Source organism: Bos indicus, chromosome 14, assembly GCF_029378745.1.
Source record: "Bos indicus isolate NIAB-ARS_2022 breed Sahiwal x Tharparkar chromosome 14, NIAB-ARS_B.indTharparkar_mat_pri_1.0, whole genome shotgun sequence".
Classification (NCBI taxonomy): Eukaryota; Metazoa; Chordata; class Mammalia; order Artiodactyla; family Bovidae; genus Bos; species Bos indicus.
The window spans coordinates 21,355,132-21,426,990 of record NC_091773.1 but is presented as its reverse complement, the minus strand read 5'-3'; the positions used below and the strand labels follow the sequence as shown (position 1 = coordinate 21,426,990).

The window sequence follows — 71,859 nt, the reverse complement described above, 5'->3', positions numbered from 1 at the left end:
AGGACGGCTCTCATGAAAAAATAAAGCAGAAAGCTGCAAGTGTGGGCCAAGATGTGGAGAAACTGGAACGGTTGTGTATCAGTGGTGGGACCTACAAAAAGATGAAGAAAAGTAGACCTGTATGTCAATTCCTCAGACAGAATTTTTTATTAATTCATTTATTTTGGTTGTGCTGAGTCTTTGTTGCTGCAAGAGGGCTTTCTCTGGCTGCGGTGAGCAGAGGGCTGCTCTCCATGCTGTGGAGCATGGGCTTCTCATTGAGGCGGCTCCTATTGTTGTGGAGCACAGGCTCTAGGGCTCTCAGGCTTCAGTAGCTGTGGCGTACAGGCACTAGTTGCCCCATGGCATGTGGGATCTCTCCTGATCAGGGGTTGAACCCGTGTCCCCTGCATTGGCAGGCAGATTCCCACTGTACCACCAGGGAAGCCCCCATTAGACAAAATTAAAACATAGAATTACTATGTTACTGCTAAGCTGTTAAATCACTTCAGTCGTGTCTGACTCTGTGCAACTCCATAGACGGCAGCCCACCAGGCTCCCCCGTCCCTGGGATTCTCCAGGCAAGAACACTGGAGTGGGTTGCCATTTCCTTCTCCAATGCATGAAAGTGAAAAGTGAAAGTGAAGTCACTCAGTCATGTCCTACTCCTAGCGACCCCATGGACTGCAGCCAACCAGGCTCCTCTATCCATGGGATTTTCCAGGCAAGAGTACTGGAGTGGGGTGCCATTACTATATGATCCAGCAATTCCACTTCTGAGAAAATACCCTAAAAGAATTGAAAGCAGGAACTCAGACATTAGTTAGTACACCCAAGTTCACAATAGAATTAATCACAGTGGCCAAGAGATGGAAGGCCACCTAACGATCATCAGTGGATAAATGGGCACACGAAAGGCAGTATGTACTTGCAGTGGAACATCAGCCGTAGAAAGGAAGGGGGTTCTGAGACAGGCAACGACATAGCTGAACCTTGAGAGTATCATGCTGAGTGAAGCGTCTGTCACAAAAAGACAAATACTGTGTCTCACTTGTGTGAGATACAAAAAGTAGTCAAATTCATAGAGACAGAAAGTAAATGGTTGGGACCAGGGACTGGGGAGGTGGAGTTAGCATTTCACGGTTTGGGAAGATGAGAACGTTCTGGAGATGACGGTGGGAATAGTTGACCAACAGTGTAAAATATACTTAGTGCTACTGAACTGTACATTTAAACATGGTAAAATGGTAAATTTTATGTTTATGTATTTTACCACAATTAAAAAAAAATCATACAAAGTAAAAAGAAAAAACCTGATACAATTCTCTTTTGAATATTATAATAACAAATAGTGACCAGGAAAGAATGAAAATGAGGTCTTACGCAATATGAAAGGGGCTTCCCAGGTGACTCAGTGGGTAAAGAATCTGCCTGCAATTCAGGAGACACCGTTTGATCCCTGGGTCACCAAGATCCCCTGGAGGAGGGCATGGCTACCCACTCCAGTATTCTTGCCTGGAGTATCCCAAGGACAGAGGAGCCTGGCGGGCTACAGCCCGTGGGGTCACAAAAAGTCCGACACGACTGAAGCGACTGAGCACACACACACACATGCAATATGGAAGATAACAATGAGTTCTAAAAACTTTTGACACTCACAATTATTTGAACAGAAGACTGTCCATTTCCTGGAAAAGAATTTCTTTCTTTAACTTTTAAAATATTTTAGCCATTTCAAAACATGGCTTTCTGCCACATTATTACAGATGCTGTGGGAGAAAGATTTCTTAGGCCCTATTCAGGGACCTGTTTGTTATGTCCAGACACTTTTTCTGTTAAAAAAGTCTTTCTTCTATTTAAACCAAATGTCTCCCATTGCAATTTAGTCTCATTTCTTCTTTTTTAAATCTCCAGTGGATTTGTTGTATTTAATTTATTAGAAAGGATTCCATTTCCAGACTTAAACAATGTGGCAATTAAGCTGTCTTTCAGGAAGCAACCTGCATCTTAGGTTTTCAAAACCTTTCATTTCCTTCACAGAAACAGTGCCGTGGAGGCCAGAGCTGGATCCCTGAGACTGAAGCCTCCTTTAGGAGCGCCAGTCCATGGCAGCCACAGTGGTTTGGGTCAGTCCCTGCTGCTGCTGCTGCTGCTAAGTCGCTTCAGTCGTGTCCGACTCTGTGCAACCCCATAGACGGCAGCCCACCAGGCTCCCCTATCCCTGGGGTTCTCCAGGCGAGAACACTGGAGTGGGTTGCCATTTCCTTTTCCAATGCATGAAAGTGAAAAGTGAAAGTGAGGTCATTCAGTCGTGTCTGACTCTTAGGGACCCCATGGACTGCAGCCTACCAGGCTCCTCTGTCCATGGGATTTTCCAGGCAAGAGCACTGGAGTGGGGTGCCATCGCCTTCGCCGGGGTCAGTCCCTATGATGTTACTAAAACAACAAGGACCATCTGCTCCCAGCCAGCACTCCATCCTGGTTAAGGAGCTGTGTTTACTGGTTATATTTAATTAAGGAATAGGTTTAGCTTTCTGTGACCAATCTATTCTGTAATCAGATAACTTGCTTTCTTGATGTACTATTTTTTTTTAAATTTTTTATTTATTTTAATTGGAGGCTAATTACCTTACAATAATATTGTGGTGGTTTTTGCCATACATTCACATGAATCAGCCATGGGTGTATATGTGTTCCCCATCCTGAAACCCTCTCCCTCATCCCTCCCCATCCCATCCCTCAGGGTCATCCCAGTGCACCAGCCCTGAGCACCCTGTCTCATGCATTGAACCTGGACTGGCGATCTATTTCACATATGATAATATACATGTTTCAATGCTATTCTCTCAAATCATCCCACCCTCGCCTTCTCCCACAGAGTCCAATGGTCTGTTCTTTACATCTGTGTCTCTGTCACTGTCTCGCAAATAGGGTGATGTTCTATTTAATTAATGAATAAAAGATTAATAAGAAGAGTAGAGTTTTCAGCCACAAAAAATAAAATAAGGCCATTTTTAGCAACATGATGCATCTAGAAACTATCATGCTAAATGAAGTCAGACAGGGAAACACAAATATCATGACGGTATCACTTATATGTGGAACCTAAAATATGACACAAATGAACCTACCTATGAAACAGAAGCAGATTCATAGACATAGAGAAAGGACTTGTGGTTGCCAAGGGGGAGGGGGTGTGGGGCAGGGACGCACCGGGCATTCAGGATGAGCAGACAGAAACTTTTATATACAGAATGGATAAACAACAAGGCCCTACTCTATAGCACTGCTGCTGCTGCTGCTGCTAAGTCGCTTCAGTTGTGTCCGACTCTGTGCAACCCCATAGATGGCAGCTCACCAGGCTCCCCCGTCCCTGGGATTCTCCAGGCAAGAACACTGGAGTGGGTTGCCATGTCCTTCTCCAATGCATGAAAGTGAAAAGTAAAAGTGAAGTCGCTCAGTCGTGTCCAACTCCTAGCAACCCCATGGACTGCAGCCCACCAGGCTCCTCCGTCCATGGGATTTTCCAGGAAGAGTACTGGAGTGGGGTGCCATTGCCTTCTCCGACTCTATAGCACAGGGAACTATATTCGATATCTTATGACAAACCATGAGGAAAAAGAGTATGAAAAAAAAATACATATGTATGTGTGTGTAACTGACTCACTTGGCTATATAGAAGAAATTAACAGCATTGTAAGTCAACTATACTTGAATAAAATAAATTAAAAAATAAAGAATGTTAGATAATGGGAAAAAAATGGATTTCATGGTTCCTTCACCTAACTCCTTCTACCACATCTCACACACATACACACACACACACACACACGATAGAGGTTTGAAATTTAAAAATATATATTTTTATAAGTTTTCCTTTTGGAATTCTTGGAGGATATACTTCGGAATCTCAAAGTATATCCAATAGAAGCTATTAATCTCATTGCAAGTAAAATAAACTACACCAATAAATCTGTATTTCTAGGATAGTTTCTACCTGGTTAAATATTTGCATAATCCAGGAACTGGAATAAATATTCAGAACTGGAGGTCAAGCTTTTTCTGTTCTTATCTATTTCCTCATTCCCCCAAGTAATGACATGCTGCTAAAATTTACAGAAAGAAAAAGCAGAAGGCAATCAGTACATTTTAAAGGTAACTTCATATTTTGATCCATGAATGTAAAATGTTTCACAAATATATTCTTAGCAAGGAGGCTGTTCTAATTCGTGGGTTATCAGCATTCATTTCTCTTAGTGTAAATCATTCTTTTTCCCGTCTTTTTAAAACTTAATAAAAAGCGACTTAAGAAGGCAGAACTAATTAGGCAACACGTGTGACCACTGAACTTAGTGGCCAGAACTCCTGAGTAAAATCACCCACAGCCTGCAGGCGCTCACAGCGTCTGGGCCCTCCTGCTGTTTCATTTAACAGCCCCTCTGTCACCCCCACTTGCTACCGCCTCTGCGCATCTTCTCTCTCTCCTCAGATTATTTTATTTTTTATCTAATTCATATATATTTTAATATGAATGATCTACGATGACCTTTCTTTCTTTTTTTCTTTATTGCCACTCCACAAGTGGGATCTTAGTTTGCTGACCAGGGATCGAACCAGCTCGCCTCACATTGGAAGCTTAGAGTCTTAATCACTCAGCTGCCAGGGAAGTCTCTCAGACTGTGTTAAAGCAGGGAGGGGTCACAACTTCTCTCTCCCACACAGTGTGATGCTGCGGTTGCTGTGAGCCCCTGCCTTTCACACACACTTCTTACCATCTGTTATTTTCCTGAATTAATCCTTCTAACAAGGGAAGGATGGTCTCACCTTACTAGAACAAAAGAAACTGTAAAGGCTCTGTTATGATATAGTGGAAGACAGAAAGATGATTTTTTCTTTTTCACTAAAAGGCATTTCTTTACTTTAGGAAAAAAATATTTCAAGGAAAGAAATATTGACTTTTTCATTAGTACATTCCTTCTTGTTTTCAAAGAGGGTGCTGGGCTATGACACATGGTGACTTTGAGCATTTTGAAAAGGCCAGAGCTTTCACAATCCATCAACAGAACCCGACGTCCTTGTGTGTAACCACCTACTGGCCCATGGGCTTATCTGAAAAGGCACGACTTGGAAGGAATGTTGAAATTTAAAAGGCCATTGTCCTTGGTATAGACAACGACTTCCTAGAATTCAACAGTCCTATTTCCTGTCATTTTCATCTTTGGGAAAGTCATGATTTCTGTGAGATGTGACATTTATTTATGGTACTTTTAAAAAGTGTTTGATATGAGCTATTTTCTAATAATTACATAAGGACAAAGTTAGAGGTTGAACCTCAGGTAAATTTACCCACAAACACACCCACATTTATCGATTCAAAAAAAGCGCAAAACACTCTTTCATGTGCTATTATATAACTTATGGCTAAAAACATTTATCTTCAAAGCATGATCCATCATGAATTTTTTTTCTTATTTTTGATACAACAAGTTAAAACACTGTTGGACTGTCTTTCATGCTGATTGCAAAGCAATGAACAAAATCCCAATGTACAAAATTGTACTCATTGCATAGATCCAAATGACTGATGATTGGAATGCATGCACCTCAGTTGTTTGAAGCTTCTCAGTCAATTACAAAACAGATGAAGAATTCGGGACTCTAACGTGAAATTAAGGAGTAGGTGAGAAATGCTAAATAAAGGAATCTGCTCCTATTCAAAGAACATTTTGCACATTTTGTAAAAATGTGCTGCGTTTTATAAAAATCTAGCATCACTGTTCCTAAGTCCTTTTTTCTCATCTAAAATGGCAAAGAATGAAAAACTTCAGGTACTTTATTCAATTAAACTGTGATATATTTTAAAAGTTCTGAGTTTGAAATTTAATAAGGGACTAGACCCTATTTCTCAAAACTCTGATCCTCAAACCACCTGCATCAGAGTTATCTGAGTTGTATTTTTCTCTTAAGGCCTTCAGCTCATTGGATAATGCCAACCTACCTTGTGGAGGGTACTCTGCTTTCCTCAAAGCCTACTGACTTAAATGTTCATCCCATCTTAAAAATACCTTCACAGCAGCATCTAGACTGCTGGCCAAATATGTAGAAACAATGATCCAGGCACTTGACATTTACAATTAACCACCACACAATGGGAAAATAACACTGAATTGATACATGCTTTGTCAATGTAGTAATATTTCCCTTTTCAATAGAATGTTAGAGTTGGAAATATGTTTAAAAATGAAGCGTCTTGACATCAGAGATGCTCAGATCACAGTTGACAACAATCAGAATCACAGAGAGCTGTGTCCTTCAGTTATCTGCTGCTTCCCCAATGACAGACACAATCCTGGCACTCAAGGATGAATTAGTGAATTGCTAACACATACAGCACCACCACGTGTCAGGCGCTGTTTCTTCACAAGCATCATTAAATCCTCATGACTGTTTTGGGACATGGGTCCTCTGTGACCCCACTCTACAGATGAGGAAGCAAAGGCGTGGAGACACTGAGGACCACACCCAAGCTCAAGTTGCTGCAGGAAGCAGAGCCAACACTCACATCAGCCACTGTGACGCCTGCGTACATTTGCTGAACTGACTAATCTAGCAGTCCTGTGAGCCCTCAGAGTCCCAGAGGAGCACAGCTCCCTGTGTTGTTCAGAGTCCCTCCTTTGGCCTTCTGCAAGGGAGGGAAGTAGTCCCAGCAAATACCAGCTCTTCCCCCAAATTCTCCCTCTTGCCTCTTCAATCCCACCCAGAATTCCACCCCAGGCATCCTTCAGGCTGCCTGGGGTGGGTGACTTGTTAGTGTTGGGAGAACTCACTTCATAGCATCTGGTCAGTCCTTGGGGAAATGTTCTAGCACTGCTTTTAGGATCTGACAGTCCTTGACGTGTGTTTTATAGTTTACTATTTTGAGTTCTCTGCAAAGCCCAGAGAATAGTGAAAGTTGTATGGATTTAATATCATGGTGTCTTAGCAAGGCTTACAAGACCCGTGGTTCAGTGTTAAATTGAAAGTTCTGTGAAAAAGACATTATTTCATCTTATTTATTTAATTCTGTCTGCAAAATGTGAAATACTTCTTCTCTACTTATTTATTCCCAACTTAATTAGGGTCCCAGAGTCAACTCCTATTTATAGAGGTGTTTTCTCGAACCAGAGTAGACACCTAGGGATCCCTACAGAATGAGATCCTAAAGGGCTTTTGATGAACCTTGATTGCAGAATTAACTCACATGCATCAACTGAGAGAAAAATGCTAAGCATAAGAGCTGTGAGATGTTTTATTCAAGGTCTTATTGAGAACTATGGGCTTCCTTGGTGGTTTAGATTGTAAAGAATCTGCCTGCAGTGCAGGAGACCTGGGTCTGACCCCTGGGTTGGGAAGATCCCCTGGAGAAGGGAATGACAACCCATTCCAGTGTTCTTGCCTGGAGAATCCCATGGACAGAGGAGCCTGGTGGCCTACAGTTGATGAGGTCACAAAGAGTCAGACACAATCGAGCAACTAACACACACACACACACACACACACACACACACGCACGCACATTGAGAAATGTAGCCTGGGAGGCAACCTCTCAGGAGCTCTGAGAAGTTGTTCCAAAGAGCAGGAGTGGGAGTGGGAGGTGAGTTTATTCATCCTTTCGGCTGGGGATTACATGCAGGCAAGTCTACATCGCAGTAAAAGGTTACTGGCAGTCACAAAGGTATCTTAAGTTAATGATTTTAGTTCTTTTCTCTGATGGGAAGATGCAAAACTCTGGGTTCATCACCATTCTTCCTGAGACATACACTTTACTTTCTAGTGGCCTGTTTTTCTCATGCCATCGCCTTAAGCCCCTCTGGCTGAAGCAGAGGGCACAGGCCTGCAGTGCGTCAGTCCCGGCACAGGCTGGGTGCTAAGCCAGGTCTCCAAGCTCCATTTAAACCAGGCTTGCTTAGAACTTGGATTAAGACCCCAAGACAGTACAAATGCCGTCTCAAGAAGACAGGCAAAGGCCCTCTCAATTAGCTTGCCATGGGCCCCAGGTGGGCAAGTCCTCGTTCTCAGACAGGAGGAAGGTGAAGTGCAGGGGCTCCATTCTGGGATAAAGGGGAAGGCGGATTTGAGATGCTCGAGGTGAACCGATTGCTCAAACAGCCTCTGACCGAGTCCTGGTATACTTGTTTCCTGTGTTTCGGGAGAAGAGATGCTGTGGGCTACATTCCTTTGGAGGAAATTACAGAAAAGTGTTAAGTAGTTAAACAATAAAACAAAACAACAGGATCTCTCAGTTCTTGCAGCCACAGATGTACTGGCACAAAGAAGGGCATGTGGTCGGCCGTGGAACACTGTTTCCACTGAATGATGCTGTGAGCTTGTTAGAAATGCAAACCCACGAGGCCCATTGAGAGCGTCTAAATCAGAATCCCCAGGGATGGAGCCTGCCAAGCATCAGCTTGTGCTGCTGGAAAACATAACTTGTTTTGCACCAGGAGGCAGGAGAGTGGATAGTGGTGAACACCAGCCACCCTCACTGAGCCAGCCTGCTGCAGGCACTGCCCGGCTTCCAGACACAGAAAGATAAAAGGCCAAACAAGTGCCTGTGTGCACAGAGCTCACCTTCCATAGCCATTTCCCAGAGGTGCTAGTGGTAAAGAACCCCCCTGCCAAGACCCCCTGGCAAGACATCCCTATCCCAGTATTAAGGCCTGGAAAATCCCACTGACAGAGGAGCCCAGTGGACTGTGGTCAATAGGGTTGAAAAGAGTCGGCCATGACTAAGTGACTTAGCACGCATGCACGCACCTTCTAGAAGGGTGAGTTTCATAAATGCATAAACGGCTCAGTTTCCCATGAGGATGAGAGCTACAGTGAGAATAAATCAGGGTCATAGGGTAGAGAGTGACGAGCACAGCCTTGAGGGAACCCAGCCCTGAGAAGTGGACATTTGGATGAGAAATGAGATGGCAAATGAGACAGTAAACCGTAAGCTGCACAGAATGTGCTATGCTCCGTGTGTCCACAATAATTATGATTATTAAGATTCGGGGGAGCAGATATACATAATTAATAAAAGAAGACTTTCTGGATTATGTAAAACCTGAATCAGGCATTTTGCCCGCCCTGCAAGACATTCTTAGAGGTTAAAGGAATTTATTCATAGAAATTGAAACCTGGAGTGACTGGAGGTGCAAACGCCTGAGAACAGCTTAAGTCACCCCTGGAGGGTCAGCAAGTGTGGAATAAAACCAGGAAGCAGGTTCACTGGACCCACAGAACAGGAGCAGGAAATCCTGCAACAGACTGACCCAGCTGGCTAAAGCTCTCCACAATTCTAAATAAAGAGATATTCAAAGTTCATTTAGAAGAGCCAATTCAAGCCCATTAAACTATGGTATGCAAAATTTGTGGCAAGAAATTATGCATGCTTGAACTGTAAACTACACAATCCTCATTCTCTAGTCATTCTTCTCATTAAGTCCTTTTTTGAGTCTATGTTTATAAAGTCCTGCTTCCCTGGTGGCTCAGAGGATAAAGCATCTGCCTGCAATGCAGGAGACCCGGGTTTGATCCCTGGGTTGGGAAGATCCCCTGGAGAAGGAAATGGCAACCCACTCCAGTATTCTTGCCTGGAGAATCCCATGGACAGAGGAGCCTGACAGGCTACAGTCCCCGGGGTTGCAAAGAGTCGGATACGACTGAGCGACTTCACTTTCACTTATAAAGTCCCAGGTGGAAGAACGCTTCTAATTTCACTATCATTACAATTGTATTACAAATATTAAAACACGATAACAACCTTGAGAGGTCGCAGAGGTTGTAAAGTGGGAAGGGAAGAGGTAAAGGGTCAGTGGAAGGGAGTACGAGGCTGCAACAGGAGACGAGGGCTGACACAGATGGTCCTAAAGACGGAAATGGTAGTAGGAGACATAAATGCAAAAGGGTAAACGCAGGGGAGCAGGAGCAGTGAGGTAAGTGAACCATCTCCACATCTGCTGTTCGAAGAGGAGAAGAGTGTCCGCATGTGACACAGCAGTTAACCTGTGACTTTAGAAAAAGAAATGAGCGTCCTAAGCATTTTTAAAGGAGTAGTGAGGAGAGTGGGTCAGGGATAAGGAAGGATGGGTGAAGGAACTGTTGATGGTTTCAGTTCTATAGCAAGATTTGGCTTTTATTCATCATGACACATGTGACTTTGATACAATTGAAAAATGCAAATTATAAAAGCCTTTCCAGGGACCATTATAGATGAATCCCTGGGTGAGTAGGATCTGATGATGAACTTCAGGGCGGCTGCCACGCTCGGATGCTCACAGCAAATGAGGTGCAGTTCTGGATTCAGACTGCCATCTTCTTTGTGTCCTCACATGGCAGGCAGGAGGGCTGAGGGAGCTCTGGGCTTCCCTGGTGGCTCAGATGGTGAAGAATCTGCCTGCAATGTGGGAGACCAGGGTTCAATCCCTGGGTCGGGAAGATCCCTTGAAGAAGGAAAATTCTTGCCTGGGAAATTCCATGGATAGAGGAGCCTGGCAAGCTACAGTCCATGGGGTCACAAAGAGTTGAACATGACTGTCTAACACTTCACTTCTTCATTAGCTAAGTTCGGGGCAATACATATACATTTATGCTGAGTGCATTTCTGTTTCATGACTTTTATTATTCTGTTCTCAGACTGAAAGCATCTTGAGTCATATTTTCGATTTTTTTTTTTTTCTTGTCTGCTGCTGGTTATTTTACCTTTTCAGTGGCAAACAAAACTTTAAACTCTCTTGCCTCTGAGAACTGGGCCTAGGGTCCTCAGAAGAGTAGCTGTTACTAGAATTGTGGTTTAGTGTGAAGGAAGTGGCTTCCTATTTGAGAGCGCATTTCTCAGCTTCATAACACAGCAGTAAACAGGATTCCTGGGCTTCTGGCTTGAATATCTAGCAGGGAGACTTTTCACACTCATATTCTGCTCTTTTCTTCTTGGAAAATTACTGTCCCCCGCCCACAACCTTTGCCAGTAGCTTGAGCCGTGCGAGTAATTCTGGCCAGCAAGTTGGATTATTCATCTGCTGGCGTTAGTGAGCTGAAGAGCTCTCTTTCCCCATGGTAAGGGCTGTACAGAGCACATGTTGATTTGGTGGGGTCTGGAGTGCTGAGCCAGCCCACTGAGGACAGCGACCTAGAGTTCACCTGCTGGACCTGTGTCCTGGGAGCCAGTGCAGTGTTGTGTGGTAAGAGCGGCCCAGTCTCCCCAGTGCAGCTTGAGAGTAGTACAGGGTTTTGTCAGGGAGCCACACAGTGTCTCCTCCAAATATGCACACTTGACCCTGAAAGGGTTCTCTACTAATAACCATAATGGGAGGACAGTTGTCACCTGGGATGGCCACAAGCAGACCAGGATGTACGGTCATCTTCAGTCTGTGGCCTGAGAATGTCTGACCACCAGACAGCTGCCCAGTAACATTCTCCAGTGGTATACTGGAATGCAGTTCAAACTGCAGCAGATGGTGCAATTTTAGAGCCTAAGTTAAAACAAATATTCTTTCCTAGTCAAGTGAATTTTGGGTGTGAGCTCATAATCTCTGGAACTACTGAGAAATTTCAATTTGAACTACACTTTCAGATCTCCTGTGTCTATAAAGGGGCTTCCTCGGTGGCTCATTGGTAAAGAATCTGCCTGCAATGCAGAAGCCACAGGAAATGAGGGTTTGATCCCTGGTTAGGGAAGATCCCCTGGAGGAGGGCATGGCAACCCACTCCAGTATTCTTCCCTGGAGAATCCCATGGACAGAGGACCTAGCAGGCTACAGTCCATGGGGTCGCAAAGAGTCGGACACAACTGAAGAACTTAGCATGCGTGCATATGTCCATGAAGATGAAACATTCTGCGTTCTTGGTGAGGTCAAATCCTTGAGGTGGCTCTCCTGGTTGGGGGCCGTCATCTCACAGTGCTTACTGCTAAGATGCCCATTGTCCCCACTGGTGTGGACCCTTCACTCCTGGAGGTTCTACTGAGTCTATTCTACACTACAGACATGAGAAAACTTAGTGAAGCTGGAAACGTCAAGAGTAAAAGACCAGCCTCTCTAGCTATACTGTGCATCCATTTCCTCCGAGGTCTTGTCCCCTGCTTGATAAAAAAGCTTTTGTTTTGTTTTGCTGCTCGCTGGACCCAGGTCATCTGTTTCATTCCCATCTGGGGAATGAGTGAAAGTTAGCTTGGGGCCTAACTGTTATGCACACAAAGTCATCCTTCTGTCCTGCCAACAACTTCATCTCTTCAACAAAGTGAGGAGCCATGTGACTTGGCTACCTGCTTAAACAGATCAAGGGAAAAGGAAAAGGTGCAGAATAAAAATATAAACCAGAATCAGAGATGTATTTCATCTTTCAGCCATTTAAGCAGAAATTGAAGGAAGCTCAGAAAACAGAAAGCCCTCCTCCTGTAACCTTCTGTTGGGGCTTACTACTGAGGTTGAAGTCCTCTGTGATTAGAACTCTGTTAGTTAATTCCTTTGTAAGGATTCTAGCTTTTTTCAACAGTTGTCTTGGTAAATATACTCCTGGAAGGAAGCCAAGTTGATTTTTGCATGTGAAGCATCTTGATGTGAATCCCTTTATAGTAAGTTTTTTCGAACACAGTGCTAGTTCTGGGGCCAACAGGACATATCATGGAGAAGCAGAGGGAATATCAGGTTAAAAGATCACACAGTGGGGGAAGGTGTGGACAAGACCAGGGAGGCGTCCACTCTGGGTCCTCCCAGTCTCAGGCAGTGTGAGGGACCAGGCAGAGGAGAAGAGCTGAGGTGCTGCTTGTGTTATGTGCTGGTTTGTGTCACATCCTGGCAGGGGGCAGTGGGAGCCATGTGATCCAAGCACCTGTGCTTTGGGACTGCCTCCGTCACCTAACCGTGACCTTCAGATTGGGCTACACTGAATACTTGTCCAGAGTGTCTGGGGTGGACCAGACTCTGTAAATACCTCCTGGAAAAAGCATAGAATTTAAATCACGTTCTGATTTATCTAGCATTTTTGCTAAATGGAATGGTGCTGATAATTATTTAGGCCCAGGCTTTGCTTTAGGATTTTTCACTTAAATTCTCTGTTCTGCCCTAATAATGGATTTGTTGACACAACCCATATTTTCAGTATTATTTTTAGCAAACTATTCCAGTTAATGAGATTTTTAAAAACACTCTGTTCGAAGGCCAGTTGGTTCTAGTCAATTCCTCCTAATTACTGTGTTCAAGATTACCAACCTATTTAGAGCAGGAAGAATCTATAAATACTAGTTACCACTTCACTGCCTAGACTACTCATTGCTATAGTTCAGTTTTGGTCAATAAAGACAGGCTTATTGACCAGGGAATTTATCCTTTTCTTTTCAGAATTCAGATGCCAAGGCTTACACACACACACACACACACACACACACACACACACACAGTCTGTTTACACTGTGACTCACTGAGGCAAACTCTCAGAAGGATGATAACAAACTCTCACAGCAACAGTGACACACGGTAGACCTCTTAGCTCTGATGGAAGGCTCTGGGGTCAAGGGCACATGAAGAAAATGAACTTGGCTCTTTGTTGCTGCGAGAGTCTAATGACACCAAATCCAGCTGCAGTTTACCTGCCAGACTTAGTCCCCTTACCCCTTTGTGCCCTATGTTCAGGTAAGATAGTCTCTACTCTTCAGAAGCACACCGTGAACAACCTGTTAATATTTCAGGGTTACTCTGTGTTACCCTTTGTTCTAAAATAACCATTCTCATTACCTTTGCAATGCAAAATTTTCTTAATTTTGGACCTTTTTTTTTTTTTTTAATGCTAGTATGGGGCTCCTGGCTGATACTGTTTTTTTTTTTTTTAACTTTTCTTGGCTGTACAGCTTCTGGGATCTTAGTTTCCTGACCAGGGATTGAACCAGTGCCCCCTGCACTGGAAGCATGAAGTCTTAGCCAGGGAAATTACTTTCTGAGCCATCAGGGAAGCCCTAATTGGCTATACTTCAGTGCAAAATAAAAAGTTTAACGAAAAAAGGATGAGGGTTAGATTTCTCTTCTCTTAATGTCTAGTGAGCTCTAAAAATGGAACAACTTCCTGTTTCTATTTATTAGTGCCTGACTGCCCACAGTAGAAAAGATGGTGAAAACTTGTCTCCTTGCAGAAAGGACAGGAAAGAGCTGTAAGTTTTCATGGAAATAGAGTATCTAAAATGCTATTTTTGTCAACAAAAATATCTTCACTATATTATGTTAGTAACTTAAAATATATAAACCTAAGATATAAAGTTAGATTATGGCAATTTCTTCCCTAAACTTCTTAACCACATAATGATACTTGAGTTCCAGAAAGCAGCCTGTTTTGCAAATTTTGAAACTAAAATTAAATGTAAGTATTTGTCATAAGGAAATGATTCTAACTTCTGTACTTTAAACTATTAGAGAGGGGGCAAAATCTGATATGTGGAGCGAAGACAGGTTCCAAGGAAAGTGAAAAAGGCTAAGATAACTATACAGTCATTAAATAATTATCAATTGTTTAAGATAAAGCAATTTATGTCATCACTTCAAAACAGTTATTTCATCTATTTAAGTGTATATGGTAATAAACTATTTTATTCATCAACATCTTAGATCCATGACATAAAAACATATGAGCATAAATATAGCAATCTCTCAAATGATTTTAGAAATAAAATTTGCTCCTTAACTTGGCTGACACTTGCCCTTTTTATCTTATTCTTATTTTCACTCAATCTATTGATTTACTTATTAATAAATGGATACTACACATTACTTTAAAAGCCATCTGGCCAACTTAATATTACATAGTATATAACTGGAGTGGTAGGCATATGCAACAAGATAAGTAATCCTGCTGCTGCTGCTGCTGCTGCTAAGTCGCTTCAGTCGTGTTCGACTCTGTGCGACCCCATAGATGGCAGCCCACCAGGCTCCCCCATCCCTGGGAATCTCCAGGCAAGAACACTGGAGTGGGTTGTCATTTCCTTCTCAATGCATAAAAGTGAAAAGTGAAAGTGAAGTTGCTCAGTCGTGTCTGACTCTTCATGACCCCATGGACTGCAGCCTACCAGGCTCCTCCATCCACAGGATTTTCTAGGCAAGAGTACTGGAGTGGGGTGCCATCGCCTTCTCCTAAGACTTCTCAATTTAGGTGGTCAAGGGGCTAGCTGCATAGCTTTCTTTGAGTTTAAAGACTTCCAAACCAATGGAAAAGAGAAAAAGTGTTGATGTAGGAATCAGTAGTCCATTATCAGATAAGTTATTTTCAAGTAAATTCCTGAAAATGTGAGCAAGGAGGCCTAAAACAATCATTTAAATGTCCTTGGCATTTTTATGTATTGTCAGATAGAATGAAAGGCATCTACATATAAAAGCAATGTAACACAGACACATGTTATGGCTTAATATAAGAGATTAAATTTCTAATTAAAATTCATTTCTATTTGGATAGTCTGCACCAACAGGTTTCCTTCTCAATATTAAATAGAGCAGAAATTTTGGAAGTGACTTTGGGAGAGTATTTTCTTTTTAATTGCACATACAATTCCTTTATTACTTTGATTTCAATAGTTACTGAATTTGAGAAGCTAAAACCAACTTTTCTGCTTTTTAAGTATTTTGCTATAAATACTTCCGGTGGAGGCAGGTGGGTGGACAGAGCAAGGTATATGTTTTTACATTTGTTGTTTGGTCTCAAAAGAATTAAATTCCTTACTGTTCCAGGTTGTTTTTTAAAAACACTCTCATCATAAAATAACTTTACATAAACTTTGTCTTTTTTTTTTTTTTTTAAACACAGTAAGAAGTTTCAGAAAACACAGACTAGCTTTGAAATGCTGGGAAACTAATGGAGTCTGAAGATCAGCTTGGCATTATGGGTGGATAGTTCGGAGGGAAAAATAAAAAATAAAGAACAGTCACTAAAGGTTGAGGCCCCCAGAAGCAGCAGTGGTGCATGATTCTGGGTGACTTTCCCATTTGGAAAGGATTGTGGGAGAAGTCTTTCCCTTCACACCCTCAGTCACGAATAGTATCTTTGAATGTTTACAAGGTCAACAAAACATCAGATCATAGCTCAAAGGACTGAGAAAGCCTCATGAAGAAACCCTTGGGAAGGTCCATGAACAGTAGGTACAATTTCCTTAGCCATGTGATTTACAAACATTGGGAATACCAGGAATGGAACGTTTTCACCAAAGCAAGTTTTTCCACCCAGTTTCATATGTACGAATTGTATGTAACTTAGGGAGGAAAAAGTACTGAAAAAGTGTATTTTTAAGCTTTCAGCATTGACCAGAATCGCCCAGAGGACTAGTTAGCTTGGGGTGGGGCCCCTTGAATTTGCACTTCTGGGAAGTGCCCTTAAGATTTGATGTCTCTGGGCCCAGACCACATTTTGAGAACCACTAATTTACACAAAGTCTATTTCACTTTTCTACTAGAGGACAGCCACCTAGATAGATTGTCATAGAGAAATCCTTAATTTTGACTATGATGTTTCTTAGAATGTGGAGTTAAGTAGTCTTTAGTGACTATGGTGGGACACAATACCAAGGAGATGCCTTGTAGTAAGTGTTGATGGTTGTAAAGATTGTCACCAAGTTGCCCTTTTACCTCTGTCAGCTCTGAGGCTGTGTTATAGTTCCTCAATTTGTAAATTATATAGATACCATTTCTCAGGAATGTAGGGTTAGATGCTTTCTCCACATTTAAATTTAGTTCTACTCTAGAAAATATTGCCATCTTCCCAACAAACTAAATTCCTGTTTCTTAAAATCAGTATGGAAATGCCACTGTGTTGCCCTTGTTTTTCAGAGAAAAATAAGTACAGTGAGACTAATTCTCTTTTATTAGAGAGGAAGTATTTATTTTTATTGTTTTTTTTGGGGGGGGGGCGGGGAGAAGGCGATAGACTTGTAACTGTACTGAAAATAGTACAAGGAAATAAAATTGCAGAACAAAACAGTTCCATATTTAGTAGGATTCAGTTCTGGATTTTCCCCAGATATTGCAGGTCAAATGAAAGATAGAAGGAAATTCTTCCAGGCCTCAGACCAGACTTGGCACTCATTATAAATCATAACCAAGGCCCGTTATGCAACAGAAGTGTTTGCAAATGACTAGGTGATTTAAGGTTAATCTGGGCAACCCACAAAGACCTCTAACCCCCAGGTTGAAGAAAACAGGCAACAACTCTTGTCATGACTTTGGGAAATGTGAACTTCTAGGATGGTTACAGTAGTTTGTATTCGGAATTTGATTTCATTTAATAAGCATTTGTTGAATGCTTTGCCAAGTACAAATTGGCACTTGCCATCTATCTACCTCTACAATGATTAAATCATGAGCCCTTGCAGCTGCTGACCTTCAACATCCCCTGAAAGGAGTTCAGGGTGGAGATTAGGAATGAGGAAACCTGTGCTCTGGGAAGAACGCGTAGAACTGGTCTTCAGTTATTTTCAGATTTTATGAGCCTAATTCCTATATCTCCCCATAGCTAGAAAAGTACTAAAAGCATCATTGATGACATCTGCTCCTTGTGATTAGCAGCAAGGCTGCCCAAATGCATATGTACCCCACCTTCACAAAAATTATATGCAATACAAACCTTCACCCCTACCACTTTGGAGTAGTTCTTCAGAGCTACCTCAATTGCTGTCTGTCTCCTGGGCTATAGCTCTCATTTCCCCGAATAAAACTTAACTCACAATGCTCATGTGGTGCTTTTTCCCCCCTCCAGTCAATGGCCTCATGTGTGCAAATTAGAGATTTTTTGATATCACAAGGCTCCTGGCTACCCAGGGTTCTGTATTCGCAGTGTATTCACTCTGGTTATTTTATGCTTAAAGTTAAAACTGAAGCAACCTGGTGTGAAGAATTAATTTATGAAGGCAAGGGAGCAAGGGTTACTTTCCTGTTTCCAGGGCCAGACCTGCTGCAACTACAAGCCAAGAACTCTAGGAATAAACTGTCTTGTGGGAATCTAGATTAGTAAAGTCCAAATAAATTTCTAAATAATTCCAGATGATGGGATAGTTTAAAATCCTACTAGCCATTCAACAAACGTAGAGTATCAGTCTTGCAGGAGACCCTGCACTGGGCGCTGGAGAGCAGCAGAGAACGAAGCGGGCCTGGGTGCAGACTTTGGGGATCACACACCAGTAGGAACGCACACTTACCAGAAGCAAATCATTCACGAAAAGTGCTAACTGGAAGGCATACTCAGACATGGTTTGAAGGTGGAGAACCCTGGGAAGACCCTGAGCTGTCCCCTGATCTGCTGTCTGCTGTCGAACACCTCACCCACAAGAACAGCACTGGGTCCTGTTTGATAATTCGTACTTACTAGCAGTCTTGTTACAAATGACCTGTGGTCAGCTTTCAAGCAATTGCGGAAGAAGAGAAAAAAAGAGGTCAATTACTCTGAGAAATTCCTATAGTAGACTGCAGAAAGTAAACATAGAAAGAAATGGAAAAATCTGAGAAAATGCTGTGGCAGGTGTTTCAGCAGTTTTCCTAACTTGACCATTTTTAGTTACCCAGCCCATGTAGGAGATTTTCGGGTGCTGAAATTCCTGCTTGGTACGGCAGAAAGCGAACCTTGCGAGACTGCCACGTGGGCCCGTCACAGCTGGGACCTGGGGCCGGGCGCCGCAGATGGAGCGATCCTGCAGGAGACCCGGGAGGGCGGCCGCCGGGCCTGCATTCATGCTCCGTCCGCTGCAAATATAGCAAACGGGACAGCAACTGCTCTGCTCGCCTGCGCTCTCGCAGGTTCTCCGCCAACAGCATCTGACTTAAACGGTTCCGTACACGGTCAGCGCGACATCCCGAGCGCCCCAAATAGCTGCTCACCGGGAGGCCCACAACGGAGGCGGCCCGCACGTTCGTAAGGCCCGCAGCCGCGGACAGAGCCCTTCCGCCGGGCAGCCCTCGGTCCGCTCCCGGCGCCGCCTGCCCTGACTGACGTACAGGCGCCCACACAGCAGCGGGCACCGCAGAGCAGCTGCACCTAGCGCCCAGGTCTCGGTTCTGGGACCGGCCAGGGAGCGCTGGATAGCAGCTGCAACGCGGAAACCGGTTTCCCGGGCTTCCTCTTTCTGAAGCCGCGTCCCGGGACCCTCGAGACCTCGCGTGGTTTGGGTCTGGGGGCGGGACGACCCGAGGGGCGGCGCCGGATGGAGCGTCCCCGGGCCTTGTTGACATCGGCGTCCTCCCGCCCGCCGCCGTCCGCGCATGCCCGGTAGCCGCCGGCTCCGAGGCCGCGGCGCTCGGGCTTCCCCCACCTGCGTCCCGGCCCCGCCCCTCCCCCCGGCGGCGGCGGCGGAGGCTGCTGCGGCGGACGTGTTGTTTTGGCGGCGGCGCTGGCTGCTGAGGAGCCAACCGAGACCCAGCGCCTCACCAGCACCGGCTGCGGCGGGCCCACCGACCGCGTCGCCAGAGGTAAGGCCTCCGTCGAGGGCTGAGGGCGGGGGCGGGGCCCAAGGGTAGGGTCCGAGGGGCCGGAAGGGGAGATGGAGGCTGCAGGGGTGAGTCCCGGAGGGTGGTCGCTGGCCCGGAGGCTGAGGGGCGTGAGGGAGGTTGGGGGTCGGGTGGGTCAGGGCCCGGGAGTCGAGAAGGGGGATCGGGGGTCTGTGTCGGGATTCTGGGCCAGGCGGCTGAGGTCGAGGGGGGCCGGAGGCCGGGAGTCGGGTCCGAGCCGCTGAGGTGGTCGAGGGAGCCTGCGGGTGGAGAGAGACGGGTCCGGGGGTCTGAGGAGTCGGAAGGGTCGCGGGGGCCGGGGCTCGGGGCCGGGCTGCCGAGGGGTGTCGAGGGGGCCGGGGGTCTAAGTAATCGGAAAGGTCGCGGGGGCCGGGGTTGGGGGCCGGGGGTCGGGGCCTGGCGGCTGAAGAGGTCGAGGGGACCGGGGCGGGGGGTGGGGGTGGAGGGAGACTGGGGCCCCGGGTTCTAAGGAGTCGGAAGGATCGCGGAGGCCGGGGGTCGGGGCCGGGCTGCTGAGGGGCGTCGAGGGGGCCCGGGGTCTAAGGAGTGGGGAGGCTCGCGGGGCCCGGGGTCGCGCCCGCCGCTGGGCAGTTCCCCGCCCCCGTGACTTTGTTGTTGTCTTGGAGGAGGCGGACCTGCCCGCTGGGGCCAGAGCGGAGGGGAGGGGGTGTTGGGGCTGGAGCGGCGCAGCCTGTTCCCACTTTCGGTTTTGGGGTTGGGCGGTTACTCATGTGAAGTGCGGGCTGGTCCCTAGGGGGTTTCCAGCGCCGGCGTGGAGGGGACCCAGGAACGGGGCAGCAAGGAGGGGAGGGGGCAGCAAGGAGGGGAGGATTGTACGAGTCCGCGGCCATCCCCCACCCCAATACTGTGCTTTCATCTGTCTTCTTTAACATTTAGAGAACCTAACTATGTTTTTTAATGTTACTTACTAGAATCATTTGGGTATGGAGGAGGTACAGTTTGTGCCAATAATTTTTTCTCCTAGTTTTTAATTTACCTTTATTACTGAAGTATTACATTCTCTTTGAAGAAAGAAATTTAGCAGCCTAACCATACAGAAAGTCTCCTCCTTCCCCTCACCCACCTCACTCTCACCCATTTCCCCTCCCTCCCTTAATACCCAGAGTGTAACCAGTCTTAAAGTGTGGTGTTCAGCCATTAAGGATTTTTCATTGCATATTAAACTTATTGTAAATCGACTATACTTCAAGCAGACAAAAACGAAAAACAAAATGGGATCATACGTAGCACATAGTTTTTATTGGTCAACAATATCACAATTATTTCTCTCTTTTTTTTTACATACCTTATTCTTTCAATAAACTACAGAGCTATATATGTAAATTTAATAGCTGACCATTGTTATTTCTATAATCTTAGCTTTTATTTAGCTTTTAATAAAGTCTACAAAGTGATATTTTGAAACATAATAAAACTAAGAATGTCTGAGGCCAGTTGAGGATACTTACATATTAGAAAATTGAGTAATATGTTTACATAGAACTTAATGGCAGCTTGCAGGAGGCTTGGATGACTTCACAAAGCAGGTTACTGAAATAGTTTCTTTTTTGTTTTTTTTAAGAGTACTTTTCAGAGTAAACTTAAATTCCATAGGGCCAGTTGAAAGCAAATTCTGTCACTCAAAGGAAAACTGGACTGTGTATGAGGAGGAGGTAGGATAGAAGGCCAGCGGCCCACAGGTTCGTGTTTCAGGCCGGTAGGAGGTAAACTCTTAAGTGGAAGGGTGACCCTAGCTGCTTACCATTCAGCAAGATAGAAAGCTAGGAAGTTAAGTTTTATAGTTCTGTGTGCAGACGCTGGAGGCTTTGGTGATTTAATCACTGCCCTGTGCTTATTGAAAATGTACAGCATGTTCATCTTGCCCTCCAGGGAGGACAACTTAGTAAGGGAATCATATGGAACCACTTGATTCTCAGCATATGTAGCCCGCTATCATAGGCCCAGCTGTGTAGCGTTTTATTATTTGGGAAGCTGTGTTCAGAAGGAATCAGAAACATCCATGGCATTTTTAGTTATCGTGGCTGGTAATAGAAGCACTCTTTCATGTATTTCTCACAACCTAGGTGGCATGCTGTCCATTCTATGGATTTTTAAACAGAGGCTCTCAAAGTCAACTGCTCAAAACCCTGTTACCTTTTTACTGGTAGTGGCTAAATTAGACTTGGGCATGCTTCATGCTCCACACATGCTGCCAAGACCATGTGGTTTGCTCTGCCGTGCTACCCCCCATTAGTGAAAATTACCTTACAAAATCACTGATCTCAGAGTTTCCTTCTCCTTTTTGGCTTGTAAATGTTCCTTAAGAGTAGAGACATGAATATAATTGTGTGCATTGAAACATAATCTAAAGGATAGTTAGTGTGAATCTATAGTGGTATCTTTTTAGATGAGGTTTCTGATGGAGTGTTATTAAAATATTGAATACCTTGGAGTGATGCCGTTAACCGGGAAGATGGGGATTGTGTTACTTTAGTCTTTGGTTACTCTACTAGATGCCGTGCTCATTTGGGCATCATAGTAAATTGTAGCTCTTACAGATACTTCTATTCTGTTCCTTAAAGACTAGTCTCATTTCGTTTAGAATTATGAACCCAGTTACACTCTTTGTAAACTAATATGATGAAAAGAATACAAAGAGGGCCCTAAAAAGATTGATTTCCATATTTATTTTGGTCTTGTAAAACTACATCGTGACTGGCAATTTAATAGCATCTATGTCTTAATGTTATGGTTATTAATCTGTTTTGGTTTTCCGGCATGTGTGAAAACTGGATTAAAGAAATATGGCAAATACTGAGGTTAAAGTGTGATAGTTGTAATATATATGTATTTGAGAAGAAACCCACGTATAGGAAAATATTTGAGCTTTTATTCTTGGCAGTTGTTAAAGGATGTAATTAGATGCACATTTAAGTGGCTAATCTGCCATCGCTTGTCTCTTGGACGACTCATGCTGGATGTAAGTGGGTTTATAGCTGTGGGATATAAACAACAGTGCAGCACCAGCAAGATGTCTTTAGGATACACTGGTACTCCCAGCCCTAGGAGAATGGAGAGTCCAATACTGTGTGTGCATATTCTCAGAAATTAGTAAGAGAGGTCTTATGACTGGTGGGTAGTAATAAAAAGTTTTCCAGTTTAGCCTAAAAAATCCTTTCCGTGGGGGGAATGCATTCATGAGTAGCCAGAAATCAATAAACTTTTACATCCTATGAATGGTAACGGTAGCATCAGCATCACCTAGAGTTTAAAATCTAGATAGGATTTAAAAGCTAAGTATAAAACAACTCTGGAATTGCCGAAAGGACCTGTTGCCTGACAACTTTGTTTCTAAGGAGAAGTTAGTTCAGATGCAAGATCTTGAAGCCAGAATTAGAGGGGAGAAAATCTGAGAGTTGGCCCTCAGTGTAGATGGAGGGGAGTCAGCTATGTGGATGGAGGTCAAGGGAAATAAGAATGTGAAAGTTACAGTTCTGAGCTTAGAGATACTGAAAAAAAGTATGTCTGGGGGTTGAGTTGCAATAATTAACACTATGTGGTAACCTGCAGGCTCTTGTAAACCCATAATGACCACATTATCATGAGTCAGTTGAGTCTGTAATCTGAAGTGCAGTGAGCATCTGAGAACTGTGGGCTGTGAAGTACCCTGAGGCCCTTGTCTTCCCTGTTCTCCTGGCCAGCATCTCAGACTCCTGGGCCCCGTGGCCTTTGTTTTCTCACCTCACTGAGGTGCAGGCCACCTGAGAGGGCCTCCTCATCTCCCTTTGGGAGCTTTGTTTTCTCCCTTTTGGCCACCACAGGCCTCTTGTTCCCACTGTTCTTTCCCTCTTTGTGAGGCCCGAGTTCTGCATAGCTTCATTTTCTTTCCAAAGCTTCAGATTTGCCTTTAACTTGGTTTCCTTGAAAAACTCTTTTAAGTGGCTGTCATTTTGTTATCTTGAATCAAATACATTCAGAGCTGAAGTGTTTTGTTTTCAGATTTAATTTTTTTTCTCCATTTACTTGTTTATATTAATCATCACGTTTTCTTAGTCATCTGGACTCAAAGGACATCTTTGATTCCTCACTTTACTTTTTTTAGAAATGATTTGTCATTTTATTGCACATTGTTCCTGATTCTCCTGTCTTGCATTTTCACGGCGGTGAAACAGTTTTAATCCCTTTGCTTCAGCTGTCGTTAACAGGAGACAACCATAATCTCCAAGTTTGTGCCATCCATCATGCATACTGCTATCAAGTTAACTGTCCTAAATGCAACCCTGATCATTTTTTTCCCTGCATGGGAACAAAGCAGAGCTCCAAATTTACTGTTTCTTCTGACAAAAGTCACTGTGCTGGCATGCTTTGTCTCATTTGGTCCTCATGATAGTTTATGTCTTTATGTCTTAGGTACTATTGTGTCTTAAGTACTTTATGTCTTAGGTACTATTGTGCCACTTTACAGGGAAAGAATTTGAGACTTCGTGAACCTGAAGGAGTTGCTAATAGGTAGAAGACCTGGAGTTTGAATTCCCAGCCTGTCTTCCAGTTCTGTGTTCTTGAAGAGTTCTGTACCTCCACCCAGTGGCTTTTGATCAACTCTGGGATACAGTCCCTGTTCTTCACCTTTGTCTTTCAAAAGTGCCTTACCTGGACCCAGCACTCCTTCTCACATTTGTTTCTTGTTTTATTCAAGCTTTTGGTTTCTTATACATTTTCATTCAGGATTTACTCCCTTTCCCATGTCTGCTTTTCAAGGAGGTGCCTGTGCAGAAAGGCTAGCTGATGGGCTGTATTTCCTTAGGGCTCCTGTTCCCTGTCTGCTAGCGAGGTCTTTTTTCATTCATATAGTTGTTAACCTCGTGATGAGAACCTTATACTCTGAATTTTGAGTACTCTAACAGTTGTAATTGGATTATAAAATGTTAGAAAGCAGAAAATGTATTGTAGACGCTTAGGAGATGTGTGTGAATGAAAATGATCTCTGGTCACCTGCCCCATTAATGGTAATTTAAGTAGTTTTTTATTTTAATTGGTAGATGACACAGTAGTTTAATGGAGTTTTTAATTTTGTGTATGTAACAAAACCGGATTTCCTTATTGTAGGCTATCAAATGAGTTAAAATTTCAGACTCATTTCTAGGTAATTGTGATAAGTAATTTGTAAAACTACTTATAAGTGTTTTTTTACATGCACATGTCTAACCTTGAATTTATCATGGTTAATGATTACCATGCAGAGGTTAAAATTTTATATTTCTCTATATTGCCTTTTGGAGAAGGAAATGGCAACCCACTCTGGTATTCTTGCCTGGAGAAATCCATGGACAGAGGAGCCTGGCGGGCTACAGTCCATGGAGTCACAAACAGTCTTACATGACTGAGCAACTAAACAACAACAACATATTGCCTTTGCATCTTGTATTACAATTTAAGTATTACATTACTGTAAGTACTATATTAATGTAAGTATTTTATTAAGTAATTTGTTTTTGCTTTGTTATATAAAAATATAATCCTTTCTGGTAGAAGTTGAGAATGTAGGTAGGCTATCTCAGTGATGGCATTGGAGTTTAATAAAAGTGTTTATAGAAGTTTATTAGAAAAGTGTTTAAATAATAAAAGTGTTATTCTCAGACTAATCAGTTTGTCAGTCTTCCAGCTCTCAACTTTATAAAGGATAAAAATAATCATAAATACTTCTCTGAAAATAAAAGTTTTAATCAAGTTTATAGTAATTGATTTTAAAAACATATAGTCACATGGGTCAAGGTATAAGTGTTATAAAAAGTTTATAGACTGAAAGTGACTCCTCTTCCACCTCACATTTTCCCTACTGAGAGGTAGTCACTTATCTTTGGAATGATATAGAAGAAGCAGTTTGTTTGTTTATAAGTATATTTGAATAAATATTTTTCTTTCAAGTTATGATAAAGTATAATGTATTGCAAATAGTTTCACTTGCATTTTTCACTCAGTGTATCTCTGATATTCCATAACAGTAGATAAAGAATGTCTTCATTCTTTAAAATTTTTTTGCAGCCTCAAAGGATCAGCTGTATGTCACTACATACATAGACTATATATATATATATATATAATCATTTATTTAACCATATTCCCTACTGATGGACATTTAGATTGTTTCACATTCTTTACTGTTACACACATCCATTGAAGCAACTGTTTGAAGGAAGAGAAATAAAAACTGGAAGATCTTTCTAGAGAAAAATAAAATTTGAAAGCTAAAATGGCTGTTTCTTGGTGGAGAATCAGATGGATGCCTTTTGAGGCTGCTGATGAAGGGTGAGTGAATGGAGAGAAGAAGGGGACCATGTGAGGATTCTGGGAGCTGTTGACAACCTAATGGGAAGAGGGGGGATGGCAGTGGTGAATGGCAGCAGCTTCCGGGACCAATTGTCTGCTCTGGACGAGGCCTGCTATGCCTGTATTTACAAGTTCTGTGCTCAGAAATGATTCTTGATATCTGGAAAATCATCTCTGGGACTGTGGCCTATAGTAGTATATCTAACATAGGCAACCTTTTCAGGGAATGGAATAAGGTATCTGGGTGTTTTCTGGAAGGAAATGTCATGGCCAACAACACAATATATTTTATGAGGTCATTAACTTTTTTACTGTAATATTGTGTGTTCAGAGATAAGATTTAAAGTACTGAAATAAATGAAGTTAAACAAATTCCTCCTTCAGCAAACCTCTGCCATCCACATCTGTTCCTCATGGGTTGTTTGGGTAATAATGATGGCTTTTTAACAGTGTGGTGTGAGTCTTTTCAGAGTTTATGTATAAACAAAAATAACATTCATGCATCTTAGACATGTCAGTCAGAATCCTACTGAATAGCAAGTAATGATAAGACTAATGAAGGTCAGAATTGTATGGTTTAACAAGTAAGTGACGGTGTGTACCAGGTAAACAGTGAGTGCTCCTCGATTCCTTCAGACCAAGGGCGCTCTGAGTGCAGAGTGGCGGTGTACAGCGTGTCTCAGCTGCTGAAGTGGTGCAGCTGTTCTGCCAGCTCACTCCTAACTGGTCCAGGAAGGTTTCCCAGGCTGTGCTTCATCCGTGGTGGTGTAGTGGTGGTGTATTTAGTAAGCATGGCTTACTAAATAGGGTTACTGAACAGGATAATAAAAGGTCATTTGTTTTTGTTCATCCACGGACCCCCGCCACATATAATAGCTATACCAATTCACTGTAGAAAGACTAGAAGATATGGATAAAAAAGAAATAGATCATTGGGAATGCAATCATTGGGATGGTGTCTCCTTTAGTTAATTCTCAGAGATTTCTGTATTAATGAGAACACCAGCTAGAAGAGCCCAGCTTTATAAACCCTGCTGTCAAATAAGATAGATATATTTACTTGGTGATAGAAGCATGGAAATTGTGATCACTTGAATTTTCTCTGACCTGCACGCTCTGCCAGGTAACCAGGACTGTGGCAAGGCCTCGGCTCAGCCATCAGGTTGTTTGTGCACATGGTTGAGTGCTGAGTGGTGTAGCTGTTGTGAGGGAGCCCAATGTGTCAGTGGGTGTCGGTACCCTCCTCTATTGCTGCTCCTGTGTTAATAGTTCAGAGCTCTTACTCTGATAACAAATCATTGTATTTTTGTAATCCATCTTTAAAATACTGGATCTTTAAGTGCCTTAGAGATATTTACAAATGCCATAGCTCAAAAACAAAACAAAAAAAAATCACAAAAAAACACCCGCACAAGTGAACCTTTCTTTGTCAGACAGTTTTGAGAAGGAGGGTGTATTTTATCACCCTCCTTAGTCTCCTGTTTGCATTGTAGTCTCTTGATGACTAGAATAGATTTTTAAATTCATGGTCAGTCATCTCGATACTCAAATATAAGAGCAAGTTTTGGAATACATGAAGGTAGTTACTACAGTTTTACTTTTAAGAAAAAGCCTGGCAGTGCTCTGTAGTGATTTAACATATATTGTAAAAGAATACATTGTGAAAGAATTACTTTAAATACTTCTGAACCATTTTAATGGTTTAATGGACTTGACTTTTTTCCTGCAAATAGAGTGATTTTGAACCTTTATTCTTTTTTGAACCGCAGAAATTAGAAATGGAAAAAGAAAGATTTAGGCTTTTCTACAGTAATTTATATAAATATCTATATTGTAACTGTTCCTGAAATTGGTTTGGTTCTGAAGGAAAGGGAGGGAAGTCACCATGGTCCTAAACTAGCTGAGTTACCTCACTGTTGATGGCAAAAAAGCTTTCTGCAGGCTTTCTTCTTATTAAGGAATTGTTCAGTTGTCACTTTATTTTAATAACCCCTGGTTTTATTGTGCCTGCATGGTACATTTTGTATGTATGTGGTCCACACCTGCACACAGACGTGTGCCTGAATGCCCTGTTTTCACAGATACCATTCCCTGTGCTGCCTCAGGAAGTCTCACAGCTATGTGGCTGATGCTCCTGCAAGCTGTGCACTGCGTGCGTGCTCACTCAGTCGTGTCTGACTCTTTGCAACCCCTTGGACTGTAGCCCATTAGGCTCCTCTGCCCATGGGATTCGCCAGGCGAAAATACTGGAGAGGGTTGCCATTTCCTTCTTCAAGGGATATTCCTGACCCAGGGGTTGAACCTGGGTCTCCTGCATCGCAGGCAGTTTCTTTACCACTGAGCCACCTGGAAACCATATCTGGGAGCTGTGCAATATGAGATGCTAATATTTTGGTGCTTTAACATTTTCACACTTTCATGTAAGTATTTAATCTTTCCAACAGCCTTGTCAAAGAGGATCTTGTCTGGCGAGTATCACTAGTCTCATTTTTATAGATGCAGGAATTGAGACTCAGAGTTACTTCCTTGTCCTGAGTCTTGTTTTCTTTCCTGTGAAATGATCTGCAGTCTTCAAGAACAAAGGGCTTGATGTAAGAATAGATCTTGAACTCAAAGCCTTTTCTGTCTCCTAAGCAAGTTGGGTAACCCCTTTCCTTGGAAGTAATACTGTTACATAGAGTTTTGAGTTAACGTACATAAAAATGCTAAAGCTTAATACACAGTAAGTGCTCAGCTAATGACAGTTGCGCTAATGATAAAGATAATAATGTTTTAGGAGTCACATACTACTTTTCAAAGATTATGGAACCTCACGCGGTGGCTCAGTGGTAAAGAACCACCTGCCAATGCAGGAGACATGGGTTCAATCCCTGGGTTGGGAAGATCCCCTGGAGTAGGAATTTCCAGTATTCTTGCCTGGGAAATTCCATGGACAGAGGAGCCTGGTGGGCTACAGTTCATGGGGTCCCAAAGAGTTGGACATGACTTAGAAGCTAAACAGTAACAGGAGTCACATGCTATTCAGAGATTATGAGACCTTACATAGCAGTAGTGTCCATTTAAATGAGAGGCCAGGCCTGGGAGCAGTCTCATATCATCAGTATTGTGTGGGTGGAGTCAGAAGTGAAAGGAGAGAGCGCCTTGGAGGAGCCAGGAGAGCGGTGGTTCTGGAGCCACATCAGGTCTACATGGTCATGTGTAAAATAGCAAATTTGAGTCATCTGGTCAACAAGAAACGAGAAATTGCTACAGCGAAAGGGAAAGACAGAATTCTACACTGTGGAGCATGTGTCCTGCATGCGTTAGTCCCTGAGGTTTTCCTAACATACTGTTGTCACTGATGTTTTTGGTAATGATCTGGGACCATCAAGAAATGTTGACTTATATTGGATATTTTCAAAGATTGTGGAACTGTCACACCGTAGGAAGACTTTGATCAATTTATTTTACTCTTTGAAGCTTAAAGAACTATCTTTCAGTTATCTGTAGCATTAGTTCTTTTGGCTGTCTGTGGTGTTAGAGAAAATGAATTTTACTAAATTTGAATATGTACATTTTATTTGATTCTTAATCAAATAAAGAGTATAGTTGATAGTAAGGTTCATGGTCAGTGTTAAGGTAAACGCCAGGAGTTTAGACCTTCATAAATATGTTTGATTCTGGGCCTTTTTCTCACTTAGTTCAAAGCTTATTTATAAAGTTCGGTGTCTGCTTGCTTCTTTTTATATACATTAATTGCTCTGTTGTGCAGAGTGTTATTAAAATCAAGTCCTGCTCCTAATTGTCTTAATATCCTTTTTGCTCACGCATCTTTCCATTCATTTTTAGTGGTAACACACAAAGCACCACCTGCAGGGCAGTGTGTTCTTAAAAGCGTGCTCCCTCTTGCGGCCAACCTGGGTCATACTGCATTCAAGTTGGACAGTTTTGAATCTGCTGCAAATATCCTGAAAGGTACCAGCAACTGAGAAAAGGTGCCAACTCTTACATATGGGGTCTTACTCATGCTGCCCTTACTTTCTGTCAGCACTCAGAATCTGTGTAGTGGCTTCCCACTGTCCTAAAAGCAAGGTCAGGAATGAAGCAGATTGGTGCCCTAAGTGGTTTTAAGCTTGAGCACAGTTTTTCCCAATGGTATAATATATTAGGAATGCTAAAGTTTTTTTTGTGATAATGCTCAAGGCTTAGGGCTGGGCATACATTGTCTTTTATAAGAAAAAAATGATACATGGCTTAAGAATAACCAAAGCAAAACATTGATGGTTTTATTTGTTGTAGTATTTACAGTTAGTACATCAAGTGGAATTTCAGGGTCACCTTTAAAGTCCTCGTGCAGTTATTGTGTGGTATAGTTGTTATTGTTGCAGAGGGCTTTAGATTGTCTTCACATGATCATGCCTTATACTTAAGTGAATTCCAAGTTCTGTAAAGGAACATGAGCAAATCTCTTGCCACTGATTATACTGTGATCTCTTGTTTCTTTTCCTGTGTCTTGGGTGAGTAATAGGTGGGAATGGATTCAGTCCCCAAGTGTACAGATTTAATTCCCCATGGATCAGCATTCTACTATAGAGTTTGGGTGGTATGGCAGACAGGTAATGCCTCCTTCCCCAAGATGTTCTTATGTTAATTCCTGAGCCCTGTCGCAATGTATTGGTCATCCTGTATGGCCAAGGGGAATTAAGGTTGCTGATTAGCTGACTTTAAGATGGGGAGAGTATCCTATATTACTCTGATGGGTCCAGTGTAATCACAGGGTTCCTTAAAAGTGGAAGGAGGAGGCACAGTGAGCACTCAGCTTGATGGGGCTGCTTGGAAGACAGTGGAAAGGGCCATAAGCCAAAGAAAGCAGGCAGACAGCAGAGAAGTTGTTGTGGTGCCTCCTTGATCAAGTCACCAGCAATCTGCTCTCTGGGGTACCAGGCAGAGATGTTCACTGAGAGCTGTTTCACCAGAGGCCGCTTTCCACCAGATGCCCATGGGGGCTGCTGAGGGAACTGGGTGCAGGGACCCCTGCTGAGCTGGGGAGCCTGCCAAGAGATGACCAGACTGTCCAAGGTCAGGAGTCCGCAAGAGGAGTGAGGCAGAAAGTTAGGGTGAGGAGCGGAGAGGAACAGGAGAGCGTGAGAAGGAAGCATTATTTGTGGGGCCTGTTTGGTTTGGGAAGAGAGTGGTCCTGACAGGTGTCAGCAAACTGACCCATGGGTTAAACTGGGCCAGCAGTTACGTGTAGCCTGCAAACTAAGAATCATGTTTACATTTTTAAATGGTTGGAAAAAAAAAAACAGAAAAAGAGTAATATTTTATGATGTGAAAATTGTATGTAGGTTTCAAGTGTCCATAAATCAACCTTCTGGAACACAGCCACCCTGTTTAACTTATAAGCTGGTTGTGGCTGCTTTGCTCTGGAAGCGCAGTTCAGAAGCTGTGATGGAAACCGTGGCCTGCAAATCCTAAAATATGTGCAGACTGACCTTTTATAGGAGTTCAAGGCCTGAAGGTTAAGTACAGTGGTGGAAGGGTCAGTGATTCGATACAAAACATGCTTGGAGAATGAGATGAGGACCTGGAGGGGCAGTGGGAGCAGCTCCTCAGAGATTCCGACAGTGCAGTTGTTGGGGCTTTAGAGTTTGAACAGTTGTGAGGGTGCCCAGGATGATGGTTAGGTCTGGCAACAGAGGACCTGCAGCTCAGATGCCAGAGTCCTTGCTGATGACGGGGCCTGGACCCTGAGGGCCCTCAGTGTGGATGGGGAGGTCGACAGAGTGAAAAGCAGTCATTGCCAATCTTCTAGGCCTTCATAAACAAGGTGTGTGTGTGTGTGTGTGTGTACACATAAATACTGTAAATTCATATCATGTGTTCACATTGATTCCTCCAGTTCCATCCAGCTCACCAGATATACCCTCATGGTGTGTATGTTGAGAACTTTATATGTAGCTCATTGTTTACTCTTCACAACTTGATGATGTGGTTATTTTTCCCATTTTATAGACAGGGAAACTGAAGACCACAGGTTAAACAATTGGCCTGAGACGCATGGTCAGTAAATGACATCAGATGCTTTGTTTCCCTCTGATGTGATCTTTCTTTGGAACCAAAAGTCCAAAAGGCAGGAAGAGGAGGAAATGAGAGGTTGAGGAGAGGGAAGGAGAGCTGAATTGAACATCTTTTCAGCTAAGAGAATGGGAAGTTCTTCTGAGTGAGGGGTCAAGAACCTGTGGGCCAGCTGTTGTGTTTCAGAAAGGTTCATGGCTTGATAGACTGGATTTGAGTTGTGGCTCAGCCCCTGCCATCTGTGAGCTTGTCTCGTGGTCTCTGAGCTCTGTCCTCCTCAGTAAAATAAAATTGGTGCCTCTTCATAGGTATGCTGAAGATATAAACTCCAGTGCTTAGTAGGTAGTAGGTGCATAGGAAATTGCCCATGTGTATGTTACCACTGCTAAAACAAGGGTAGGGTTTGTATTACCATTGATGTAAAGTTAAGTGAATGTTCTCAGCAGTGTTTGGCATGGAGTAGTGAAGCCTAGCTTATCCTCTTCTTTTTCTATATTCCCTGAAACCTATTTGTCATGATTGAAAAAGGATTTCCCCTGTGCGGTTGCCTCCGTACTCGAAGCAACCTTGGTCCATAGCTCCCATGACAAGATCCTTGAGGGCCCAAAAAAGAAAGGTCCTTTGTTCATGCCCTCAGATAGTGTGTTCTGCTTTGTGTGGGTCACTCATCTTCTTCCCCCAAAGCTGGGAGCTCTCTGTCCCCACCTCTGCAGAGAGAGGAGCACACAGGAGCTGCCATTGGCTGCTTGCCACTGAGCCAGGAGGAGAGGGAGGAGTCATTGTTCAGTCTGTTCTCTTCCCCTTTCACGACATCTGTCTGCCATCTGCTTGCTTCCCACCTCCTTTGACTTGTCTTTAACCTTCTGTAAAACATCCCTGAGCTGCCTGAAAGACATCAAAATATTAAACTGCGTCACCAGTAGTTCTTCCCCTCAACCCAAATACATTCCAGTCGCAGATCTGATTTTGAAAGAATAGCAAGCAACCTTTGGAGCACTTACAAATCATGTCAGGTGAGCTTCTGTGAATGTGCCCTCTGTTCTTCCATGCCAGACACATCCTAGAGAGAAAAGGCTGCGGGGTGAGATGTGTTCTAGGAGTATAGGCGACTGCTTCCTTAAACTATTCAGTCCTTTATTCTACATTTTGTCCCTTTCTGCCTTCATCCTTTCTTCTTGTTCTCAGAGTCCTTATTTTGCTTTTATGTTTAATGTAGGACTTGAACACCCCTAAAACTTTTTTTCTGTGTTACAGAAAATGGCAGAAGGGAAGCAGAAAAAATTGTGATTGAAGTAACAGAAACGCTGAGACAAGAATACTCATTCCTAGATAACTAAAACTCAGTTGTGTTCAAATGCAGGTTTAACCGATGCCCAACTAGCAGAGAAGTCAGAGCCCTGGGGAACCTTAGGAATCAGAGAATTTAGCCTCTTCATTTCACAGGTGAGGAAATGATGTCCTGGAGGGATACCTAGAGCCATACAGCAAAGTTGTCACTGGGGTCAAGGCTGGACCTTGGTCTCTTAACTTGTGTTTGGTACTTTGCATGATTGAGATGGAATTACCTCAGAATTAAATGGCAAACACATCCCATGATGTACTGCTGTAATGGGTTTTTAAACTACTGTTTTCTTTACTCATAAATGAACTGTATTTCAAGTTAGGGGATTATGGTTGAATTATCAAAATATTCACTACAGATTTAACTTGCAGACTCTTCATATGTACATTGATTCTGATCAATTTACAATCTCTTGCTCCATAGTCAGGGGATTGGCTACTTGGATGCATCTATCTGGTGGCATATCATGGCCTTGGATTTTGCAAGTATTTTTGATGGCATGAATAAATAATTAAGACGTATCAAGTGAAAGTCTGAAATTTATATATATACAGTATAATACTAACATTGTGTTAAAAAAACAAGAATATTCGTGCCTAGAGAGTAAATAATAGTGGCTCTTTGAAGGTTAGGATTATCAGTAATCTTTATTTTACTTGGTTTTCAAGTTTTCTGTGAATTTGTATACTACTATTATAATCAAATCAGTGAATATTATAAAATGGAATTTATAATAATTATGCATATAATTTATATGTAATATAGGATTCATTTTTCACTTTTTTCAGAAAAATGTATATGATAAATGACATCTTTGAAGCTCTGTGATGTAAATTATTTATATTATGACCTTTTTCTGTTCCTTGATTTTTCTGCTGTATACTTTTATTTAGTGTATTTTTATTCCTTAGGAAATTATTGTCTGTGTGTCTCTATTGTACTTCATCTGGTCTAAATAAATCAATACTGCTCTCTTTATTTTTACCTTGTCAGTTTTGTTCACATAACGCATGCACACAGTTGAGAAGGTTAAGTGATACTACAGGCCTTGACGACAGCACAGCAGCTCCCGGCTCCACCTGTCCCTACTCAGGAGACTGACACCAGAGGGGATGGGACGGCATGGAGCCGCCACAGAGCACGGGAATGCTGCCTCCACGGTGCACACTGAGATACTTGTGCAGCGTAGACCGCTCTTACTCTCCATTGCAGATAAAGGGTTAGCTCCCATTCCCCTTGACATCTCTACTCTCATTCGCCCCGGGTGGTTAAACGACTATTCAGATTAAATAAGGAATTATGTTTGCACTGGTGCTACTACGTAAATACTAAATATTGTCTTCCACAGACCAAATAACGAGTTCCCATTCTAAAGGTCCTTTTGTTTTCTGGTGGGTATTGGTTTTCCCTTAACATCCTGTTTTAGTCCCTCAGTGTGCCCTGTCTGTCTCTGAGCCTTCCCTGGCAGTCTGAGGCCCAGGCTCTGTGTCCTGGGGCCTGCCAGCTTGCCTAGATCCCGGGTTCTTCTGGCCTCAGCAGCACTGCTGTCTTCCCCAGGCTCAGCTCTGCGGTGCTGTGTATAGTGCCTTGAGTGGGCATGTGGCCCCCATCTCTTCTACATCCCGACACCTTTCCTTCCTTCTGCTGTCTGTGCTTCTCCAGGCAACTCTTCTGATTCTTCATTCCACCTGTATCTGGGCTGGGTGCCCTGTAACATCCTTGTGTAACTTCTGTGCTCATCTCATTTTGGAATTGTTTATGCCAGTTGTTTTCCACATGTGGTCTGGAGTCCTTGAGGTCTTCTGAGAGCTTTTTAAGGGCCTGAGAAGTCTGTCCTGGGTTTTCTACTGTAACCTCTGAAAACACCTACTGTTCTGCAAAGCAACTGGGCTTGTGGGAAGCACAGCTTTGGGTGTAACATTCAAAGCCTGTGCAGCCAGCTGTACCAGCAGAAACAACAATCTCAATAAAATTTCTAGTGCAGCTAAGTCTCTGCTGGGGTCTGTACCTGGCTTTAGTCAATCAGTCCTCCACAGTCGTAACCCCAGTGATCATGGTCCTGCTTTAACCGTGCTTTGACATTTTGACATTTGACCTGCTTTGACATTCAGGCCCTGAATACCATTTTACGTGGAGACAGATGTCATTTTTATTTATTAAAATTAAAAAATCTGAACCTGGTTATAGCCTTCATTAGTCTGTTTTACAGAGAAGGCAATGGCACCCCACTCCAATACTCTTGCCTGGAAAATCCCATGGACAGAGGAGCCTGTTGGGCTGCAGTCCATGGGGTCGCTAAGAGTCAGACATGACTGAGTGACTTCACTTTCTCTTTTCACTTGCATGCACTGGAGAAGGAAATGGCAACCCACTCCAGTGTTCTTGCCTGGAGAATCCCAGGGACGGGGGAGCCTGGTGGGCTGCCGTCTATGGGGTCGCACAGAGTCGGACACGACTGAAGTGACTTAGCAGCAGCAGCAGTCTGTTTTAATTCATGGAAAATGTCTTAGTGTTTTTTCATCTGTATGCACAGTCCCCCGGATCACTTGAAGACACTGTCTCATTGTCTTACAGGAAGGTACTCTATTCTCAGCTTTTTGTTGAAAGTTTTCATAAGCTGCTGAGGTGTGGCTCTAAAGTGTGGAAGTTTGTCCCTTCCTGTCACTTCAGAACATGCACATATATTGTGACCACCACACCTTCATCTTTATCTCCATGTCATTACTCTGTTGACTGTGAGCTCATTTGTGTGTTGGGATTCTGCCTGCAATGCAGGAGACCTAGGTTCAATCCCTGGGTTGGGAAGATCCCCGGGAAAAGGAAATGGCAACCTACTTCAGTATTCTTGCCCGAAGAATTCCATGAACAGAAGAGCCTGGCGGGCTACAGTCCACAGAGACAGTCCACAGGCAAAGAGTTGGACATGACTGAGCAACTAAGTAACTTTTATTTGTGTTAAAGAAACATGCATCCTAGCAGGTTGTACCTTATATTCCGGGAAGCCTTTCCTGACTTCCTCCTGCATTACCCTTTGAGCTTTCTGTTCAGATCTGTTTGTCTTTCCTACCAGACTAGAGGGAAAGGAGTCAGGGAAGTCTGCTTCCACAGGGTGTGGTGCACCTGGGTGACGAGGTCGTGTTCTCTCTAGCCTTCTGAGTGCCTGTGTCTAAGGCCTGTAGCGGTAGATCTGAAACACAGATGCCCTGCACTTTCTAAATGGAGATGTAATTTCCCATGTTAATACTTGACTTACTGTCACCTGAAAGGGCTTCCCTAGTGGCTCAGACAGTAAAGTGTCTGCCTGCAGTGCTGGAGACCCGGGTTTGATCCCTGGCTCGGGAAGATGCCCTGCAGAAGGAAGTGGCACGCCACTCCAGTACTTGTGCCTGGAAAATCCCATGGACAGAGGACCTGGTAGGCTACCTTCCATGGGGTCGCGACGAGTCGGACATGACTGAGCGACTTAAGTTACTTACTGTCACCTGTAGTAGATGTTCCTAAGCTGCAGTAGACTCAGGGGCCTCTGGGAATTCAGGAGCCTTCTGAAATTGTATGCAAAACTTCCAGTTTGTTCATTTTTTAGTAGAGAGAGGGGAGTTTATGGTCAGACTCTCAGAGGGGGGAAGTAGGAGAAGACGAGGGGCTCAGGCAGTGGGGCAGCCTGCTGGTGCGGGACCCTGCTCCTCTCACTGCTTCTCTCTTCTCCAGTTCCTGGCCAGAGTGTGCGTCAGAACGCTTGTTTTTGGCCATGGCTATTGCATTTCTCACTTTCCCCCTTACCTGATTTATTAATTCAGAATTTAATTGATATATGAGTTTGCTTATTAACTTGTTGAATAAAGCTTAAATTGTGTATTCAGTATTGAAATTCTTATTTTAACAAGTTGTACTTATGTTTCCATTCAATTATGCTGAGTTTGTTAAAGAAGTTGTTGTACTCATGTGTGTATAACTTACGTTCTAGTGCTTAAACTATTAAAAGTTGTTAACAAAGTTTGTGGTCTCATCGTGACAGAATTTACCAAAGAAAATCTTAAGAGTTGTATATGTATATATATATGTATGTGTATATATATATATAGATTTAAATACACACACATTTTAAATATGTGAGTCTCTTTTTAAGTTCCATTTTGTATTCAGTGATTAGGTAATATGTTCTTCTGTTAACATTTTGAATTTATGTGGTGTGTTTAGGAATTGTTACTGGATTGTTTAGGAATTTTAAATGAAGTAACACGTGCATATTTATCTAGGCTTTCCACACTCTGTAGAAGTCCATGTGACTCAGTGATGACGAGCATGGTTTCTGAAGTCTAGACCAGCAGGGACCTCACCCCAGCAGCATCACCTTCCAGAGCAGCATTGTCCTCTATGGCAGCCACTGGTCACGTGGGGCTGTTCAGCACTTGGAGTATGGCTGGTGTGACTGGCTGGATTTTTAGGTGTATTTAATTTTAATCAGCCTATGTCTAGGCAGCCCTGTGTGAACTGTGGCTGCTATACTGGGCCTCACAAGATGAGGTGACTTGACTCTTCTGTGTCCCAGGTTTCCTCTCTGGAGGATGAGATCACACTTAAGCTACCCTTTGTGGTGGTTTTAAGAATAAATACTATAAGGAGCTTAACTCTGTGCCTGGAAGAGACTATGTCCTTGAGAAGTGGTCGTTAGTTATAATTACTATTATATATTTAATAAACTAGAATTACTTTTCTTTTGAGCATTCATTTAAACCTGTTTATTTTTATTCTTCCCTTTCAGGATTAATTTATTTTTGGAAATCAAGTGCAATATTAAAAGGAAAACAAAACCACACTACATTATTGGAAGCCATTTCTGCTAATTTTATTACAGTTTAAAATTTATGGTTTGATTTGAATACTATCATGGGAGGAGCTGTGAGTGCTGGGGAAGATAATGATGACTTAATTGATAACTTAAAAGAAGCCCAGTATATCCGCACTGAAAGAGTGGAGCAAGCCTTCAGAGCGATTGATCGCGGAGATTACTATTTGGAAGGCTACCGAGACAATGCGTACAAAGACTTAGCCTGGAAGCATGGCAACATACACTTGTCAGCACCTTGCATTTATTCTGAAGTTATGGAAGCATTGAAACTTCAACCAGGATTGTCTTTTCTTAACCTGGGAAGTGGAACCGGATATTTAAGTACAATGGTGGGCTTAATTTTAGGTAATTTTATTTTTGTAAAATTCTTTTTTAAAAAGTAAGCTGAGTTTGTACTGCTGTTTCTGATTTACAGGGTTTATAACTTTGTATACAGCATATGTTTGAATGCTCAAAGTAGTTCCTTCCTTCCTTAAGGTCAGAGTAGTCATCTTTTCTTATTTTCAGCCCTGACCCCCATAGTTAACTTTGCTTTCAGTGCTAGACGTGAAAAGTTCTTGGAACTGTTTTTGATCCTCCAACCACTGTCTGTACTGTAACAACTGAGCAGTTGGCAGGTGAGAGGCTCCAGAGCATCTTGTAGCCTACTTGAGGTCAAGCATCCTGACAGCGGCTGGGAGAGTTTGGTGGGCCCTGGTGTCCTGTGCTGAAAGGGGTGGTGCTGTACTTGTTAGGGATCTAGAACTCTGTGGGGGGCGGAAGATGTGGCACTGCTGGGGCAAAGCACAGGACGCAGGGCGGAGAAGAGGGGGAAGAGTGTGGGTTGTTAATGTGTCCGCCAAGCGTTATTTCTGAAGCAAGGGAACAGCAGTAATCAGAAGGGACAGATAGCACTGCCTTCACAAAGCTTCCTGGTACTCACGATGAAGGCTTGGCATTGCTGAAAGCACTTGACACGGTCTAGTAACTTGTTAAGTGTTCCCAGTAACCATGTGAAGTGTGTATTGTCATGGTTCCTGTGTGTTTAAACTGAGTCACTGAAGTTCAGTGACTTGCCTGTGGTCCCATAGCTAGGAGACGAGAGCTGTGAAGTTGAGCCTGTGTGTGGACAAAGCATGCCAGGGGAGACACTGCTGAAAGGCATGGTGACCTCGGGCGGAGGATGGACAACCACAGCTCACAGCTCCCTTTGGTGTTTGCTGGGCACCACCACGTGACAGGCATCAAGGTGCAACACCAAGGCCCATGTGACACAGACTTGCCCTGGGGTTTGCAGACTAGACTGGCGGGGGTGGAGAGACAGGAAGTGAGCGGTTCTTATCCCATGTGATGTTTCCTGTGGCTGAGGTGTCGTCCCAGGTTACAGGGTCGAGGCTGTGGCTTACAGTTCACTCTGGAGTGCGGGGGAATCATTGGAGGACTTTAGAGAAATGACTGTGATCCCCCTGTGACTAAGCAGTCCTGATTTTTTTTGATTATCCTAGTGTCAATATTAGTAATGTCCTTTTTGTTGCCAAAGTGTCCCAGTTTGGACAGTAAATTATGTGCTCACATCGTATAGCTTCAGGCGTTTTCAAGCCTGAAATCCCATTGCTCCGTGCTGGCTGTCTCTACACTTTTTCTCCCAGTCATGGAGCCTGCAGTTGTTTCACTTAAAAGAAGCCTGTTTATCTCACTACGGAGTCAGTTCCTGATACGTAGTAACTGGTCAGAAAGGTGACATTATTCATTTTTGCCCAGAGAGAAGTTAAGCAGTTTGCATTTACATTTGGTGATCTCTGTGATTCTGAGATAGCATTTTCATCAGGTTGGGATTCCAAGAAATCCAACTCTTGTATCATGAGAGCCTCTAGAAAAGGGATCCAGGATTTGAGAGGATCTCCAAATCCAAGGAGCAGAGTGGAGTGGTAGAGAGAGCTTCTTCCCAAAGTGGGCTTGCTGTCCTTGAGTCAGTGTGCTTCTTTACCAGCTCTGGCCACTAGGGCTCGAGTCCAGCCTCAGATAAGTGTTCTGCTCCTCCAGCTGGTTAGCTGGCTCCTGATGCAGGCGGGAGTTTAGCCAAAGGCCTGGCGGAGAGAAAAGGAATCACAGTTAGCAGCCTTGCTGACTCAATCCATTCCCTAGTCCTGGTCCCTAAGAAATGGGCTTCCTGGGGCTAGCTGCTTTTGTGGGCCATCCGCCAACTTTATTGACTTTTTTTTTTAATTGGAGGGAAATTGCTTTACAACGTTTTTTTGGTCTTTGCAGTACAACAGCATGAATCAGCCATAATTGTACACATATCCCCTCCCTCTTGAGCTTTCCACACCTCATCTCAGCCCTCTAGGTCATCACAGAGCGCCAGGCTGGGCTCACTGTGTTATTCAGCAGCTTCCCGCTAGCTGTCTGTTTTACATATGGTAGTGTGTGTATGTCAGTGCCTCTTTTCTTAATTTGTCCCACCCTCTCCTTCCCCTGCTATGTCCACAAGTCCATTCTCTGTGTTTGCATCTCCATTCCTGTCCTGCAAATAGGTTCATCAGTACTGTTTTTCTAGATTTCATGTATATGCGTTAATTTATTGTGTCTGGAATGTTTCCTCCTCCAACCTGAAGGCAGTGTGGAAATACAGACCCTTGTGTGGCAGTCCATAGGGAGGACATCTCCTCCTGCTCCCAGGCTCCAGGGAGTCACAAGTGTTCAGTCACAGGCATGACCACCCTTACTGGATATTGTTCGGGGATTCATCTGTGTGTGTTCCTGCAGTCAGGATCAAGGTATAATTTCTCTCCTTTTGATGAGGAAAGTATTTGATGAGAAAGATAAAAACTTTTTAAAAGGAAAGAAAGAACAGAGCCTGTAAAACTGTGATTACAGTTAATCTTGCATCTCTCCAGCTTCTGAGAAGCTAATCATTTTTCTGCTGCTCCCCTTGTTTGGTTTGTGTTTCTTGAGCATTTAATTAAATCGAGGGGACACATCCACAGAAATCCCTTAGCACTCACTCCAGAGGAGGGTGCTTACATGCTCCCTGTAATTATTTGAGTGTGGTGCCTCAGGCTGGGTCCTGGTGCTTCCCATGACCTTGTCTTATTAAGTTCTGATAGCACCCTGGCACTCAGCACTGCCCTTCAGTCACAAGACGAGGGTGACAGGTGCTCCCTGGTAACAGCAGCTCTCATCCAGGGACGTGCTGGTGTAATCTGGGGGTCCAGGCTAAGGCGGGGAGAGTGGGGGTCTGTGGAGGAGGCCTCTTGGGGAATCTACCTTGCAGTCTTGAGAGCTCTTGTTCAGTGAGAGGAGTTAGGTTTATCCTCACTTCAGGAGATTTCTCATGATTAAAGTATACTTGAAGCAGTTATTCATAAATGGAATTTATTTTTGCCCCACACAGAGAAGGTGGATGATTCCAAGTTCTAAATTGTACCTCATTTCAGATAACTTGTTTAGTTTCCAGTTGAAGATACATTCATATTCTAAGAGTCTTCCTATGAAGAACTGTCACAGAGAATCTAGTCCTTCATTGATGAAGGTAATCCATTTTGAGAGCCCTTCCATCACCCCGTGAAGATTCCCTCCCCCAGCCCCTGGCAGCCGCTTGCCTCTTTGCTGTCTCTAGGTTTTCCTTTTCTGTGCAGTTCATGTCAGTGGGATCGTGTAGCATATGATCTTTCTGTATGCTTGCTTTCCCTGAGTGTTAGATTTTCAGGGTTCACCCGTGCTGTGACATGTATCATTGCTCCATTCCTCTTGGTGGCTGAGCAACACTGTGTTGTGTGGGTAGACCGCATTTTGTTTGTTCTTTCACCACTTGATGCCTGTTTTGAATGATGCTGATGTGAACATTCATGTGTAAGACTTGGTGGAGACATCCATTTTCATTTCTCTCAGGTGGATTCCTAGGAGTGAGATTGCTGGACTGTATGGTAAGTTTGTGTTTAACTTTTTAAGAACTTGCCAAACTTTTCTGGAGTGGCTGCACCATTTTCTATTCCCACCAACAATGTATGAGGTTCCAGTTTCTCCATATCTTCACTGGTAGTGTTTTGTTTTATTTTAAATAGCATCTTCGTGGGCATAACATGGTATCTTGTGGTTTAAACTTGTACCTCCCTGATGACTAATGATGTGGAGCGTTATGTTCCTATGATTTTTGGTCATTCCTCTATCTTCTTTGGTGAAATGTCTATTCAGCTGTTTGCTCCATTTTTAAATTACATTGTTGGCATCCTTATTATTAATGAGTTGTAAGTGTTCTTTTAAGTACAAGCCCTTTTTCAGAAGTATGATTTTCAAATCTCTCTTCATTTCCTTTTAAGCACCCCTTTAGAAAACTCTCATGCCTCCCTTGAGGCCCGAGAGTGAGGGAGATCCAGAGTCTCCTTTCCCCTATCCCTTTTTTTCTGGACAGAACACAGTTCTGCAGGTTTCCATGGTTCTCTCTAAGGCAGATTTTCTTCTCTGCATTAAGCCAAACTTCAGTTTTCCCTCTATCTTTTTACCCTACTTTTTTTTTTTTTAAGGAATTACAGACTATTCTTGGTATGTGCTTTATTTTGGGCTGTGAGTAAATCTATTTTGAAAAGAACCCTTTCCTTTAGGCTACTAAGATTTTCTGAAATCAGTAAAGCTCCTTACCATTTAAACTGTTTGTTCTTAGTCCTAGTTGGGCTTCTGTGTATTTTTTTTCTGTCCATATACCCTGAAGGAAAAGGCAACCCACTCCAGTATTCTTGCCTGGAGAATCCGATGGACAGAGGAACCTGGCGGGCTACAGTCCATGGGGTCGCAAGAGTCGGACACGACTGAGTGACTTTGACTTGACTGACCCTGTATCAGGGACTTCCCAGGTGGCTCAGTGATGAAGAATCCGCCTGCCAGTGCAGCAGCTGCAGGAGACTCAGGTTTGGTCCCTGGTTTGGGCAGATACCCTGGAGGAGGAAATAGCAACCCATTCTTGTATTCTGCCTGTGGGAAATCCCATGGATGTAGGAGCCTGGTGTGCTGTATAGTCCATAGGATTGCAGGGAGATGGGCATGACTGAGCATACACACACATGTACAAGTTTTAGAAATTTTGCAAATTTTACAGTAATTTGAGTATATTTCCCTATTAGAGGTTGAAAGGCAGTTCCTTCAGTGCTGTGAAGGGTGTCAGGTGGATCTCTTGGCATTGTGAGGCATCTTGAGTTTTTACTTTCAGGCTTAACTCTCCAATCTGCATTATCTGTCAGCTGAGCACAGTTGAGCTGTATTTGTGAATTTGCTTCCTTTCTGAAGTGTGTCTGTAACCCTCACATCAGTATTCATCACTGGTGCATGTGTTCTGGGAGAGGGGACGGAGTGAGTTGCTCTCTGGACATGGTGCCCCTGGGCCAGGTCAGGGGTGCAGTCCTGCTCATGTCTCAGGGCAGTGGCCAGAGGATGCACTCACAGCATGGTGCAAACAACTCTGGTGCTGGGCCAGTTTCTTCTGGAGCTCATTTCTTTCATAAAAGAAAACAGACTCTTCTAGGGTGAGTTCTTAGGACTGAACATTGTTGTCTGTTTGAGGTAGGTATATATGTGTAGTATATGCACACTCTTCCCTTGAAGCTATTTGCATATTGTTTTTCTGGACTTTATAGAACATAAACTACCACAAATAATGAGTACTGACTGGATGCTTCAGAAAATGACTAAACCTTTCTCAGTTTGTGTATCTATATGAAATAATTTGTGAATCTCCAGTTTCCGGTGAGGCACTACTCTGGAGCGGGCTCCGTGGCCTCAGCTCTCTCCTCAGTCTTTCCTGGGCTGAGATGTGCTGGACTAGCGCCCATGTGAGCGGCTTACCTATGTCGCAGGGCTGCGCCTGCACTGGCCTTCACACCCTGTGTGGGCGGCTCCTGCAGCATCAGCCTGGCCACCATCCCATGCCTTCTGCCTGCAAAGATTCTTTTGATGGATTTCACTCCTCTTTGCGTTTCCTTTATAGACACTTACTTTAGCCTGTTGTGGAAGCTTCTTTGCCTTCAGCCTGTGGTGAAGGGCGGCTCCTCTTCTGTCTTCAGGTTACCTCCACGTGCAGAGGATTCACAGGTTTCCAGCACCAGGTCTCTCTGCGGAGCTGTGGACACTGCATCTTCCAAGCTGACCAACAAACTGGATACTTGATTTTCCTGTGCTTACTGCATATCTCTTCTTCAGTGTGCACGAGATTCTGAAAGTTCAACCTGTCTCCACCTCGAGTGACCCTTCCTCACCCTAGCCACACACCAGAGCAGTTGAGGTTGGCTTCTGCCACCTGTGTATCTATTGGTGACTCAAGGCAGAAACCTGAACACCACTCTCTCTTCTCTCTAATTATATTTGGTGGAATAGGCAATACGTTCACTGAGTTAAATAATCCAAAAGAATCAAAAGGCATACTTTTAAAGATTTTCCTTACCTGCCTCTCCTCCACTTTGTCTGGTTGCCCTCCCCACTTGAAGAACAGCGTATGGAGCCCTGGGAACACCTCCGCTTCTGCACAGACTCAATTTAATGTTTATGGGGATGATGGTTGACTTGAAATCAGAAGAATATTCTTAGGTACATGAAGGAAAATATGAATTGCATTTTAGAAGATTTCTAGCAAGCTGCTAAAATTAATAAATTTATTTTGAATGGAATATACTTTTCTGTGTAAGATGTACTTCTGTACAATGCCTCATTCTGTGATGAAATAGATGTGACACTTGGTTTTTTGCCAGTATACTTATAAAGACATGAAAAATACACATTTTTATGCTTTGTATAGATGATTGGCCTCAGTCTTACTTGTAAACCTTTTAAAATTTGGGACCATAGCTCCCTTTATGTACATTTATCTTTCTTCAAAGAGTATTTGTTATGTGTGCCTTTGTGCGAGCTGCTGAGCATACAGCTGTGCAGAAGACATCCCACATATCGTGCGTGTTATTTCTGAACCAGCAGCAGGAGCATTGAGTCAGTTTTGTTGGCTGTTCTTCATTTAGGTCAGGAAATAGTTGTTGAGTATCGATGTGTCTTGGTTACTTGTGACTTGATCACATGTATTGGCCCTGGAGTGTCTTTTGCAGGTGAATACACAGTGCAGCGAAAGAGCTGATGAAATGGCTTCCAGGGGAAGAGGACTGATACCGAACGCTGTTTACATTGCCTTTTAAACCATGTTCTGTTATGTTATAGTTGAGCACACCTTCTCAGTTTACTGACTTTGCTTTGGTGTAATGTTCCAGTGTAGACATGTGAGTTGCAGTTGTAAATTACTCAGCCACGTTAGACTTGGTGGGTATTATCAGCCCACTGGGTGGAGGTATCTAAAGCAGCTGGTTCTGACATCTGTTCTTGATAGTTTGACATTTTAGGAATGCATTTTACTTTGGGCCTTGAGCCTTTGGTCCATAATTGTTTAAACCAACCTTTTCAGATTTTGTTAAACATATTTTTCAGATTTGGGTGGTGTTTAGTCACTAAGTCACGTCCAACTCTTTTGTGATCCCACGGACTGTAGCCCGCCAGGCTCCTCTGTCCATGGAAAGAATATTGGAGCGGGTTGCCATTTTCTCCTCCACGGGATCTTCCTGACCCAGGGATTGACCCAGGATCCCGACCCTGCAGTGGCAGGTGGATTCTTTACTGCTGAGCCACGTGGGGAACCAGCGCTTCATTCCATAAGCTGAGGGAAGCCCACAGGACTGGAACTTCCTCTTTAATTGCAAAACTTGCCTCACAAGGCCAATGACAAATCTAGAGAGCAGGTTTCTAGTCTTAGGTGTGCCCTGCTAGCCAAAGAATTTGAAGCTTTAACGTGGTAAGATTGAGTAAACGTTCGACAGTGCTTTTTTAACGTCATATAATCAAATGGAGAAACCATAGGAAAATAGGTGTATCTTAGTAAGTTTCTCTTAATTTGGTTGTGATTCCTTAATCTTTGGCTGATTCATTTTCTTCCCCATTCCTTTGTCTCCCTTTGTACTGCTTTGTCTTTTTGCAGTACACTGGCAGGGTGTTCTCAGAAAGAGACCTGCTCATGTCTGCTCTCCACCTGTTATTACTGTCTCTGAATCCTTATAAAGTTACTCCTGAATCTTCCCAAAGATGCCCGGAATTAGTAACGAAGTATCACTGCAGTTTATTTAAGGGTGTTTTTCCATATATAGTTGACCTTCCATATCCAGGGTTTGAGGATTCATCTGCCAAGCAAAACTTGAATTTATCGCATGCTGGCAACTGTATACATAGCATTTACATTGTATTTACAACTGTATGCATAACATTCACATTTACATTGTATTGGGTATTGAGTAGTTGAGACAGTTAGGGGAGGATGTACAGATGTGCAGGTCATATATGCAAATACTCCTCCCATTTATACAAGGGACCTGTGTGTCCACAGTCCGTAGATTTTGGTATTTTCAGGGTCTGGTCCTAGAGTCAGCCCCCCACCATTCTCCCCCAATCCCCATATACCGAAGGATGACTGTATGTTTTAATTCTTGCTGAGAAACTTTTCACTAGTTTCCTAGAAACCAAATAACTGGTTCACTTACTCCCTCTTGTGGTAAATACTTAGTTTTATCCTGATGCTTTTATTTGTGGTTGTTAATCTCTCTCTTTTTTTGTGTGTGTGGTGGTTATCTCTCTATGTCATTTTACCCAAGAGAGCACAGATCTGATAGTCCAAAGAGATTTAAACACACATTTAGTTTGGGCACTGCAGTAATGAGGGGAGTGTTGATAGTGTGATCACACAGATGCCCGTTAGGGTCACCTGCAGTGCCTGGGCCTCTCCCTGAGGGACTCCCTGCCTCTGTTCACAGTTTAAATCAGAATAAATTTAATCTACTTTTACATTTAATTTAAAAATTCTCAGGTTATTCTAATGTGCAGTCAGGGTAGACAACCACTTATAAACAGGCTGCGGTTTTGGTGCTGTGATTAACATAGTATTCGCAAAGAGAGCATGCTTGAATTTTTGGTGATTTGTAGCTGTCTTGTATTTTATGGTATGAAAGACTCTGACATCATTTAGTGATTTCCCACAGACCCATTTCACACAGTAGAAAGGACCTCACGGGGAACGTGACTGGTCTGACTGCAGCTGTAGGAGCCAGAGTTGGAAACTGAGGCACTGGCCTTGAATCCGCTGTGTCTCCCCCTGCACCCCCCGGCCCCCTCCACCTGCCCCAGTGACTGAGTAAGTGCATCTTTAGGGCTCCTCTAGTCACGTACCGTGTGCTGTGAAGTGGTCTTGCTAAGGCTGTTCCACAGATTAGCTCTCCACAAAGGACGGAGGGCACAGCGTCCTCGGCTCATGCTGCTCTCAGGTTCCCACGCCTGCCAGGGCAGCCTTCCACCTGCACACTACACTCTGTCACCTTTCTGGTACTTCAGAGAGGAGAGGAGTAAGGGGTATATAGATGAGAAATGGAGGTGTTGATAGACTCCTGATAGCTAGACATAATAATCGGTGACCTTTATGTATAAGTTCTGATTATTGACTAACTGGAAAGTGATAAATAAGCTAATTCAAGTACCACAAAAGAAAAACATTCTCTAGAGCTTATTATTATATTGACATTGTATTGTATTTGTTACTGCTCTTAGTAAATGAACTTTTGCCAGCCTTAAAAATAATTTCTAATATAGGGTATCTAGGTTTTTCTAATAATTGTATGTCTTAATAAATGTTGACTTCTGTGTAAGTTTCTCTTTCAATACTTAGCTATTAAAGATAGTGGTCAACTGTTAGTACTTTGATTTTTTTTTAAATAATTGTATGACAGGGTTTTTAAAGTTAAAAAAAATTGTATGACAGAAATTAAACATTTATTATTTCTAGAAAGATCTCTTCCCATTGGCACATACAGAGTAACGTTGGAATCTGCTCAGTGCAGTCAGATTCATGCTAACATCACGTTAGATGATGTTAGGAAATCTTAGGCTTTGCTTTTGTGTGCCTTTTTCATTTTCTCCAGTGACAGCTTATATCTTTCTGTTAGAATTATTTTGTATTATTTATCCATTTCTTTGAAAATAGTGTACTTAAAAAAAAAATCTCTGAGTAGCACATCACTTTTTGGTTGAAAAAGTTGTGCATGCCTGTGTTGACACACTTTAGACAACAGGGTGTAATGGTGGAAATGCCTCTTCCCACCCAGACCTCTTCGTCCCCTTCCTTGGAAGCAGCTGCATATTTTTCAGTTTTCTATGTTCTATTTTTCTGTTCTGTTTAATACAGGTGTCAAATGAACTGTAATAAAAAGCATCACATACACTTCTATCATATCCTCGATGTGTTCTACTTGTATATCACATTCTAAATAAATGAGATGTTGGTGACATTGCCATATAAGTTCTGCCTTCTATTAGTGCATTCTTTTCAGTATATTAATTACTGTTTAATTTATTAGTGATAATAAAGATATACCTCCATGTTGTTTTAAAATTAAACAAGTCCATCCATTAAATCATCAGTGGTGTTTGTATCAGAATTAATAATAGTATGTACATTTATCTGTCAAATCCATTGTATGTTAATGAAATTGTCTTTATTTTGTGTCAAGGTGATGTGAAAAAGTCTTAAATTTTCTTAGCAAACTTTAAGCCTTATTTCTAAAAGTTGCCACTTTGTTCTTAGATATTATATGAGCAGAAAGCAAGAAAAGGAAAATGAGACCAGAGCTGTCTTAAGTGACAGAGTATGTAGTCCCTTTTGGTCCAGAGCACTCAAGTTGACTCCCTCTGCTAGTAAAGCAGTTTGAAATACTGAATAGCAGCCTAGACTTCTACATTCTTTACTTGACACCTTTCTTAGAGTGCTTATTCATTCAGTTCTATTGGAAACTTCAACCCTAGAAATATTGGCCTTTTAGTGATCTCTCATCCATACAACTAGATTCTTAATAGTTAATGAAAATATAAAAGTCTCTTAATGTTTTACGTTCAGTGGATTGCTATAAAAGGGTAAGAGAAAAATTAGATTTCCTAGAGCAATATTTTCCTTACTATGTTTATAATGTTAAGTAATTGTAGTGTAATTTGAGGTTTTTAAATGAGGAAAACTTTGTTCATCATCATTATTCATCATTGACTCAATGGACATGAATTTGAGCAAACTCTGGGAGGTGGTGAAGGACACGGAAGCCTGGTGTGCTATAGTCCATGGGTCGCAAAGAGTCGGACACGACTGAGTGACCGAACAACAACAAGACAAAACTTTATTCAGGGTTTCTTAGCCTTTTTTGTTTCCTTAGGGAAGTCCAAGTTTTCACACTACTCAAGACTGAATACTAAATTAAAAAGTGACATCACTGTATGTACTTCTCTGTTTAATTTTTTTTTGCCATTTTCATTTATTTTTTGAAAAAAAGAAAATTCTAAGTTTTGTCTATTTGTCTTTGTTAATAATAAGGAATTATAAGAGATCTTAAATAATATTGAATGGATGCTCTAATTTGCAGATAAAGGCTAATGGTTTGATGAAACAAAAACCGAGAAGTGAAAAGATTACATTGATCAGAATAACTTAAAAAAAAGTATAAAAGCAGCAAAGGAATTTAATGCTGTTATGTGGTATGATGGATCAAGTACCTTTTTACTTAATCTTTTCATCTAAATACATTTTTCAAGTAGCATCAGTTTTTTTTTTTTTTTTCAAAGCAAATCAGTAGAAATATAGTAGGTTTATCTGCTTTCGACTTGAAGATGGTTTCCGAACATTTGGTTTAATTTTTGTCATTCGGTAATTCCTAGATTACAAGCTGGTATTTTCATACCCTTCCTGTACATTCAAAAATGTTCATTTGAATGTAAATGTGATTTTTTGGTTATTTTAAAGTTCTTCGAGGTCCGTAGCACTCCCATATATGTTGTGTTTTTAATGGCATTCAGTAGGGGCACATTCAGGTAGTTCCAAAGATATGTACCAGATTACCAAAAAATAACACCCATGCACCAACCACCGCCCCCCCCCCCCCACCCCCACACACTTTTTTCTGGGAGACCAGTTGCAAAGTAAGATAAAAATTTAACTAAAATTTGGAAAAAGAAATGTAGAGTGAAAAACCCGATTGGCTCAGTGTCAGAAGAAGTCTGGGAGGAGCGAGGTGACTAGGTGAGATAGTGTGTCACTGTCAGGGGGTCGCAGGGCAGGCAGGAAACACAGTCACCTTAGGAAATAGGAATCCAGGTGGTCATGTTCTCGGCCAGGACCAGGGTTGGGGAAGGAGCCATCCCGGGACTGTCCCCCCTGCTCCTCATTCCTGGATGGTCACCCATCCTTGGCTGTGTACAGGAAGAAATACCAAGTAAGAAGTCAGAAGTGCACTGGAACAGGAGCGTCTACCAGGTTTGCCCAGTGGCCACACTCCCCTGGACCCTGGGAGCTCCAGGGACAGAGGGTGTGGTCTCAGCCCTGGAAGAATTTACTGGGCAATGGGTGCACACCTGTGTCAGCCCATGGATTCAGACATTTGAGAGTTAACAAAGCTTTTTAACAGGTGATAAATAATGGTAAATTATGATGGCTAAATGGAAAACAATGGCAAATGACTTAAACTTCATATAGAAATGTGATTATTTCTTTGCTGATATTGTCCTGACAGATAAACTATACTCCTGAGAGAACTCTTTATGACTGACTTTTTTAAAGCAATGTAAATATATTTCCATATAGCTTTATAAATCTGTGGCCAGCAGATACATTTTGAGTTCTCTTTAAATGCTCCTATGATAGATAAATGAACAAATTAAAAGAGCTCTGTAAAGGCATTCTTAATGTTTATAAATGCTGCTGCTACAATTGCAGGTCCTTTTGGAATAAATCATGGGATTGAACTTCATTCAGATGTGGTGGAATATGCCAAGGAAAAACTGGAGAGCTTCATCAAAAATAGTGATAGCTTTGATAAGTAAGTATTCATATCTATGGTTTTGCTTTGAAAGCACTTGATAAGTAGATAGAGTGACGTGTGTGTTCCTCACTACTGTTAGTTCATTGATCCTGGCTTGATTGAGTGCAGCAAAAATCAGCACGCTATAAAATGCAAGAGGAAAGTAAGTTAGAAAACTATGTTCTAATTCTTACTCTGTGTAAACATACAGTAGATTACAAGTAAATAACTTTTAGGTTTTAATTATATGCTGTTGTCAATTTATTAGTAGGGTGTTGTTCCATTCATTAATGTCACACAGGTACCTTTTCTGAAGATAGAAGTTAAAGATGTTCCTGGCCATAGAATCTTTGGCAACTGTGTTTATACCTTTGGGGATAGTAATTTAATATGAGCGATACCTCTTAGCATATGGAGGACTTTTTTTTAAAAACATAAAGTTACTTAATAATATAGCTAAATGAAATTATCATAGAAATATATCACTATGTCCTTTGAGAAATCTGTTTCTAAAACCATTGTTCTGAACTATTTCCCTTGGGAAAAATACTGCACAGGCGTTGGTCCTTGCAGGAAAGTCTGTTTGGTGTGTCATGTCCCTAAATTCAGCAAGCAGTGATGGTAATGTGGATAGTACTGTGAAGCTGAAAAATTTAGATGGCATTTTTCTCTCAGCTAGTCATATTTTCAGAGAAGGGCTAACAAAGGATGAGAATTGAGCTTAAAACTTAGTCCCTTTACATGACAGAGCTTTGGTCCAGAGTTCTGGTCCAGAGTTCCAACCCAGCTTGTTGGGTGTGAGCCTCCCTCACTCGGCTCTGATCTGGCCATGGCCGTGGCCATAGAGGTGAGAGATCTACGAGTGGGCAGGGGTCTGAGCTGAAGGTTGTCTTCTGAGTTCAGGCATCTCCTGGCATGTCTCCCCCATTTGCCTCCCTCCTCTGCCTCCCACACCCTGGCAGTGGCACTTGGTGGGCTGAGGAACTTAAGCCTGTGCTGCAGCTTCAGTCCTCAGTACAGAGGGAGGGCTGGGGTGTGTGGGAGAGGTGTCCAGACCTGAGACCAGCGAGCCGGGAGAGTGCACATGCTGGGGTTTGGGTTTGTTCTGTAATCAGTCCGTTGAGTTTGAGCAGGTCACTGGAATCTTCTGTACCAGTTTGCTGAACACTGTCCTTTTATCTTATTCTGTCTTAATAAATAGTTAACCTTTAATTCACATTTTTGAATCATTTTTCAAGCGCTTACCATGTTGGTTCATATTCTGTTTCCATTTCCAAGAAAAACATACTGTTTGGCAGAAATAAAATGGATTTTAGTCCAAGTTACTTTGTAAGAAATTGAGATTCAATTGTAGTACGCTTTGTGTCTTCATCATTTCTGTTTGTCTTATAATTAGTGGTATGGTAATTGCTAAAAATGTGGGCATGGGTATTTTCATATTGTTTATTAGAACTGTGGAATTTTGTGGAATTTATTGAATTTCTATTGTAAGTATTTGTTTTGGTGTTGAAACTTAATTATACATATAAGACCATTTGAATACAATTAAACTTAGCAAATATGAAAGTAATATTAGTAAAAGCATATATTTAAGGTTTATCTTAATATATTAGATAATAATACATTTCAGGTAGTAACACATAAAGGCACAGATAATTCACTTTTGGGTCATTAATCAGGCAGAACAAGCTCAAGGAAGAACTTTGAATCATGGAAGCACCTCTACAGTATCTATGGAGACAAGTCTTGCTGACAAGGGCATGGTCCTGGCAAACAGTAAAACATGTCATTCTTTAAAGTCTTTCTTTTGCTTTAAATTAATTTATTTCAATTGGAGAGTAATTACTTTATAATATCCTGATGGTTTTTGCCATACATCATCATGAATTGGCCACAGGTATACATATGTCCCCCCAATCCTGAATCCCCCTCTCTCTTTCCTCCCCACCTATCCCTCCGGGTTGTCCCAGAGCGCTGGCTTTCTGTGTCGATGTAATTTAAATATTGAATAATCTAGAACACAGTTAAGTTTGAAGGCTACATGTGTTTAAGTGTCTCAAGTTTAAAAAAATTGTCTAAAATTGTTTTCATGTAATCATGAGACACCAAATGTCCTTCAGTTGTATTTCTTGAGTGTTGTTGTTAGACTGTGTTGTACAGGTTTGTTATTCTTAAAATGGTGAATCATCTCAAATATGGTGATATGACTGACCTAAATGTTTCTTCATAATTTTTAATGGTCTTATTATTTTAGTTAAAATAATCAGGCTTTATAATATGGTTGTTTCTGAAATGTTACTTTTAAAACAGATTCTTCTGTTAACAGACTATTCTTAAAAAAACAGTCCTGGAAATGTTACCTATTTTGGTTTTCAGGTAGCTTCTGAAATAGTAGTTGTGTACTTCAGATTATAAAGGTATCTTGCTTACCAAGGTAGCAGGTACTGGCAAATGCTTCGTTTTGCATAAAGTCATGACTTGGTTGGAAGTTAAGTAGTCAAAGCTGATGGGTCATTTAATGGACTCCTTTTGGGGTCATTTATCATTTGATTTTGGTTATAGAAATGATAAAGATGTAGCAATTTTCTTCCTGTCTTTATGTTTTGATGATTTCTTTGCGATTTTTCTTGGTGTTTGTGGAGAATATTTCTATTTACTTTCAGTTTTTAAATTTGAAAAACTTGCCATGCAAAGTGACTTTAAAAATTATATTCCTAAGCAGTTTTACTATATTTAGTTGTTTACAGATCATCAAAATACTTGTTTTAATTAATAAAATATAAAGTAACTCAGGAAACAAAATTGCTATTTATGTATCCCTTAGGACTTAGGACCAGGCCACCTTGATTGTGTGTAACAGGAAGAAAATAGAAAGCGAAAACCTAATATTTATCCAGTATTATTTATCCTCTTGGTTTGGATCTTACCAGTTCCTTTTTCAAAAGTATTATATCACTTATGATTTAAACTGTATCTTTGAAGTTCTCTTATATGTATCAGAGATCATAATAAACTCCCAAATATAGTAGGTAAGAATAGAGTCAATAAACTACTCAACATAAGAATGTATAATGTAAGATAATAAATTTAAAAAAAAGTGCAGGTGTGTGTTTTTGTGTATGCTTTATAAAGGAGCCTTGGTTCCTGAGTCTTGAAGGTACTATTTCTTCTTTCAGAAAAAAATATCCTTAATACAGTGTTAATACTCGTAAACTTTGTTTCTGTGTCTTAGTTCTGTATCAGCAAACGCGAAGATTTGGTGAGGCTACTGTGAGTTTACTGTGCTCCGAGGCGAGAGAGAAGGCAGGTTCTTCAGTGTGGTTTCTGCCTGTGCTCTGCCTCCGATGTTCCCAGACTCACTGACCTGCCCTTAGGAACTGACGCTTGATTTCACAGGTTCTCTAAAACACTGGCAAGCGTCTGAAGGAGCAGATAGTAAATATTTCTGGTGTCTTGGGCTAGGTGGTCTTTGTGGCAGTACACAGCCTTCCTCAGGTGCTCTGAGCAGGTGTGGGTGAGGGGTTCCGTCCACTTCATTGGAGCAAGTGCAGGTCGCATGCAACCTGTTGTCCGCAGCGTGCTGACCTGGTCTGCTCTTCACACGCGTTCTCCAGGACGTCCTTACTTTAGCCCATTTCTGTTGTAAAGTCTTCCAGCCCCAGGTTTATAGTCCCTTGGGTATCTGGCTTTCATAGGGGAAGGCCAGATCATCTGAATCAGTTTTGTGCATGTACCATAAGCGAAACAGTCTCTCCAGCTGTGTTTACTTGGAAGAGGAGGTCAGATAAAAGGAGCCTGGATTATACCCTGTAAGTTATTTGTGAGTTGATAATTGGCATAGCATTTATTCACAACTGCATGTATGTGTTTGTGTAATGTGTGTAAATGTGCATGCAGCTGACCTGACTCCTTGGAGGGCATGCTTTGGGGTGAGCTGTTTTCCTGTGAGACAATAGGTCCTGTCTCCTCCCCCCTCCAAGGACACTGTACCTTGTTTTGGAAATGCTGTCCTGCCAGAAGCCACATGAGTGCAGCTTTGTCTGCTTTATTGAAGATTTTCATTCTGTTTGCATGGAGGACCATTGTTTCCTGTAGTTTGTTGTATAAATGAGTCACAATGTGAGTACTGAAGACAGTAATGAAATTATGAAAATGACAGCAGCTAATGTGTGTCGTCTGCACCATTCTCAGCTGTACCCACAGTCCTGGAGGCAGTGTTGGTGTCCATGTTTCCCAGATGGGAGGACAGGACCAGACAGGCCGTAACTTCAGCCAGGCCTGTCTTGTTGTTTAGTTCTGATTTAGCTATAATGATATAAAAACGGATATATTCTAATGTTCTTCCCAACAGTAAGATTGCCAATGAATTACAGTCTAGCAGCTTAGCTCCAGATAACAGAGGTTGAAGCGGCACCTTTATTTTTGTCATTTGTTTTTCTCTAGGTTAGAATTTAGGGAGTGCTCTTAGCCTGGTTAAATGCATGATAACCTTTTTATCACAGAGGACACCTGCCCTGTTCATTAATGAGACTTGCCTCTGGGGTGGATGTCTGGGGGTCAGAGATGAGCTGGAGAGGCTGTGCCTTCTTCAGGTGTAGTCAAGGTATAAATTCTAAATTAAATTCAGGGTTAGTGTAGTCATTTACATTTTAGAAGATTTAATGGATGTATGGCTGGGTGTAGTATCCTAATTTTATTTTTGATTATAGGCTCCTTTTTCACGTAATTGATATTGGATTGGAGAAAATGAAATGATACTGTGTTCTGTCACCTTTATCACTGGAGCAGTCGCACTTCATCTTGAAGAGAATTGTGGCATACTTGAAGAAGTTTTGCTATCTGTAGATACATAGTCAACATTATTTTGAACTCTTTCTACGATAGTTGAACATTTGGGTATATCGGTCATGTTCAGATGGTAGTTTTATGAGAAATACAGGTTTTAAACACAGTTTTTAAACATGACAGACATTCAAATGGTGGGACAGAGAAATGCTTAAAAATAGTCCTCTAAGCTATCAGTTATGTATTTTAACATCAGTTAGAAACGGTATGAGGGGAGGTTTGATAGCTTCTGACACATTATTGGGAAAAGAAGAAATTATTCCAAGAATAAAACACTGACAGAAATAAAAGTTTGTAGCCCAAGTTATTTTATAAGAAATTATTGTTGAAATATGAAGGCTCACTCTCATATCATGTACCGGTCACGCTTCCTTTAAAATGTTTAGAGATTGGTTTTGGTCCTATGGCGTTTCCTAAAGCTCTGTTCAGTGAAAAATCTGTGTATTTACTCTTAACACTTTGCTTTAAATAATGTTTAAATTATTCTGAGGTGAGTTTGGTGCAGTTGGAAGGGAAACCTCTTATAAAGGTAAAGTCTTTGTTTTTAAAATTTTGTAAAATTCAATAGCTTAATTCTTGGTTATAAGAGTTTTTAATGGTATAACTGTATTTGGAAAAGAAGAGATGATTTTTTTCCTGGGTTTTCTTCCCAGTGGAAGGTTGTGAAGTTTGTCTTGTTTTAATGAAGTTGTCATAGCTGTCACAGTTCAAAATGCACATTTTGACAAAGTGTTTTAAGAAAAAGAAGTATCTGTGATTCATTTGGCAGGTTGTTTTGGGTGAGGTATGAGAACACTATAGGAGTCTTTCCTGTGTCCCTGAAATCCTTTATTGCGCTGGAACGATAGTCTAAAATGTTGATGACAGCATCCTGTGGCACGTGATAATCTAGGTGTGCAAATTTTCAGCCCCGATTTCAACAGTGTATTGAAGGGGAATGTTGTTTTTTCTACTCTCAGTCAGCTCCTAGACCTAGAATACCCGTCTAAGAGGGAAGCTGCAGGGCAAGGCTAGGTCACCCTGATCTCCTAGCAGCTTATCAGAGAATTATGTGGGCACGTTGGCAAGGTCCCTGCTGTGAATGGAACGTCTGTGCATCTGGAGATGAAGATAACCCAGCGTGCACCTGTAAAGGAGCCCCCAGCCGAGGTAAGTGATGGAGTCAGTGCCCTTTTGGCCAAGCGCTCATGTCATAAACCAAGATACCTGTGCTCTCGGTTTTCCCACAAATATTGTTTGTATGTTTTGTTTTAGTAAGGGTATGTCAGATACTCTCCCCTTTCTACGTAAGTCTAAAAAGCCATTAGGTTTTCAGGTTTAAATCAATAAATGATTATAAGTCTAAAGTGATTGAATTTGTAGTTATTACAGTTCAGAACTACTTCTTTTTTTGTATACAGATAATTTACATGGTTAGGAAGTATAACTTGGTGGAATTCAGGAGTGTAAGACATCTGTACCTGGGAAATTTTGTTTTGGAAAATGTCTTCAAAGAATAAAAATGATTGCTACTTTTCATGTTACTAACAGACAAAAAATTTTAATGAGCTGCCCTAAAGTATGAAAACTAGGAGAGAACACAAGATCGATACTTTCAGGATTAAAATTAGAACCATGGAAAATATCCTTTTGGTAGGCCTCTTGCCATTTTTTAAAAAATTTTTGTTGTTTTATTTTCCTTTCTTGGGTTCCCTTTATTTGTAGTTGATGTGAAAAGTGGAATTTAGATTTTCTCTTTTACTGTTTTCAAACCTAGATTTTATGTGCAAATCTACAAATAGTGAAAACCTCTGGTTGGTTCATTAATGCAGACTTCTGGATTATACAGACTTGTGTTTATGGTATAAAATATGTCCTTTGCCTACAGAGGTTTGTGGAGACTTAGAGAAGGTGCAGCTTTCAGAATCTAGTTAAAGCTAAAAGGAAGAAACTTTTATTTTCCTCTTTACTCTGGAAACATTAATAGCAGTTGTAATTTACTCTTACCACCTGGTAGCTGTCATTCTTGCCTCACATCAGTCAGTTGTTCTTTATACATATATGAGCATATCCGTAAACATTTGCCTGAAGAATTTTAATTATAGATTTTTGGAAAAATATTGTTAGCAGTAGAATTTGTATGAATTTATTTACATGAAACGCTGTTATAAAAACAAGCCGTAATTTCAATGTCAGAATATAAACTAAGTAAGATCCTCATCTCTACCTAGTCAGAAATGCTAACACTTCTCCAAGTCCTTTTAGGAAGGATCATCTTTAACCCATGTATGTATTAAAAAATAATGTTGTAAGTATAGGCAGTTTGAGAGTTGTTTTGTTTCCTTTACTATCATGAAGGACTTGCCTATTACTGGAGAAGGTGAAGCCACAGCTGTGGATGTAATAAACAGTCCCCAGATGAAACACTGTCTCTGCTAGGCTGTTTCTTGTAACTATTAAGTCATTGTGTTTTAGTGTTTATATTTAAAATATCACACCTTTCTCCCTGATTATGTCCTTGAAACTTTACTATTTTGTATCTAGAAATAATCTAGTCCTACTACTCCTTTTGGAATGTTGCCTCAGTTCAGTTAAACTTTCAAATTTGAGTGTGCTGGTAAAGGAAATGAATTTGGTATACTAAATGAAAGGGTCTTCACACTTTCGAAGACCCCCTATACATGTTAGAAGTGTATGTTCCATTTGCATTAGTAGAAATCATTTGTAAATGTAAAGGTCTAACTTTTCTCTGTAATGATTCTTTGTAACACTTCCTAAATGAAATAAGATAGTATACTTGGCTCAGATCTGCCTTGTTAGGGGAAAAGCCTTTGTTTCCTAGAATAAAGAAGGGTGGCTTATTTAAGATCTTCAGAGAGGCCACTAAAAAGCACTTTTAAGTTAGGTGACAGTTGGTTTATTAAAGGCACGGTGGTTTTGTTTTGGCTTTTTTACTGTTTAAGTTTTGCTTTTTTTGGTACATTGTGGGAAAAATGATGTGTTTGGTAACATGAAACTACAGCTATTTATAGTTTCCAATTTAGTAAAGCAAGAACCATCATGTTGATTTAGAGGGTGCCACAGGCACACATTTTTTTCTGTAACTGTTTCTCTAGTCCTGAGATTCTTGTAATTAGCGTATTTGTCAAGTTTGAGTTCATGTTCAAAGTTGGTAGATGGAAAAGATGACAAATCAATTACATTTCTTAGGTTTCTCACTTAATAGGTATTTCTTGAGGACTGTAAAAGGTGATGAAGATATAATTAAAGTTCAGAAGACGTGTTCAAAGGGATAATCAGGGAAAGCAGGAGAATGTCCCAGAGGAAAGACTGTGCTCAGGAAAGTATTTGAAGCTCCTGTTCACAGTTGATAAAGTAGAAGGGTGGTTGCTTAGTGCTTTCAGTTTACGTGGCTGTTGAAATACACACACATACACACGTATTTAAACGAGATCCTGAGATGTTTTACATGCTAAATATTTGAGATATTGAGATCTCATATGATTTTTATCCTTTCCGTGCATCTCATTTTCCACCAGCCACATCTCATTTTCCAGCAGCCACAGGGCTCCTGTCTGCACAAGGCTGGTGGCTAGTGGGGTTGATTGCCCTGTCTCACCTTTCAGATCCCAACTCACCATTTCTTGGGGAGCCTTACTCTGGCTCCCCAGGCCTGTCAGTTCCCTTGCATCCTGAGCCATACTTGGAGTGGTGTTCCTTTAGAGCATTTTTCACCCTCATTCAGTTCAGTTCAGTTCAGTCGCTCAGTCGTGTCCGACTCTTTGCGACCCCATGAATTGCAGCATGCCAGGCCTCTCTGTCCATCACCAACTCCTGGAGTTCACTCAAACTCACGTCCATCGAGTCAGTGATGCCATCCAGCCATCTCATCCTCTGTCGTCCCCTTCTCCTCCTGTCTCCATAAGTTCATCTTTAATTGGTGAGATTGTTGTCTCTCTCACTGCATTAGGCATGAGTGCCTCCCACTGCATATCCAGTCTTTACACACAACAGGGGCTTCACAAATAATGTTTGGAGTGAATTGTGCTAATTGCTAGTGTCAAGCCACTTGACCAGAGTCACATTTGATTTTAGAATCAGGCACTCAGTCCTTTATAGTTCATTTTGCTGGGATGAGAGTGTATAAAAATAACACGAATTGTTTACTTGTAATGGTGTTTTTGTAGATAATAGTTCTGTAAGCTGTAGGAAGCTTTTAAACTATAAGCATATTTTTAAGTTGATTTAACAGACTGATAAAAGAGGTTTAATAATACAAAATAATTTTACTTAAATTCCTTGCTCACGTTCATCTAGAAAATTTTAAGAGTGGCTTAAATTATTGTAAAATTAAGTTATTTAAAATGAATTTTTATAATAATGAGGGTTTTTAGATTGAAAATACTAGTCTTTTTTCTTTTCAAAGAATGCTTACTGTAACTTTGAGATGATTAAACCATGTGATCCACAATATCTAGTAATTTAAAGGCCAAGAGATTGTTTTGGCTGTATTTTAGACAATCTTAGGTTGTCCAATAGTCTTGAGTATAATAGAGAAATTAAATGCTGTCCATTACATATGTAAGTTTATACTTTCGTGAGTGTTATGCAAGTAGAAAGACTGAGATCTTCCCGAAGAGCTGGGTAAGAGTGCTTGTGTAGTGTAGCTCATATTTGAACTGTGTCTTGAAGGGATGCTGGGCATTTAAGCAGCAGAGAGGGAGGGGCCATGCAGGCACAGGAACAGCACAGACCTTGTAGTATTTCCTCTAAATGACGGGAGGCCTGTAATTCCACCCATGGCTACAGCAGTGTCTCTGGGATGGGGGCAGAGCCAGGAAGGGCCCCATGTGGCCTCTGAGAGGTGGGAACCTGTCCTGAGCAGCTGGGCACAGGGTGGTGCTGGGGGTGGCGGACACCCAGAAAGTGTGGGCACTGTCATAGTAGAAGTAGTCATAGTAGAAGTCATAGTAGAAGCTGGGGTTAGGATCACCCGCCCCTGTGGGTGTTGAGAAGAGAGGGCAGGGTCTGCATTGTTTCCCACCCTACTCCCCACCCTGGAACAGGAAGCTAAGGACTGGGCATCATTCTGAGAAACTCTTCTTTAAATATCAGTGACCATGGGGTATCTGTATATTTAGTGAATTTAAGGGAAACATATTGTGTAAAAAGTCTGTGCTGTGCTTGGTTGCTCAGTCATGTCCGACTCTTTGCGACCCCATGGACTGCAGCCCGCCAGGCTCCTCTGTCCATGGGATTCTCCAGGCAGGAATATTGGAGTGGGTTGCCATGCCCTCCTCCAGGGGATCGTCCCAACCCAGGGATGGAAGCCAGGTCTCCTGCATTGCAGGCAGATTCTTTACCATCTGAGCCACCAGAGAATCCCTGGTAATAAGTCTGTTAATTACCAAAGGGCAGGATGCATTTTACAAAATAAAAATGATTTCAGAGACATTTTTCACTGCATACTGAGCCTTTTAATGCAAATTATTTTGTCCTCAGATGATAACTTTGCTGTGTGGTCATATTAATTTCAATCAACTTAAAATTGAGAGGGTATTTTCATGAATTAATTTCCTAAAATTACTGTACATGTTTTATTAGTGTATTGGGGTTTTAACTATGTATGTTAGAGACTGTTTCAGTTAGTCAGTCACAAGAGTGTTATTGTGATAGCTTTTCACTATACTCACCTTCTGAGCCTTAAGTAAGGTTTCAGAGTGGGAGAAAAAAGAGGTTGATGTTTTGGGAAAATGTACACTGTGTCATTGATAATAAAACAATATATTTGATCACTGTTAGATTTCATAAATATACATAATTCAAATTCAAATTTTATGATATTTTATCCTTATAATTTTAGTAAAACTTCACTTTCAAAGAGTTGGATTATGTTAATTTTTTAGGTCTCATCTTTTGTTTAAATGAATTAAAATACTTTTTATTTCTCCATACAGGTTTGAGTTCTGTGAGCCTGCATTTGTGGTTGGTAATTGCCTGCAGATAGCATCGGACAGTCACCAGTATGATCGAATCTACTGTGGAGCTGGGGTCCAGAAGGACCATGAAAACTACATGAAGATTCTGCTGAAAGTCGGGGGCATTCTGGTCATGCCCATAGAGGACCAGGTAGCGACCACCGTCCTGCTCCATGGCGCGGGAGACACGCTCAGTGTAGGATGGGGGCTGATGCGCCAATGAAAGGCGCACTGGGATTGTTGAGGAAGAAGTGCTCGCCACACAGGTGCCTGTATAGGAAAGCACTGAAATGGACTCAAAGCTCTTAACCAGAGCAGGTGTGGAAAAAGCCCCTTAGCTAGGGAAAGAAGAGCCAAGCTGAGCTCTGCCCGTGCGTGGTGTTGGCCATGCTGCCCCTCCACACACACCCCCCGACCCACCAGTGTCCTTGCTGTTGAATGTGGTGGCCTCTTCTAGCTGAAGGAGTGGTTGGAACTACTTAACTCCATTTCAGAAACCAGTAAATTTTTAGATCTTCTTTTAGTACTACATAGACTCATTTGGGAGAAGGCAATGGCAACCCACTCCAGTACTCTTGCCTGGAAAATCCCATGGATGGAGGAGCCTGGTGGGCTGCAGTCCATGGGGTCGCTAGGAGTCGGACGCGACTGAGGGACTTCACTTTCACTTTTCAGTTTCATGCATTGGAGAAGGAAATGACAGCCCACTCTAGTGTTCTTCCTGGAGAATCCCAGGGACTGGGGAGCCTGGTGGGCTGCCGTCTGTGGGGTCGCACAGAGTCAGACATGACTGAAGTGACTTAGCAGCAGCAGCAGCAGCAGCAGACTCATTTGAAACTATTTTTCACCTACTTGCCTGCCTTTGATTTGGAATTATTAGGTATAATAAACGTGTGAAATAATTATTCAGAAAATGGGTGGATCTTTTACTTTAAAATTTATAAATATACATTTCAAAAAGTATCTTTTATGTTCATACTAACCTAAGTCTGCAGAGAAGGCAATGGCACCCCACTCCAGTACTCTTGCCTGGAAAATCCCATGGATGGAGGAGCCTGGTGGGCTGCAGTCCATGGGGTCGCTAAGTGTTGGACACGACTGAGCGACTTCACTTTCACTTTTATGCATTGGAGAAGGAAATGGCAACCCACTCCAGTGTTCTTGCCTGGAGAATCCCAGGAACAGAGGAGCCTGGTGGGCTGCCGTCTTTGGGGTTGCACAGAGTTGGACATGACTGAAGTGACTTAGCAGCAGCAGCAGCAGCAGCAACCTAAGTCTGAGATGTGTACAACAGCCTGTGGTTTGTAAGTGGGAGCTGGACTGTCCCAGATGACTGGGACCTAGTGTGGTCATCTTGGCGTCTCTGAGAGTTCTCTACTTTCACAGCATGTGAATTGCAGGTCAGAGGACTTCATCACACTGTGTTTATCAATTATTAAAAAGAGACTATAAAGCATTCATTAACATACGTTCTTGGAAAAACATTAACTTGAATGCTTCCAGAGTTGAGACTCCCAGATCAATCATCTTTTTCCTGTTTTCCTTTAAAGATATATTTTTAAAGATCTAAAATATGGTTTCCCATTGGTATTTTATTGAATATTTCTTATATACATTATGCTAATATAAAATATAATAATGGGTTGACTTTTTTAATTGACAATACTGAGTTGTCCTGATCAAGCCATGTACTGCTGATGGGTGTTTGCTGAGTGGGAAAGCTCTAATGCCTTTGTGACTAATTACATTTATTCATGAAATATGAAGTTGGGATTAGAATCTGTATTTTATTACCACCCTGGAAGATTGTGAAGTTGACTCATTGGTTCAGTAATCAAAATGCGTTTTTACTGATATAACACTTTAACTACACAACTGTGTGAGACGTGTGTTTTGGGAGCCAGTGGCAGGTGTGTGTTAGAATAACACCCCTTGATGACATCAGACCCCCATGTTAATATAACCTGCAGAGCCATTTGTGTGCATGGAATATGTTGTGAAACCAGTACTTGTGATTCCTCCTGTACTCGTTTATGGTAAATATTTAAATGAAGATAATTGGGTGCATTCAAATACAAGTGATTATAGAGCAATCTCTGCTATTTTTCTGTTAAACTTGTGAGGGTAAGGTGGTCCACTTCCCTGATGGAGCCATTCTGTTTTTTTTTTTCACCCTCTAAATAGTTAACACAAATTATGCGAACTGGACAGAACACTTGGGAAAGTAAAAACATCCTTGCTGTGTCATTTGCTCCACTTGTGCAGCCAAGTAAGAATGACAACGGCAAGCCAGACTCTGTGGGCCTCCGTAAGTACCCTTGTGGGAGATAAACAGAGCTGACTGTGTGTGTTAGAGAGAACCTTCCCTGTAGTTGTGGCCTGAGAGCTTCAGTTCACACTACAGTTCAATAGCAGTCAGGACTAGTATTGTCTGGTCCACTGGATCTTCTCATGACTAGGAACCAGGAGGATAAAAGTACAGAAAACACTATTTTTGAATAATTAGGGCTGAGAATTGTCTGAAAGTTTCTGTATTATCAGAAGAACGTTTAAATGAAGCTCGTGTGGAAGCTATTTTAGGACTTGGGAGTGTTAGAAGTGGCTGAAGCAGGTCTGCGTCCTTTTCCACTCTGGGACCCTTGGGTTCTTCTGAACTTGGGCTGCTGTGACAGGGCATCGGTGTGGTGGGTCCCTGGAATAGCAGACAGTGTTGGCGGGAGAGGCAGACAGTACAGGTGTCGAAAGAGCACCCGGTGTGCGGGGGAGTCGGGAGCAGAGCCACCGAGAAGATGGAGGTGTTTCTTAGCATCTTTGTAACTTCTGAAGCTCTTTCCTGGGTGATTCTCCACCCCACCTCCTGCGGCGACCCCTCCATGTTTGCCTCCCCTATCTGCCCCCCTGGTCTTAGCAGGTCATGGGGCTGACAACAGGTTATGGTGGGCTGACACCCCCATTTCTGTCGCCAGCCCTGCCCCTGCCCCTCAGTCCCCTGACTACTCAGTTCTCTGTGCTCCACTTGCTGTGAGTTACCTGTCCTTCCCAAGAGGGTTTATGCATGTGCCTGGGTTGTCTGCCCACAACGCCTTTGCCACCCCATCCACTGGCCTTGGTGCTGGAGTGATCTGCACGTAGTCAGTGCTCTTCCCTGAGTCTTTGTTTGATGAAAGTCAAAGTTTTTACAAGTCTCTGTCTTCTGATGTTCACTCAGAAGTGAACAGTATGTAATGTTTCACTTTTTATGTTTTCCATGTGTTTTTAGCCCCCTGTGCTGTCAGGAACCTGCAGGACTTGGCTCGCATTTACATCCGACGCACACTTAGGAATTTCATAAACGATGAGATGCAGGCCAAGGGGATTCCTCAGAGGGCTCCGCCCAAAAGGAAGAGGAAGCGGGTCAAGCAGAGGATTAACACTTACGTCTTTGTGGGCAACCAACTCATCCCCCAGCCTCTCGACAGTGAGGAGGACGAGAAGATGGAGGAAGACAAAGAGGAGGAGGAGAAGGAGCCGGGTGAAGCCTTGAAGCCGGAGGAGCCACCCCAAAACCTGCTGCGGGAGAAGATCATGAAGCTGCCCCTGCCAGAGTCTCTAAAAGCCTACTTGACATACTTCAGGGAGAAGTAGCTTAGAGCAAAAAGAAAGGATGCCTACTGATAATTCCTTGCGTCTTGAAAATGTAGCATTTGTTAGGAGTTAAAAGAGAATTCTTTCTTTCATCAGAGTGAATTTATAGTGGAAAAAGGTATAACTTGTTTCTGTCTTAGTAATAAAAATGATGTATTCAGTGATTAAAAAGAATCCCTTTTATAAAATATATTTTTCTTTAAAATTGGAAAAATTGCTGTTTTAACTCAGAGCAGCTTCAGGAGTGGAACTCAGCTGTAGTCAGGACTGGGTCTGCAGATCCCCGTTTGGTTCCTGACGGATCTAGTTAGTGGTGAGGGCTTGACTTAACTTCCCTCAGGGAGACACAATCGTGAAGCGCATGTGATTGGATTTGAACTGCAGTCATGTACAGTTCTGCCTGGGAACTCTGTCTAGCAAGGAAGGCAGACGCTTTGCAGACCCCCTACTTGCGCTGCAGTCCCCACTGCCAAGTTGCTGTAGACCTACTCCGGGCAATGTATGAGTGCAATAACAATGCAGATACTGAATAATTTAGCTTTAAAAACCCACGTTTCATGGAATTCAACAGCACCGCTAATCTTGCTTTTGAATCTGTTGCCAAAAGACATGGGGAAAATGTCTGCTTCTCTCATCAAGATTTTAAGAGCACATCAAGTGAATATCAGAGCAAAACGTACATGCTTAATACAGCTCTTAGTTTGTATGGACCTTTGACATTTTCAGTATTTAAACATGATGAGGCTGTGTTACTTCAAAGTTTTAGAAGGTAATGGTGTATTTAGGACTGTTTTCCTTGTCGTCCACTGTATAGAGTATTTGGTTCAGGAGAGGCATAGTTCTGTGTGACTGTCGATGGCTCGTGGGTGAGTCAGGCCCGAGCAGGCTGGCCACAGGTGCACTTTAGCAGAGGGAACTTCTGGTTGATTGCAGGTTTGCGCTGGACAGGTAGGGCAGGACAGCCTGCCCTGGTCTGAAACTCACCTCTGTGGTGTCGGGAGTGTTCACAGAAATGATGTGGAGATGTCTTTTGCTTTGAAAATCTGGAATCGTAGTTTAATCTTGGGACCTGCATTGGGCTCATCTAACTTCTTCCCATGTTTTTATTTTGTGGTTGTTTCTTGTGGTGAAATAACAGTGGTTTTCATTTTTCGCTTAGTATCACATACTTTATTATTTGAATGTCAGTGGTAAAACAGGTAGTAAAGGCCATTCTTAGCTTACTAGGGCCTGAAGAGTCATTCCTTGCTTAGGAAAGTAAACAGTGTAGCCTATTGACTATTTAGTGTTCTGATGGATTATATACATTTTCAGAAGGAAGAATTTGAGAGTGTCACTGCCACCAGCATCACTGTTATAACTGTTGATCAGACATGCTTGAGGAAATGCAGTCACAGTGCAGTTGAAGGACTGTGATGTTCTGCAGAGGTTCACACATGGACGGTTCCAAAAACACCTCAATTCTGAAAACTCGACATGTAAAAACAAGTGTTCCAAGTATTCTGAGCATGAATTATCCCAGGATCCCTTTAGTAACGTCAAAGATGATTTCACGGAAGCTGCTGGTTTTTATACCAGTGACTGAGCTGGGGGCTAGGAGGTTGGGGGTATAGTGTCTCCACAGGGTTTCTTAGAGGACTACTAAGCTGTAGTTACTGGTGCGTGCCCATCTTATTTCTGTCAAGGAAAAACAGTTGTTTCATACAGTTATATTAGAAATGGTCATTTTTTTTTTAAACAAACGTGTTTTAGGAGATGAATCTTGAGTTCCTGGTGCCCACATATTTTTATCTTGTACCCCCACCCCAGCTTTGTTGTTTTTCAAGTAAGTGTCCACGTATGTAAAGATAACCTTTTCTTAAATGATTTTACTATTCATGAGGGAAGTTTTTGTTAAGGATCTATTTGAAGATTGACTTTTTCATATCAGCTTTCGTTCTGTTGGCCTTGGTAAAATGTATAATAGATTTTCATAATCATTGCCAATTTTTGGTCACTGAAATGTATCTTTTGTGTTTTTAAATGCATTTGTTTTACAGTTGTGACTTTACTGTTGAAGAAGTAGAAATAAAAAATTAAATTTTACATGAAAGCCCTTTATCTATTAATGGGAATATATTAGAATGATTGAGGATATTTTGGGTGTTTATTTTTTAATGAATCATGTTATATTTGAGTGTGAATAATTATGCTTTATAAGTGGAGAGGTTGCAAATAAAGATGAAGTAATTGAAGGTGATGAGCAGTGCATTCATGGGGTTTTACAGCAGGATAAGCTTTATTTATTTTGCAGAGAGGAAGTAGGCCTGAAGGGGGGAGCAACCCTTCCCCAAGACCACTGGTGGGAGATGGCGTGAATAGTGTCCAGCATCTGATAAAGTCCAAAAACTGCCAGCCACACTGTAACTACCAGGAAGGTCATTTAAATCTGTGCTGCTTGTTGGTTGATATATCTTGGTTCTAGTATTAATAAAGATGTTATTAAAATAGCATTCGTAGATAAAATACAGAAAATGTAAGCATTGGTTTCTAGTTGTTTAAGAGGATAAAAGTGAAGCAAAAGCTGTTAAATTACAGGAAAACTTGGAAAATTATTTTAAATAAACACTTGCATATAATTAAGCATTGCTGTCAGTGGCCTGCGTTTTTTTCCCTTTTCGGGTTTAGAGACGCTCAGTACCTGAGGATCTATGCTGAATTACAGCATGGAGGTGTCTGTGTCTGGACATCTCGTGGCCTTTTGACTGCTGCCACGTCTGAAGGCTGTGGGGTTCTTAGAAGTTAATTTTTATAAACTATTTGAGTAGAGATGAGGGATATTTATAAGGTGCATGCAAAGTCTAAGGACTGATTGAATGTACATGTAAGGGCAGGCATCTGGCTTTCTGCCGTGGTTTTACACACACTTGTATCTCTAAGCGATGTGGAGTGCACCCTATGCATTTCTGTGCACTCACTTTTCACTGCACATTGTCTCTCTGAGCCTGGTCCCTGTTGTCTGTAGCGATGCTAGGTTACAGCTCGGTTACCTGTTCATCCTACTGCTGACGGACAGGTGGTCCCCCAGACCACTCAGCATGCCTGTGGCTTTGTGCGCTAGAGTCCTCAAGCACCCAGCCAAGAGCAGAAACCACTGCCCAGAGGCCGTGACGATGTCCACCTTTCCCAGATGGTGCAGAATCGTGCAGACTTGTGTCCCTTCCAGCAGTGTTTAAATGTTCTAGGTATTCTGTATCCTCACCTACATCTGATACTGAAGTGCTGTTGGGCTTTGCCACTCATTAGGTTTGCATCTTTTCAAGTGCTTCTTGGGTTCAGGTTTCCTTTTGGTAAAATTCCCATTAAAATTTGGTAAAATCTAAATTCACCAAAATCCTTTTGGTAAAATTCCCATAAAAAAATAAAAGATGCTTGCTCCTTGGAAGAAAAGCCATGACAAAGCTTATGACAAAAGCTAGATGGTGTATTTTAAAAGGAGACATTGCCAACAAAGGTTCATCTAGTCAAAGCTATGGTTTTTCCAGTAGTCATGTATAGATGTGAGAGTGGACCATAAAGAAAGCTGAGCACCAAAGAATTGATGCTTTTGAACTGTGGTGTTGGAGAAGACTCTTGAGAGTCCCTTGGACTGCAAGGAGATCCAACCAGTCCATCCTAAAGGAAATCAGTCCTGAATATTCATTGGAAGGACTGATTCTGAAGCTGAAGTTCCAATACTTGAGCCACCTGATGTGAAGAACTGACTAGTTAGAAAAGATTGAAGGCAGGAGGAAAAGGGGATGACAGAGGGTGAGATGGTTGGATGGTATCACCGACTCAATGGACATGAGTTTGAGTAAGCTCTGGGAGTTGGTGATAGACAGGGAAGCCTGGTGTGCTGCAGTCCATGGGGTCATAAAGAGTTGGACATGACTGAGTGACAGAACTGAACTGAAAATCCCTATTCAGGTCTTTGGTAAATTTTTGTACTGATTGTTTCTTTTTAAAGATGTTTTTATTTTCAACCTTCGTGGTATCCTTATGTCTTTACATGTGTTTCTCACTAACTTCACAGGCTCTGCCCTCAGTCTTTCCCAGGATCAGAATATTTTCCAATGAGTCAGCTCTTCGCATCAGATGGCCAAAGTATTGGAGCTTCAGCATCAGTTCTTCCAGTAAATATTCAGGGTTGATTCCATGTCTAATTCCAGTATCGGAACTCTACGGTGGGCTTTATCTCATGAAAGCTAACCTGTCAGCTAGCTTTCATAAGCCCTGTTTCTCCTGTACTTTGTGAGCACTGCTGGTTCACTGACCTCTTTAAGTCCTGGACTTAAGGTTTTCACACCACTCAGGAAGAGTGGCATGAACATCCATGGCAAAGCGAATCTGGGCATGTTACATCTTCAGGGAGACTTAACTCCCTTCCTCCTTCGAATAGCAAATTTTGAAATAGGCAGTTTTCTTTGCCTTCTCTGGGAGCTGGGGGTGGGTAGATGGTTTATTTTTAGTTCACCATTACTGAACTTGATAGGGATGGAGATTCTAGCCAAGACTGCGGGGAGCGAGCTCCGCCTCTGGCAAAGGTCATGAGGAAGGAGGCTTGGCATACGCAAAGGCGGGATCAAGCCTCAGGAGTCTCCCTGGAAATTCTCGAGCAATCTACCCCCAAAACCAGAGTCTGCCTACTTTCTGCTTTGTGCTTTCACCTACACCTCTGACTTTACGGGGGGCTGTCCCCCACTACCTCTCTGAAAAAAGTTAGCTTACAGCTCCAGTTAATAATTCCTGGGTGTGACAGTGTTTAACTTACAAACTCCTTTGGAAATCCTCTAGCCTGCCTGAATAGGTTTTTCCGGCCTCATGTGATTGTTCAGAGCCTCCCAACTGTGAGAGGCAGGAGATGTTCTAAACTGTCTAAACACAGATTCTTTTGAGTAGTTAAAAGATTGATTAGAAATTGTATTGGTGAAGGGATTTTCACTTGTTGGGCCAATGTTTGCTGCTAAGTCTCCATATCCCTTACCTGCTGTGTCCCTGGCAGTGTATTGGTTAATATAATTGGTGTAAATAGTAGCTTTAATGTTTGTAACCTGGGACCCTTGAGTTAATTCTTTTTCTTGTTGTAGCCCACCACACCTTTGCGCTGTAGGAATGCAACTTTATCTAATGCTTTTGGAGGGTGGCTCCTGACCAATCACCTTTAGAGAAAAATAAGTTTTCTGAAGAAAAGGTCTTAAAATGTTAACAGGCCTCCGGGCCAGAAGATGATGCAAATCACCTAACTTTTGCATATGCTAAGTTTGCAGGAAGAAAGCCTGGCTTGCTGCCTGACTCTACCCCTTCCCCCATTATCCTCTATGCATAACTTAAGGTATAAAAACTACTTTGGAAAATAAAGTACGGGCCTTGTTCACCGAAACTTGGTCTCACCATGTCGTTCTTTCTCTTACCTTCTGGCTGAATTATTCAGCCTCTTTTCTCCACTGAATTTCCTCACTGAGCTATCCTTATTTCAGCCTCTTTTCTCCACTGAATTTCTTCACTGAGCTATCCTCATTCTATTACTCTTTATATCCTTAATTAACATTTAATTAAGCAATTGTCTCCTGATCTTCGCCTACGCCGTCTCTCCTTCGAATACCCTGGATCAGCCGGGGCTGGTCCCCGGCACAAGACTCCCCATTTAATTTAGGAAAGGGCTTTTCTCTTCTTCCTGTGGCCCTGCTGTCCCAAATCTGTAGTTAATGCGACTGCTTAGTTGCTCAGTTGTGTCCGACTCTTGTGACCCTATGGACTGTAGCCCACCAGGCTCCTCTGTCCATGGGATTCTCCAGGCAAGAATACCAGAGTGGGTTGCCATTTTCTCCTCCAGAGGATCTTCCTGACCCAGGGATCAAACCTGAATTTCTGGCATCACTTGGTTAAGTAAATTCTCCAGCTAAACAAGACTCTACCTTGCTGACTTTGCATTTTCACGACACAGCTGTCATTCGTAAGCTCCCTGAGTCCTGCAGTTCTTAGCCTTATATTCATGGAATGCAACAGTAGGTTTTTTTTTTTTTTTTATTCTCATTAAACATCAGGTTAGGTTTTTAAACTAGAAAGTTTTTAGTCTTTCCTTCCAGAAAAAAATGCCCTACTAATACAATGTAATATTTATGATACTTTGAGCTGAAAATGGTAATAAACTTGCTCCTCTCGGCCAAGTTCTCCAAATTGCAAACATCAGCAAGAGCGGTGGAATGATAGCAATCGGCCTGAAAGGAAGCCGGCTTTGTGGTTTATTGATAACAGACAATAAAAGACACATGAACGATGTCAAGCATAGTTCAAAGTTATTTTAAGACAAATCATTCTTGTTCATGGAGAAGAGTTTTTTCTTCTTTTTTTATATTAAAAAAAAAAAAAAAACCCACGTATTTAAAAAGTTCGAACATTCTGCCAAAAGAGGGCAGTATTCACTTACAGTAGAATAGAAAGTGACTGAACAATTACTGAGAGAAGGCGAATGAATGTTTTCCCTCATACT

General features: G+C 42.1%; 1 protein-coding gene across 7 annotated transcripts; it reads left to right on the top strand.

Annotated features, from left to right (window-relative positions):
* The first annotated feature begins 19,241 nt into the window (after positions 1–19,241).
* PCMTD1 (protein-L-isoaspartate (D-aspartate) O-methyltransferase domain containing 1) lies at positions 19,242–67,970 on the top strand. 7 transcript variants are annotated; one of them, XM_070802528.1, is made up of 8 exons: positions 19,243–19,430; positions 29,625–29,750; positions 33,214–33,296; positions 37,958–38,389; positions 50,838–50,940; positions 61,704–61,875; positions 63,909–64,032; positions 64,984–67,970. In XM_070802528.1, exons 4-8 carry the CDS (start codon positions 38,083–38,085, stop codon positions 65,346–65,348), a joined length of 1,071 nt encoding a protein of 356 aa, XP_070658629.1. In that variant the 5' UTR covers positions 19,243–19,430; positions 29,625–29,750; positions 33,214–33,296; positions 37,958–38,082; the 3' UTR covers positions 65,349–67,970. The 7 variants fall into 7 exon arrangements, with proteins under 7 accessions (XP_019829071.1, XP_070658629.1, XP_019829069.1 ...); XM_019973510.2 differs by lacking the exon at positions 29,625–29,750; XM_019973514.2 differs by lacking the exons at positions 29,625–29,750; positions 37,958–38,389 and adding an exon at positions 56,727–56,916 and having other exon boundaries at positions 19,245–19,430.
* Positions 67,971–71,859: the final 3,889 nt, after the last annotated feature.

What these genes read in the sequence shown, in the direction of transcription:
- PCMTD1 (XM_019973512.2), top strand. Translation starts at nt 38,083, where the DNA reads ATGGGAGGAGCTGTGAGTGCTGGGGAAGATAATGATGACTTAATTGAT. An exon ending in TCATGCCCATAGAGGACCAG is followed by an intron (nt 61,876 to 63,908) that starts GTAGCGACCACC and finishes CCCTCTAAATAG; the next exon opens with TTAACACAAATTATGCGAAC. An exon ending in GCCAGACTCTGTGGGCCTCC is followed by an intron (nt 64,033 to 64,983) that starts GTAAGTACCCTT and finishes ATGTGTTTTTAG; the next exon opens with CCCCCTGTGCTGTCAGGAAC.